This window comes from Panthera uncia, chromosome B1, assembly GCF_023721935.1.
Source record: "Panthera uncia isolate 11264 chromosome B1, Puncia_PCG_1.0, whole genome shotgun sequence".
NCBI lineage: Eukaryota > Metazoa > Chordata > Mammalia > Carnivora > Felidae > Panthera > Panthera uncia.
In genome coordinates this window covers 110,783,176-110,855,264 of record NC_064811.1, presented here as the reverse complement: position 1 = coordinate 110,855,264, position 72,089 = coordinate 110,783,176, and the positions used below count along the sequence as shown (strand labels likewise).

The following is a 72,089-nucleotide window of genomic DNA, read 5'->3' as shown; positions in this document are numbered from 1 at the left end:
TAGAATCACCTCTATGGTACTTTTTTTTTTTTTAATTTTATGTTTATTTTGAGAGAGACAGAGAGACAGAGCACAAGTGAGGGAAGGGCAGAGAGAGAGGGAGACATAGAATTTGAAGCAGGCTCCAGGCTCTGAGCTGTCAGCACAGAGCCTGATGCGGGGCTCAAACTCATGAACCGCGAGATCATGACCTGAGCACAAGTCAAATTCCTAACCTATTGAGCCACCCCAGTCCCCGTCTATGATACTTTTTAGTACTGTATATGGTATGACTGCTGGGCTTACTAGCTCGTAGTTTAAATTTTTTTTTTTTAACGTTTATTTATTTTTGAGACAGAGAGAGATAGAGCATGAACGGGGGAGGGTCAGAGAGAGAGGGAGACACAGAATCTGAAACAGGCTCCAGGCTCTGAGCTGTCAGCACAGAGCCCGACGCGGGGCTCGAACCCACGAACTGTGAGATCGTGACCTGAGCTGAAGTCGGATGCTTAGCCGACTGAGCCACCCAGGCGCCCCGCGCATAGTTTAATAAGCTCACATACTTAGGCTGCCAGCGCACAGGTATGTGAGTTTTATACTAGTGTTGGTTATCTCCTAGATGATGCCAGTCACCTAGAGAAGAGATTTACACTCACATTGGAAACTGGATCTAGGATACTATATCTATGGTTTCCAGAGAGGTTTTAGATTCTTGGGCCAGAATTTAGCAAAGATTATTGCTATGACAGTTATTTAATGAAGTAAAACAGTAAACAGCTTGTAGACCAGGAAATACATGTTACTTTTTTGTTTCTTTCCACTTTGGTACTCATTTTTTTTTAATGTTTATTTATTTTTGAGACAGAAAGAGACAGAGCATGAACGGGGCAGGGGCAGAGAGGGAGACACAGAATCGGAAGCAGGCTCCAGGCTCTGAGCCATCAGCCCAGAGCCCAACGCGGGGCTCGAACTCATGGACCATGAGATCGTGACCTGAGCTGAAGTCAGACGCTCAACTGACTGAGCCACCCAGGTGCCCCTGTACTCATTTTTTTTTATTCTGGTAGAGTTTCTTCAAGAACTCCCACCTTCCCCTCAGTTGTGCTGCAAAGCCAAAAGGAAAAGTCATCTAGGTTTGGGCCAATATATGGCAGAAAGGAGTGTACCTCAGACAAACAGGAGAGTGGCAGCAAAGATTTACTAAAAACATTTTATACTCCAAAAAGCAAGTTTAATTTCTGTGAGATACACTTAATCAAGGTGGGAATTCGATAGCCCTCCTGTTGGTGTCACCAAAGACTCCACATGACATTTTTATTATGAGTCTATTGTCAATGGATCTAGTGAGGCATATAACCAAAGATTTATGGCAGATTACTATACGCTTCACAGCTTAGACTTGTCCTAAAGACTTCCCCTGCTCTGCGTCCAGATGGAAACTTGCAGCTTCAAGAATGGGATGGAGCAGTTACCTAAAGCAACATGTGAACATTCCAAGTCAAATGGCTCAACAAGGACTTTGCCTCTTCCTCAGCTGTAGGGGTGAAGTTGCCACTACTTATTCTCTATCGTAGAGAGGGTGTTCCAACATATGCCAGATCATTAAATCTTTAAAAGCTTCAAAATTTTTAATATGGTAGATACCAGAATGTTCATATGGTTTCTGTCCTGCCCTCTTTCCAGCACGCATCTTCCAAAATATGTAGAGCAACTTTTAGATTCTTGACTACCAAGTCAATTAGTCTGGTATTGTCACTACAGTAAACCAGAATGATGTTCTGCAGAATATAAAAAATAAGTAAATAAAGTCCCTGTAGACTATAATGTAATAGAGAACAGAAGAGTTAACATAACATCAGGCAACAAAAGAAATATGTAGGTGCATTACAAGAATTCTTGTTTGTGTCTAAGCACACTTTACTACTGAATATCTTTAATTAATAAATATATTCAATATTTTAATATCATTATATTAGTCCTTTATTTTTTCATAATTTTTTCCTCTATATTTGTAATATTATTTACATTTTTAATTCTTCTATTGCCCATTATGTTTAAATGTATTCAATAATCAACATAATCTCCCATAATACACAGTCTGAAAATGAAAATGCCACAATTATTATAATTCTTACCTTCCCGGCCCTTCCAGCATTTAAATTGGTTATTTTTTACTGAGATTTGATGAATATTGTAGGCCTAAAAGACCTTTTCCATAATAGAAAGTCAAATAATATACACTTAAATTCTAAGTGACTAAAAAGTTACATTGGGAATACAAAGAAGAAATATTTACTCTAGTCCTCCAGACTAGAAATTACACAATATCTCCAGTGTAATATGATTTCAGAACTCAATCTGTATCAAAATATCATTTAAAGTTTATTTTCAATATTAAATGGTGGCTTTTAGCAAGGCAATAACATGAGTGATCCTACAAAGAAAACAGGCAAACTAATCAAGACACTGTATTAAATATTGAGTCATAGATTTAAACACATACTACCAGGTCATATTATTTTTTTTAAATTAGTGATCTTTGAACAAGATAAAATATAGAGGATATGGAAGCAAAGGAAGAAAAATTAACAGAACAGATGGAACCTCTGGAAGGAAAACTAGTTAAATTCTTAATGTAGCAAATATGAGAGGAAATTATCTAGGAAAATATGAAATTCCCACATACATAGGCTTATGAACATTGATGAATAAAGTGAATATAAGATTTTTTTAAATATGACTGTATTTAATATAAGATGTATAATGTAAAGATATATAAATAAGGCAAGATAACAAAAAACATTGATTTGGGAATTGATTCTAAAACAAAAATACTTAAAAATGCATCTTTAATATAGAAATTGTGAGGAATATCTTAAATTAAATTTTGGTATATGTTTTTCACATTTGAGTCATAAGTGATAATAATAATATAACCCTCAATTTGCTTTTGCTTAATTAAGCTTCTTGTATTACCTAAGAAAAAAATAAAATACACTTTTCAATTCCTCTAACTTTTGGTGCCAAAATCAGTCTTCAGGTTCCTTTAATTTTTTATTGATATAAGTTTGAAATGTAAAATTTTTGAAAAAATTTGTGTGCATACAGATTTCATGAATATCAAACTCACATTTAGTATAATGAATTCTTTTTTTTTTAATTTTTTTTTAACGTTTATTTATTTTTGAGACAGAGAGAGACAGAGCATGAACAGGGGAGGGGCAGAGAGAGAGGGGGACACAGAATCTGAAACAGGCTCCAGGCTCTGAGCTGTCAGCACAGAGCCCGACCCGGGGCTCAAACTCACGGACCGCGAGATCGTGACCTGAGCCCAAGTTGGCCGCTTAACCGACTGAGCCACCCAGGCACCCTGAATTCTTAATACAAGCAAAAACTTAAAACCACCTAAAATTAGTGGGAATTATTTTAAAATATTTGTTGAATCACATTTCTAAAATAACTACTCAATGCATGTACTCCTAATCAGTGAATTTGTAATAATAATATTTGAAAAGTTAATACTTCCTGATACTGTGTTTCTTGGCAAATGTAGACGAGGAAAATGCACTGTTGGGCTAATCCATTTTAGTTTCATCTTCCCAGTTAGTCAAAGTAAAGTTAAAAGTTAGACAGCAGGCTTAGGAATACTGAGAATTCAATGACTGGACAATTTATAAACAGAGCAGGTAGGAGGAAGCTGCAACCATATAATATGTCTTCATTACCAATTCTCATAAATCAGAATTTTACAGCAAGGAATCATAGATATCATTTAATTCAACCGTCTTACTATAAAGACCATACTGTGACATCCTAAAAGGTTAAATAACGTGCCCAAGGGCCCTCCATTATTAGGTGCAAAGCTGCAATCCATTACTGACTTCTTTTGCAGTCTTCTTTTCCATGATAGCATATTACCTCTATGTCCTGACAATTATTTTGAAACTACTTTTAATTAAATTATTGGGGACAGCAGTTATTTTGTCAGACTTAGGCTAAAAACAGTACGTACTCAAAAGGCAATTTAAGATTTTTTTTTCAATATTTCTTACCATCATACAATAAAGAGAAAAATATTTAAAATAAAAAAAAATAACCAGTAATAAGAAATGTCTGAAAATGTTTGAAAGAAATGAGTCTTGATGTTCACATTTAATAGCAAAGCCTAGGGCCAAGTTATTATGAAGAGCCTGTTTAGAAGATACATACTAATACATACATTTTAAAAACAGGAAAAAGCAAAGGTATATTTTTCCTCCCCAACACATGGTGGGTTGACAAATTCTTGCTCCTTTCATAGTTAAGTATGGTCATGTGACTTCTTTGGCCAAGGAAATATGAGTAACTATCAAGTGTGCTAGTTCTAGGAAGAAACCTTATAAGCTGGTGCATTATTCATCAGTGATACTCCAGATATTTGATTCTGTCACCCTGTTGAGGTCTCAGCAAAACCCAAATATATCAAAGCCTTCAGACAATCATCAATGAATGTAAACAAGAAATGAACTTAACTGGTTGAAGGTATTGAGGTTTAGGGATTTCTTGATTCTGTAATGTAAATTAACCTGTCTTGACTGAATAAGACCTATTTATAAAAAAGTATCAGATAAATTAACAAATATCTAAGCCTCAATTAAGCTTAATAACATATACAAATAATATTTTATTATAATTATCACTTATTTGTAATCCACTTCCAAAACCATTTAACACTCAACCATTGTTAATCTGTAGTGTTGGGAAGTTGAATAGCCATGTAATAGCCACTGTCAAAATACTTACATGCTATTCAGTAGGAAGAAAAGAACAATAAACACACAATTGTACTAAAAATTGATATAGACAATTTTAGAGTAACATACAGCTTTCTAAGGAACGTGATCACAGAAATGCATTTATTGAGATAGAACAGACACCGAAAAAACTGTCACTTTTAGTTTCTGGTCTAGAATGAAAGGAATTCTGAAATCATCACTCTGCCCGCCCCCCCCCCCCGACCCCCACCAAAATATAAACAACTGAGCGAATTGAAAATCAACAAGTCTTCTTAAGTCTTTCAGAGAATTGAGGTTACAGGACAAATTGCTGCCACCCAAATTGAAGACATAAGTAGATGCAGAGAATCACAACTTACCAGAGTAGAGACCCACAAGCAGAAAACCCCCATGGGAAACAGCATTGTGATACTTTTACCATGTTTATCACAACTGGCTTTCAACAAAAAATTCAAGGCATACTAAAAGATAAAACCATTTTAAAGAAAGAGAGCAAGTGTCAAAGCCAGAATTAGATACGGTATGAATATTGAAATTATCAGACTGGCAGTTTAAAATAATTATGATAAACATGCTAACTTTTCTAGTGGAAAAAATAGACAACATGAAATAACAGATGAGTGATGTAAACAGAAAGATGGACACTTTAAGAAAGAATAAGTGAGAAATGCTAGAGATTAAGAAACTTATAATAGAAATGAAGAATGCCTTTCATGAGCTCTTTAGCAGACTGACATAACAAAAAATCTCTGAGCTTTATATGTAACTTCTTTATGTTGTAACTTCTAAAACTGAAAAGCAACAAGAAAAAAAAAACACTTTAAAAAAAAAGTGGAACAGGATATCCAAAAACTGTGGGATTACTCCAAAAAGTGTGACATATAGGTAATGGGAATACCAGAAAAGAAGACAAAGAGAAAGGAACAGACTAAATTTTTACCAAGTCAATGTCAGGCAGCAGACCACAGATCCACAAAGCTCAGCAGCAGGTTAAATGCCAAAAAATTATATCTAGGCATACTATTTCCAAACTATAGAATATCAAAGATAGAAATAGATCTTGGAGCACCTGGGTGGATCAGTTGGTTAAGTGCCCGACTCTTGGTTTTGACTGGGGTCATGATATCATGATTTGTGACATGGAGCCCCATAATGGGCTCTGCACTGACAACACGGAGCCTGCTAGGGATTTTCTGTCTCCTTCTTTCTCTGACCATTCCCTGCTTGTTCACACACTCTCACTCCCCCAAAATAAAATAAAATAAAATAATAATAATAAACTTAAAAATAAATAAGTCTTGAAATAAAAGAGGCATTTAATCACATGTAGTATATCAAGCACAATATTCTGATACTGAGATGTCTATTTGAGCTTTAAAGAATAACAAATGATAGCATACTACAAAAGGTAATGTGGAAGATGAGCATTTGAGGCAGCGAGAACAGCGAAGGTAGAGCTTTATTGTGAAGAAAGCACAGTGAATGCGGTGAGCATGGGAACATCCCTGGCTGTGTTGACTGAGTGGTGAGGGCAATGACGGAAGGAAAAGGTTAGGGGGAAAGGGAAGAGAACTCAGATGTTTCCAACATTTTAATATTGTCACGTGAGAAAATACAAGTATGGGAAAATGAAAGGTAAGGACAGGATGAGGTGCCACTGAGAAGATGTAGTGTGGGGAGGAACATGGTTAGATTTGCATTTTAAAATGAATACTCTTAGTCTTAATTTTTTGAGGAGCCTCCACACTGTTTTCCAGAGCGGCTTCACCAGTTTGCATTCCCACCAACAGTGCAAGAGGGTTCCCGTTTCTCCACATCCTCGCCAGCATCTATGACCTCCTGATTTGTTCATTTTAGCCACTCTGTTACAGAGGGAAGGAGCCAACCATAAGAGACTCTTAAAAACTGAGAATAAACTGCGGGTTGATGGGGGTGGGGAGGGAGGGGAAAGTGGGTGATGGGCATTGAGAAGGGCACCTGTTGGGATGAGCACTGGGTGTTGTATGGAAACCAATTTGACAATAAATTTCATATTAAAAAATAATTTTTTTCAAAAAAATAAAAATAAAATAAAACGAATACTTTTGATGGCAGTCCAGAGGACGCTGTGAATGGAATTAACAAATACAAAAATAGTATTGTTGTATTCTTTGGGTAAATACTTAGTCATGTGATTGCAGGATCATAGGGTGGTTCTATTTTTAACATTTTGAGGAACCTCCACATTATTTTCCAGAGCGGCTGCAGCAGTCTGCATTCCTACCCACAGTGCAGAGGCTTCTTTTCCTTCCATGTCTTCACCCACACCTGTTGTTTATGTTGTTTCTATATTTTAGCCACTCTGACCAGTGTTTGGTGGTATCTCATTGTGGTTTTGATTTGACTTTTCCTGATGATGAGTGATATTGAGCATCTTTTGTTTTTGGGCCATCTGTATGTCTGTTTTGGAAAAATGCCTATTCATGACTTCTGCTTCTTTTTTTTAATTGTATTAAAATTAAAATTTAATTGGATTAACCCCTTTAGGGTTGAGCTTTAAAAGTACTTATTATATTTTAGACCCTAATCCTTTATTAGATATAGTACTTGCAAGTATCTTCTCCCATTCTGTAGGTTGCCTTTTAGTTTGGTTGATGTTTCCTTTGCTATACAGAAGTTTTTTATTTTGATATGGTCCCAATGGTTTACTTTTGTTTTTATTTTCCTTGCCTCACAAAACATATCTAGAAAAAAAGTTGCTATGGCTTATGTCAGAGAATTTACTCCCTCTGCGCTTTTCTAGAATTTTCATGGTTTCTGGCCTCAAATTTAGGTCTTTCATACATTTTAAATTTATTTTTGTGTTTGGTTCAGAGAGAGAGGTCTAGTTTATTCTTTTGCATGTTGCTGTCATGTATTCCCACACCATTTGTTGAAGAGACTGTCTTTCTTTTTTTTCCATTGGATATTTTTTTCCTGTTTGTCAATGATTAGTTGACTATAGAATTCTGGGTCCATTTCTGGGTTTTTTAGTCTGTTCCTTTGATCTATGTGTCTATTGTTAGGCCTGTACCATACTCACTTGATCACCACAGCTTTGTAATAGAGCTTGAAGTTCAGAATTGTGATGCCTCCAGCTTTGCTTTGCTTTTTGTTTTGTTTTGTTTTTCTATTTTTTTTAACATTTATTTATTTTTGAGAGACAGAGAGGGACAGAGCATGAGTTGGGGAGGGGCAGAGAGAGGGAGACACAGAATCCAAAGCAGGCTCCAGGCTCTGAGCTGTCAGCGCAAAGCCTGATGCGGGGCTCAAACTCATGGACTGTGAGATCATGACTTGAGTCGAATGTGGACGCTTAACTGACCGAGCCACCCAGGCGCCAACTCTTTCTTTTTTTTTTTAATGTTTATTTATTTTGAGAGGTAGGAGGGCAGACAGAGAGGGAGAGAGAGAATCCCAGGCAGGCTCCATGCTGTCAGCCCAGAGCTGGACACGGGGTTCGACCTAAGCCAAACCAACAGTCAGATGCTTACCCGACTGAGCCACTCAGGTGTCCCATTCTTTTATTCTTCAAGATTAATTTGGCTCTTCGGGGTCTTTTCTGGTTCCATACAAATTTTAGGATTGTTTGTTCTAGCTCTGTGAAAATTACTGGTGGTATTTTGATAGGAATTGCATTAAATATGTAGATTACTTTGGGTAGTCTAGATATTTTAACCATATTTGTTGTACCAACCCATGAGCATGGAATGTTTTTCCATTTCTTTGTGTCATTTTCAATTTCTTTAAAAAGTGTTCTATAATTTTGAAGTAGAGATCTTTTACCTCTGGCTAGGTTTATTTCTAGGTATCGTATCATTTTTGGTGCAATTGTAAATGGGATTGATTTCTTGATTTCTATTCCTGCTGCTTCATTATTGGTGCATAGAAATGCAACTTATTTCTGTACGTTTCATTTGTATCCTGTGACTTTACTGAATTCAGTTGTCAGGGCTAACATGTTTTTGGTGGAGTCTTTTGGGTTTTCTATATATAATATTATGTCATCTACAAATAGTGAGAGCCTTATTTCTTCCTTACCGATTTGGGAGGACTCGTATTTCTTTTAGTTGTCTGATTGATGGGGCTAGGCTTTCCAGTACTATGTTCAGTAAAAGTGGTGAGAGTTTACATCCCTGTATTATTCCTCACCATAGAGATAAAGCTCTGTTTTTCCCTATTGAGGATGACATTAACTGTCTGTTTGTCATATATGGCCTTTATTATGTTGAGATATGTTCCCTCTATCACTACTTTGTAGAGGGTTTTTATCATCAATGGATGTTGTAATTTGTCAAATGCTTTTTATGCATCTATTGAAATGATCATATGTCTCTTATCCTTTCTTTTATTAAAGTGATATATCATGTTGATTGATTTATGAATATTGAACCACCCCTGCAACCCAGGATAAATCCCGCTTGATTGTGATGAATGATTTTTTTAATGTATTGTTGGATTCAGTTTGTTACTATTTTGTTGAGAAACTTTGCATCTATATTCATCAGGGATATTAGCCTGCAGTTCTCTTTTTTAGTAATGTCTTTACCTGGTTTTGGCATCAGGCTAATGCTGGCCTTATTGAATGAATATGGAAGTTTTCCTTCCTTTGCTATTTTTTTGGATAGTTTGAGAAGAATCTGTATTAACTCTTCTATAAATGTTTTATATAAATCACCTGTGAAGCCATCTGGCCTTGGACTTGTGTTAGCTGGAATTTTTTTTGATTAGCGATTCAATTTCTTTGTTGGTAATCGGTCTGTACACATTCTCTTCAGTTTTTGGTAGGTTATGTTTCTTTCTGCTTCAGTTTCGGTAGTTTATGTTTCTAGGAATTTATCTATTTCTTTTGGGTTGTCCAAATTGTTGGCATACAGTTTTGCATAATATTCACTTACAATTGTTTGTATTATCTGTAGTGTCGATCGTTATTTCTCCTCTCTCATTTGAGATTTTAGTTGAGTCCTTGCTCTTTTCTTTTTGATAGGTCAGGCTACAGGTTTATCAATTTTATTTATTTTTTTTCAAAACAACAACTTCTGGTTTCATTGAGTTATTCTATTGTTTTTCAGTTTCTATATCACTTATTTCTGGTGTAATATTTATTATTTCCTTCCTGCTGCTGACTTTGGACTCCATTTATTGTTCTTTTACTAGCACCTTTAGATGTAAGGTTAGGTTGTTTATATGAGATATTTCTTGCTTCTTCTAGGCCTGTATTGCTATATATTTCCCTCTCATGACCAATTTTGCTTCATCCCAAAGTTTTTGGACTGTTGTGTTTTCATTTTCATTTGTTTCCATGTATTTTTTCTTCGTTGATTTCCTGGCTGACCCATTCATTTTTTAGCAGCATGTTAATTAGCCTCCATATATTTGTGGTCTTTCAGATTTTTTTCTTGTGATTGACTTCTACTTTCAAGTGTTGTGGTCAGAAAATGTGCATGGTATGACATCATTCTTTTTGTATTTGCTCATCCCTGTTTTGAGACGTATAGTGTTATTTATTCTGGAGAATGTTCCATATGCACTTGAAAAGAATGTATATTCTCCTATTTTAGGATGAAATGTTCTGAATATATATGTGAAGTCCATCTGGTTCAGGGTGTCATTCAAAACCATTGTTTTCTGGTTGATTTTCCATTTAGATGGTCTGTCCATTGATGTAAGTTGGATATTAACATTCTTTACTATTATTGTATTATTATCAATTAGTCTCTTTATGGTTTTTATTAATTGTTTTATATACCTGAGTGTTCTGATGTTGAGTGCACAAATATTTACAATGGTTATTTCCTCTTGTTGGATTGTCCCCCTTTTTCCTGTATAGTGCCCTTCTTTGTGCTTTATTACAATATTTATTTATTTATTTATTTATTTATTTATTTATTTATTTTTACAGTCTTTCTTGTAAAGTCTAGCTTTTCCAATTTAAGTATTGCTATTCTGGCTTTCTTTTGAAACCATTTGCATGATAAATGTTTCTGCATCCCCTCACTTCAAATCTGCAGTTATCTTTGTTACTAAAAGGAGTCTTTTGTAAGAAACAGAATGAGGGCTTCCTTTTATCTATTTTGACATCATATGTGATTTGATTGGAACATTGCATTTACATTCAAAATGAATAGTGATAGATACGTATTAATTGTCATTTTTTATTTGTTTTGTGGTTGTTTCTAGATATTTTCTTTGATCTTTTTCTGTCTTTCTCTCTTTAATGTTTCGCTGATTTTCTTTGGTAAAATATTTGGATTTCTTTCTTTTTTGATTTGCATGTTTGTTAGTGATTTTTGGTTTATAGTTATTATTGGTTTTTATATAAACTCTTCTGAAAATAACAGTCTATATTAAGTTGATGGTTGTTCAAGTTTGAATCCATTCTTCTGTCCTCTTCACATTTTAAGTATACGTTATTATATTTTATATCCTTTTTGTTTGTGTGACTACCTTGACTGGTTTTTACAGAAATACTCATTTTTATTGCTTTTGTGTTTGCTACCATTTTACTGCCACTTTTGGTCTCTTCTTTTCACTCAAAGATTCCCTTTTAATATTCCTTGCAGGGATGGTTTAGTGGTCATGAACCCCGTTAGTTTTTGTTTGTCTGGGAAACTGTTTCTCCCTCTATTCTGAATAATGGGTTCACTGGATACACTATTCTTGGTTGCTAATTTTTCTCATTCAGCACTGTGAATATATCATACCACTCCCTTCTGGACTGCCAACCTTCTGTTGAAAAATTGCCAGCATTATGGGTTTCCCTTGCAAGTTAATGACATCTTTTGCCTAGCTGCTTTTAAAATATTTTCCTTTATGACTACATTTTGCAAATTTAACTACAATATGCCTTGATGTTGGCCTGCTTTTGTTGATTTTGATGGGAGTTCTCTGTGCCTCCTGGATCTGGATTTCTCCTTCCTTCCCCAGATTAAGGAAGTTTGCAGTTGTTACTTCTCCAGTAAATTTTCTGTCCCCCTTTCTCTCTCTCCTCTTGGAACTCCTATAATATGAATGTTATAATGTTTGATGGAATCACTGACTTCACTGTCTGATGTCTTCTATTCTTTCCTCAAGCCCAGTGAGTATCCTTATGATTGTTGCTTTAAATTGTCCATCAAGCATGTTACTTACATCTGTTTTCACTTAGATCATAGCTATGGGCTCATCTACTTCTTTCATTTGGAATAAATTCCTCTGTCTTCACATTGCATTTTGTCTAAGTCTCTGCCTTCTTCTCTTTGTTCGAAAAGTCAGTTATGTCTCATACCTCTGAAAGTAATGGCCTTAGGAAGAAGAGGTCATATAGTGCCCAGGGACTGGCGCTTCAGTGAGTCCTCGCTCTGTTATGTGCTACGTGCATTCTGCTATTGTGTTCTGGCTGCTCTATCCATCAGGCCAGTAGTTTGCTGAGGTTCTACTTGCCTGCTGTAGCAGCGTTTGGTCCCTTGCCTGAATATGGCAAGTTTTGCTTGTTTGTTTGTTTGTTTTTTTAATGTTCATTTATTTTTCAGAGAGAGACAGAGTGCGAGCAGAGGAGGGACAGAGAGAGAGGGAGACACAGAATCCAAAGGAGGCTCCAGGCTCTGAGCTGTCAGCACAGAGCCTGGCACGGGGCTCGAACCCACAAACCACAAGATCTTGACCTGAGCTGAAGTCCGACACTTAACCAACTGAGCCACCCAGGCACCCCCTGGTGGCAAGTTTTAACTAGGTGTGCTCTGGTCTGCTTGTGAAATACACCTGTCACCACCTTTACTACAACTGAGGCCCTGCAAAACTCTCTTTTTGGGAAATGTGGTATGGGCAGGGTTTTGTGCTGGTTTTCCCATGCTTGGATTGAGGCAAATGTGATTGAGAAAGGCAGTTCCACTGGAATGCAGAGGGGTGGGGCTAGGTGAAAGCAAGTTAGGCAGCCAGTGTTGGTGGTGTCTTGCTTTCTGTAGGTAGCTCTTTGTTTATGCTGAAGGGTGGGGAAGAGAAATGGTGCCAGCCAGATCCTTTGTTGCTAGAGAGGTGTGTTGGTGAATGTTCCCTCTCAAGGATGCTCCCAGAGGAGCAAATAATCTTCCCACTGTGCGCCCCAGGTGCTCTTCAGATTGCTGTTTCCATGCTGTCTTCCCCTGGGGTGTTTACCTACCTTCTCCGTGGCTGCAGCACAGTGCCCTCTGGGCTGTATCCCAGCCAAGCCCACTGACGTTCAAACCTTGGGGCCTGAAGCCTGACTGCTTGCCAGAATTTATGAAATACACTTCCTCTTGTTTTCACAGCCAATAGCTTTGGAGAAACATTCCTTGTGTGTTCCCTGTGTGCGCCTTTCTCTCTCACAATGATTCCTTTCCATGTGATATAGACAGGATGAGTTTTCCCCTAAACCACATCTTATTATCTTCTCCTTTGATGTAGCCTCTTCTTTCTCTTTAGTTGTCAAGATTGTTCTGTCAGTCTTCAGGTCATTTTCTGGGGTGTTTAGGATGATTTGATAATTATCTAATTATGTTCATGGAACGAGGCAAGCCTAGGGTCCTCCTACTCTGCGGCCATCTTCCCTGCTCCTTCCCTAAAGTGTATCATTTTATAGACAAAATTTTATCACTTTAGATTATTTTTTCATAAATCTTTTATTATTTGTGAAAAGTCACAAACAAAAGCTGATTTTTGCTTCATAGTCTACATCTCTTTTATGTAGGTGTTTTCCCTTATTCCAGCAAATAAATACATTGCCAATTTAGAATTTACATTAGATAGCTCTATTTAATAATCATGAATAATTAACAAAGTAGTGTATGGTAAAGAATTAAAACATGAAATATTGTCTAATTTCATATTTAAACATTTAAACTAATTTTATTTGCTTTGATGTGATTTAAATATAAAATACATGTATATATATATATATATATTGTAATAGTTTTACGTTTGTATATTATTTTACTTTTGGCATAAGTAATTAGAATTTTAATTTAAAACTTCTAACTTGTATAAAATAAGTAATATTTTCATAATTTTAAGTTAATGAAGATCGGTTTTTTCATATATTCCTATTTTATGCCTTTAGCTGTTACTGAGATTTTGACATTTGATTAAAAATATAACACACGAAATATGACTTCAAGGAGAAAAAGAATTAATTTAGCATATTCTAAAGTGATTTTTCTCACATATTTAAAAGAGAGTATCCTTTTCTTTCAAAAAATATTCTCAAGTGCAATAGTGAAGGCAATAATTGTATACATAATATGTTTGATTAAAAATAGGAGAGTTATATCTTTAGATGTTAAGAGAGATTTGTAGAAGCACCACATAAAATGAATATTTCATTTTCTTCTCTATGTGTGTGGTTCTATTCCTCATTGTTATATATGATACATCAGAGTAAAATTTGAAGAAGGATTTATTATAATCTTTGTCAGAATGTTCTGTACAGTACATTTATAATGTAAAATTCTCATCTAAAATTCAGGACATTATTTTATAAAGAAAATATATTATATCCAGAAGTCAAACCTTATTTTTATGATGAGTTAGTACATTGGTACCGAGAATCTAAGCGAATGCTGCTGCACTTCAATATGTAAACCACTATTCGGTCTCACTGCAAACCCATATATTAATTACGAAATTGTTTTTCCTTCTTTTGCTTTTCACTAAGAAGTTCATTTAATTCTTCAAGATAGCTTTAATCTCCTCTTTAAAAATTAAGTCCTAAACCTATTTTCATATTTTGGAAATATTTCAACTACTTCTAGATATCACATAAAAAGTTTCAAAACTTTTTGTCTTCTGTTACTTATAGCCTTTGAGTACTTTCATTAAGCTTTTTGAAAATGGGATCATAAGCGCATGTGTTCTAATTTCAGCAGAAACACATTTACCCTTATAAATGCTTTTATACTGGTTAACAGCTTAAAACTTTCTCCAGTATTATTTTAAGGGCTTTTCTAAAGGAAAAAAGGGCGATCAAACAATATTCTAATATGATGACAAGTGGTAAGTGCTAGTAGGTTTTAGAAAAAAATAGAAAGTTATCCAAGAATGTGGTAGTAATTTGAAGGTGTACTAAACACAACTGTCTTATATATCAAAATTTTGAATTTTATCAGTAATGGAATTTAAACATAAAAAATCATATAAATATAGGTGATGCTGGAGTCAATTAGAAATTTAAATTAAAAAAAAAACTAAGTTCAGAGATGCTTTTGCTTCACATTGTAATATGTGTTTTACATATTTCAGAATATATAACTACAGAATTATAGAATATGAATGTACCATATTCTAATATAAGGAAGCTGCTTTAGTCCTTTCTATATTTAAATGATTTAAGCCAGAGAGAAATGGAAAGTCACTGTTCAATTTGGTTTTAATTTTTTATTTTAATTGCCTTATGTTCATCATGACTAGTACAATCTTCATTCCTTATCAGTTATTTCACCCATCCCACCATCCACCTCCTCTCTGATAACTTTTAGTTTGTTCTCTAAAGTCACAAGTCCGTTTCTTGGTTGCCCCTCTACCCCCACCTCTTTTTTTTTTTCACTTTGCTTTCCTTGTTTTTTTTTTTCTTAAATTCCACATACAAGTGAAATCATAAGGCATTTCTTTGACTGACTTATTTCACTTAAAATTATATTCTCTATCTCCATCCATATCATACAGCAATATTTCATTCTTTTTTATGGCTGAATAATATTCCATTGTGTATATGAATCACCTTTTTTTTTCTTTAATGCTTATTTATGTTTGAGAAAGAGAGAGAGAGAGAGAGGAAGAGTGCAAGTAAGGAAGGGCAGAGAGAGAGGGAGACACAGAATCTGTAGCAGGCTCCAGGCTTCGAGCTGGGAACACAGAGCCCGGGATGCAGGCTCAATCTCACAGGCTGTGAGATCATGACCTGAGTCGAAGTCAGATGCTTGACCGACTGAGCCACCCAAGTACTCCTATATATCATTTCTTTATCCATTAATCAGTCAATGGACACTTGGGTTGCTTCCATTATCTTGGTTATTGTAAATAATCCTACTGTAAACATAGGGGTGCATGTATCCCTGCAAATTACTGTTTTTGTATTCTTTGGGCAAATACCCAGTAGTGCTATTGCTGACTCATAAGATAGTTCTATTTTTCACTTTTTGAGGAAACTTCACAGTGTTTCCCAGAGTGGCTGTGCTAGTTTGAATCCCCACCAATAGTACAAGAGGATTCCCCTTTCTCCATATTCTTGCCATACCTGTTATTTCTTGTGTTGTTGATTTTAGTCATTCTAACAGGTATGAAGTGATATCACATTGTGGTTTTGATTTGCATTTCCCTGATGATAAGTGATGTTGAGCATCTTTTCATGTATCTGTTAGCCATCTGGATGTCTTCTCTGGAAAAATTTCTATTCATGTTTTCTGCCCATTTTAAATTGCATTATTTCATTTTGGAGGTTGAATTTGGGAAGTTCTTTATGTATTTTGGATACTAACCCTTTATCACATATGTCATTTGCAAATACCTTCTCCTATTCCATAGGTTGCCTTTTAGTTTTGTTAACTTTTTCCTTTGATATCCAGAAGTTTTTTACTTTGATGGAGTCCCAAAAGTTTATTTTTGCTTGTTTCCTTGCCCCAGGGGACCCATCTAGAAAAAAAGATAGATATGTGGTAAGCCAATAGATGTTGTGGCATTACAACTTAAAAGTAATATTTGATTTTGGGCTCCTGGGTGGCTCACTAGGTTAAGCTTCTGACTTCGGCTCAGGTTATGATCTCATGCTCTCATGGTTCATGAGTTTTAGCCCCACTCCAGGTTCTGTGCTGACAACTCAGAGCCTGGAGCCCGCTTAGGATTCTGTGTCTCCTGTTCTCCATGCCACTCCCCTGCTTGTGCTTTATCTCCCTCTCTCTCTCTCTCTCAAAAATAAGTAACATTAAAAAATTTTTAAGTAATATTTGATTCAAAAATAAACTTTATTTTACAATGTACATCTACATGGGATGAATGTTAGAGATTAAAATGAATGTTAAGGAAGTATACATATTCAAAATGATTCACCTAAACAGGAAATTAAAGCTTAGTAAAGTTTAAAAAAAATTAATGGTTATTTTTGAAGGAAAGAGAGATAGACAGAATATGTGCAGGCAGGAGCAAAGAGAAAGGGAGACACAGAATCTGAAGCAGGATCCAGGCTCTCAGGTGTCAGCAGAGATCCCCATGTAGGGCTCAAACTCGTAAGCTGTGAATCGTGACCTGAGCCGGAATTAGACACTTCACCAACTGAGCCACCCAAGTGGCCCAAGCATAGTAAGGTTTTTAATCAATTTAGTTAAAAAATTAAATTTTCAAAAATTAAATCCTGATAGACTATAATTCAAAACAAAGAAAATTGCTAGAGATAAAGAAGAATATTATATAATGATAGAGGTTTAATTTAGTAGAAAGAAAACAAATAAGAGCCCGAAAATATATGAAACAATAACTACTAGTATTGAAGGAGATATAGAAAAGTCCACAATTATAGTTTGAAACTTAAATACTTCCCTCTCAGTAACTGGTAGGAACTTCCAAATAAATTGTCTTTAGAAATTTAGCAAGGACATAAAAGATAATAAGGGAATCAACCGGTAAGGTCTAATTGACACATAACATTTCATCCAAGAAAGTGAATAGGTCTGTATTCACTTAAAAAACAGAATTTTTTTTCTAACTTTTTTAATGTTTATATTTTTGAGAGAGAGAGAGAGTGTGAATTGGGGAGAGGCAGAGAGAGGAGGACAGAGGATCCAAAGCCAGTTCTGTGCTGACAGCGGACAGCCCGATGAGGGGCTCAAACTCATAAACTGTGAGAACACAATCTGAGCTGAAGTTTGGATGCTTAACCAACTGAGCCACTCAGGTACCCTTCAGAATATATATTTTTTAAAGGCCAATAGAGCATTAGCTAAGAAAGCTCATAACCAGGGCCATAAAACAAATATCAACACATCTAAAATAATTGAAATCAACAGACCATGCTCACCAACCATAATAGAATAAAACTAGGAATCAATTACAGAAAACAACAATAGGAAAATCTCTGAACATATGGAAATAAAACAACTTATTTTGAAATAATCCATAAATAAAATAGGAAGTCTCAAAGGAAATAAAAAATCCATACAAGTGAATGAAAATGAAAGCACAACATATCAAAAGATTTGAGAAGCATCTAAACAATGCTGAGAAGGCCATTTATAGCATGAAATTGTTAGATTATAAATTTTTTTTTTAACGTTTATTTATTTTTGAGACAGAGAGAGACAGAGCATGAACGGGGGAGGGGCAGAGAGAGAGGGAGACACAGAATCAGAAGCAGGCTCCAGGCTCCAAGCCATCAGCCCAGAGCCCGACAAGGGGCTCGAACTCACGGACCGTGAGATCATGACCTGAGCCGAAGTCGGACGCGTAACCGACCGAGCCACCCAGGTGCCCCTAAATTGTTAGATTATAAAAATGGAAAGATCTAAAATCAATAATTTAAGTTTCTACCACAGAAACTAGAAAATAAATAAATTTTGCCAAAGACAAAAAAAATGTAATGCAAACAAACAAGTGAAAAGTATAAAGAGCAGGGATCAATAAAATTGAATATATTAAAATAAAATAAAACCAATGGAATAGAAAACTGGTTCATTGAAAAAAAATAATTAATACAATTTATAAATTTCTAGCCACAGTCATAAAAATAAAAAATGAAGACAGAAATCATCAATACCAGGAATGAAACAGATATATTCCTAAAAAAATTCTGGAGCCATTAAAAAGAAAATAAAAGAATTCTGCAATTCACTTTATACTTATAAATTTGGCAATTTAGATATAAGGTACTTTGCTCAAAAACCATAAACTTCCAGGGGCGCCTGCGTGGCTCAGTCGGTTAAGCATCCGACTTAAGCTCAGGTCACCATCTCGCGGTCTGTGAGTTCGAGCCCGCGTCGGGCTCTGGGCTGATGGCTCAGAGCCTGGAGCCTGCTTCCGATTCTGTGTCTCCCTCTCTCTCTGCCCCTCCCCTGTTCATGCTCTGTCTCTCTCTGTCTCAAAAATAAATAAAACGTTAAAAAAAAATTAAAAAAAACAAAAAAAAACATAAACTTCCAAAATTCAACCACGATGAAATAGATCATCTGAGTAAACTTATATCAATAATGTTATTGACTTCATAATTGAAAATCTTATCAAGAAGACATCTCCAGGCCCAGATAATTTCATACAATTTGTCAATACAATTTCATACAATTAACAACTTTTATGAAACAAATAACAAAACATTTACAAAATAATTAATATCAATTTTATTCAATCTTTTCTAGAAAACAGAATATGATGTGAGCACTCTCAACTTATTCTATAAGGCCAGGGTTATCTTAATACCAAAGGTAGACAAACACATTTAGAAAAAAGAAAGAACAAAAATTACCAATATTTCTCATGAGCTTAAAAGAATGTATTTTCTTCTTTTTAAAAAAAAATTTATAATGTTTATTTATGTTTGAGAATGAGAAAGACAGAGCACAAGCAGAGGAGGGGCAGAGAGAGAGGCGGACACAGAATCCAAAGCAGGCTCCCTGCTCTGAGTTGTTAGCACAGAGCCTGACAGGGGGCTCAAACGCATGGACCGAGGGATCATGACCTGAGCCTAAGTCAGAAGCTTAACCATCCGAGCCACCCAGGTGCCACAAAAGAAAGTATTTTCAAAAATAAATGTATTTCAAACAGAATCCAAAAACGTGTGAAAAGAATTATATATCAAGACCAAGTAGAATATGTTCCAAGTATACAAGTCTGGTTCAACATTAAACAGATCAATCAATTTAATCCACTGTATCAAAAAGCTAAAAATGAAAAAAATATATATTATACCCATTGATGTAGTAAAAGCACTTGACATTATAACACCCATTCATGGGAAAAACTCCGAGCAAGTTAACAATAAAGGAAACTTTTCTCAACATGGTAAACACAAAACCCACAGTTAACATGGCACTTAGTGGTGAAAAACAGAATAGTTTTTTCCAAAAGATTGGGAAAAAAGGCAAGGGCACCCGCTCTCACCACTCATTCAATATAATACTAAAGTCCCTGCCCTGAAATAAGATTTAAAAAAATGAAATAAAAGCCTTATACTGTGAGAAGAAAAAACTAAAATTGTCTTTACTTGCTGATGACAAAATTGTCTGCTTAGAAATCTTCAGTAAAACTCCTGGAACTAACAAATGAATTCAGTGCTGGAGACCAGCTCCAGCAACCAGGGGTTCCCGAAGGAAGAACGGCATAGGTGAAAATAAAAGAAAACTAAAATAAAAAACTAAAAAATAAAAAAAATAAAATAAAAAACTAAAACTAAAATAAAAATGGGCACAGACAATGGCAGTGTGTTGAACTGGCCGATTTATTGTAGTAAATGTGGCATTATATTTGCTAGTGATTTCCTTGTAGCATACGTCATCTATGTTTTTCTAATATTACTTAATTTTGAAAATGTTCCTATGTATAAACGACCTTTAAGAAATAACATGGTGATTTTCCCCTAACTTTCCTGCATACCCTTTGATTATAGATTAATTTCTTACATTATTCCGTTATGCATCTGCGTTTATCTATAATCTACAAAGCATTTGCTTTGCTGTTCTCGTGAAAGGCCCTCCATTTCTCAACACCTCAAGTGGAACAGTTACAGGGACATGACCTCCTAACTACATGAGGCCAGAAGCACAATGTGTTTGCCTCGGTCTGAGGTGCCAGAAAGGGGCCGAAAACGCCTTAGAAACCCATGCCTCACACATTCTCAGAGAGACAATGCACCTAGGGACCAATGAACCATTCTGTACCTTAACCGACTAGGTTCAGTCGTCATCTGGAATGCCTCTGGAAGGCCAGGTGGGCCTAGGGGTTGAAGTCACCTGTGCCCAGAGATACACTCCTTAGTTGCCAGAGTCAGGCTTTCAAATCCATGTCTCTCCTTTACGGGCCCTCTTTGCTGGCAAATGTATGAGGCTATCCTTCCTGTAAGTAGAGGAGTCTCCATGGGGAATGGCAAGGGCTAAACGTAAGGCCGCACAATTCCTTGCGGAACCTTATTTTCTTCCCTCGTGGTTCTTTTCCCAGGGGGCCTGCCGAGGGCAATTCCCCAACAGACAATACCCCGGGTACTTTTAAGGCCAAATTACCTAAAAGCGGGAGTACAAGAAGCTTCGCTGTCAGTGGTCTGCCTTGCAGTCACCAATCCGGCCACAGCCCGGGCCCTGCCACTCAGGCTGGGTAGCTCGGCTTCCAGCAATTCAGCAAGGTTACGTGATGCAAGAGCAACAGACACACACACACACACACACACACGGTTGTATTTCTATATGCTAACAATGAATATGAGGGCCCTGAAATAAAACATACAGTTCTATTTACAATAATCACCCCAAAACTCAATGACATATTTAAATATACAGTTAATAAAACATTACAGATGTTTTATAGCTAAAAACTGCAAATTCTTAATGAAAGAAATCAAAAGCTAAATAATGGAGAAACATATTATATTCGTAGATTAGAAAAAAAATATGGTAAAGATAACAATTCCCTCCAAATCTGATTTACATTTGTAATGGAATTCCTACCAAAATCTAAGCAAAGTGTTCTGTAGACATACGTATTCTAAAGTTTAAAATAAACAATTTTGCCAAAGATTAAAATGGGGTGAATTATTCTACAAAGTATCAAGGATTGGTATATAACCAGGGTAATGTGATATTCAAGAATTGATAAACACATAGATCAAGGGAGAATAGAGGACAAATTGTACTGGAGCAGTCATATATCCATAGCCAAAAATTAGATCTCAACCCGAACCTTCCACTTTATATAAAATTAACTTGAAATGGATTGTGGACTTAAAGATAAAATATAACTATCAAACTTCTAGGGAAAAAAATCCGAGAAAATCATGGGATGCTGGCCAGGTAAAATTGTAATACTTGACCAAAAAAAGCTTGGTCCACACAAGGAAAAACTATTCAATGAGATCTCATCAAGACTAAAACTCATGTGAAGAAAATGAAAAAAAATAAGTTATATTCTGGGTGAAAATATTTGCAAACTGCATATCCAACAATTGACTAGGGTCTAGAATATAAAATCCTCTCAAAACTCAACAGAAGAAAGAGCACTTTAATTAGGAGATAGGCAAAAAAGAAGTGGGTACTTCAAGTAGCAAATACATAAACACATAAAAACATAGCAAAACACATAAAATATGTTCAACATTATTAGCCATCAGAGAAATGAAAATCAAAACTTCAATATCACTAAAAATCCATAAGAATGGCTAAAAGTAAAAAGAGAGAAAATATCAATACCAAACACTAGTAGAAAAGTTGTAAGAAAACAAAATCACCCATGACTTGGGGTGGAAATATAAAATGGTACAGCAAGACTGGAAAACAGTTGGGCAATTTCTTGTAAAAACTAGATGTATTACTATCATATGACCCAGCAATTGTACTTCGGGGTATTGATCAACAGATAGATAAAAACTTATGTTCAAAACCATTCTGTACAGGAATGTTCATGCTAGCTTTTTTTCTAACAGACAAAACCTGGAATCAGCCCAGAAGTCCTTCAGTAGATGAAGAGTTACATACACAGTGTTCCATCCATTCGGTGGAATACAAATCCATAGTCAAAGGAACAAACCATTGATACATGCAAAAATTTAGATAAGTCTCCTAGAAATTATGTTGAATAACAACAGTAAAAAAAAAGCCAGCACCTAAAGCTTACACACTTATGATTCCATTTATATCGTATTTTTGGAATGAGAAAACTTGGAGGTGGAGGAAAGACAAATGACTATAGGTAAAATTAGGCAAAGCTGGATAAGATTCATGGATTACATCAATGCCAATATCCTGATTATGATATACTATAGTTTTGCAAAATGTTGGGGAAAACAGAGCAAAATGTACAAAGGAGCTCTTTCTGTGTTATTTCATACAGCTGCATATGAATCCAAAATTATCTTTAAAATAGTTAATTTGATGCACTGTTTTATCTGGAGATGCAGGAAAACAAAACAGCCCTTTTTTATTACATGGATTCTCATGTAAAATTGCTAAATAGGGAAACATCAGGGATATGTGCAAGTCGCATTGTTTTATTCTCAATCTTGCCTAAGCAAGGAAAGTTAAAATAATAGAGGTAGAGTTAAAATTTCCAACAGGAAAAGCAAAGTGTGGTTTACTGAAGCCAGACCTCTTTGGACTGGATTTCAACGAAATTCAAAATGAGTCACTGGCCCTGGGGTTTCTTCCACGCAGAGGCGTACTCTTGTTCTTGTGCAGCTCTGGGCTGCTGACAAGGTTACACAGCCCACTGTGCTGACTTGAATGGCGGCTGCCCCAATGGTGGGGGGGGGGGGCGCTCCACTTTAGTTTTGTGCTCATAGTAGCTGAGTAGCCTTCGCTCTAAGTCAACCACTGTCAGCATTTCTATATTGTTGCTATTATGTGTATTTAATATCTCAGGTGCATCCTCTAACCAGGCTGACCTGCCTAAGCGGTCTAAACTACCTCCCCCAAGAACAATTACTGCTTAACTTACAGCTTTGGTACAAGCTTGCATATTTTCTCAGTTGTCTTCCCTTTTGTTTTCCCATAAATAGGATGATCTTAATTCCTGGATGGGCCCTGACAATCCTGTTTTTTTTTGTTTGTTTGTTTGTTTCTGGAATCATTATGAGCAGTGTCTTCTTTCATTCTCAAAATTGTCCTGGTTTATTTGACAAATTATATGGCTACCATATTTATTGCCATGTATTTTTTTATGTTTGTTTATTTTTGAGAGGCAGAGAGAGACAGCATGAGCAGGGGCAGGGCAGAAAGAGAGGGAGACACAAAATCGAAGCAGGCTTCTGGCTCTGAGCTGTCAGCACAGAGCCCCCCGCGGGGCTCGAACTCAGGAACCCTGAGATCATGACCTGAGCTGAAGTCAGAGGCTACACAGACTGAGTCACCCAGGTGCACCTATTGCCATGTATTTTTAAAGTAATTTTATAGAATGTGAAATGTGGGCTAACACATGTATGGAATTATACAAGGAAAGCTCATCACTGTACTAAGGAAGTGTTCTCGACTTGTGTATGTGTATGGGATGGTAATTCTCCACCTGAAGAATGAATGTTTTATTACTTACCGTTAGATTGGTCAACTAGCAGTATTGTGTATTAAAAAATAAAATGGAATTCTTCTCACCCTAATACCAAGGGATATTAGATAATGATTCAAAAATAACCACGTTTATAATTAATTATTCAAATAGTGAGTTATATAGAAAGTACCTAATCTTTGATAATGCAAACTAAAAAAAACATAACAATTATTTCTATATCTTATAAATATTTAACATGAAACTTCTTATGTACAAGACATAATGTCAATCTTGTAATCTCATTTAGGAGTTAGCATGCTGTGGCCTATTAGCTGGCTGTCTGTTTTATAAATAAACTTTATTGGAACAGAGCCATATCCATTTGTTCAAGTTTTATCCATGGCTTTTTTTCTCACTATAATGGCAAATAGTTGCAATAGAGATCATATGTTGCCTCCAATGCCTAAAATACGCACGTGACCATCTACAGAGAAAGAGTTTCTAATTTATGCTAAAATTCTACATAAGTGTGAAATGCTCGTGATCTATCACTTTGTTTTCTCAAGGCTGCACAGAAGAGGTGTTTGACGCATGGGAGTCTTCAGGTGTCTCCCCCAGAAGCTGTAGGATGTGGTCTCCATACACTGCCCAGCCACTAGGCCAGAGGCAGGTCAGTGTTTTAAAAGAATGTCAAACCAGATTTAGGTTAGGATATTCATTAAAGAGCCTTCAAACCTTGTGATGCAAATGAAGTGGTGCTTCATTTTTTTTTTTTTTTTTTGGAAAAGAAAGTTGTGTGATACATTCACAGCTTTAGAAAAAAAAAATCAACTTGTCGGTATATCCATATCCACGATCTTATCAATGCGCTCTCTGCAAATTGGAACAGACTAAAAATCTGTTTGAGAAATGTATGTTTAAAAATTAAGAAAAATAATTCCAGCCGTACGGTTTAGTTTACTCTGTGTTCATATACAATCTGGATATTGCAAGGCAACGTTTTGAAAATATTTTTCTTTGATTAGCTTTAGCAATAGATACGATTAAAAACTAGGTAGAAGACGGGGTGCCTGGGTGGCTCAGTTGGTTGAGTGCCCAACTCTTGATTTCGGGCCAGGTCATGATTCCAGGGTCATGGAAAGAGCCCAGCATCTGGCTCTGCATTGAGAGTGGGGCTTGCTTGAGATTCTCTCTCTCCCTCTGCCCCTTCCTCCACACACCCCCTCACTCATGCTCCTGCACGTTCTCTCTTTCTTTAAAAAACAAACAAACAAACAAACAAACAAAAACTAGGTAGAAGCTACTCACTGTACTAATGTTAGGTAAAAGCTTATTTTATATTTTCTAATTATATGAGTAACATGTCAGTTTTATAAGTTTTAAAAATAAAAATAGAAGGAAAAATATAGTGCCTTTGGTTATATTTTCAATTGTTTATGCATTTTTAAAGGCTATGAGGTATTTGTTAATCTTTTGCATTCTGATTCTTTTGTACTTCACAAGATAACTGGCAGTTTTTAACTTAAGAATGTTTCTCATAAAAAAATCTTTAGTGACAATATAATTCAAAATTATGCATAGATAAAGAATACTTAATATGATTTCTATTATTAGATATGTGGTTATTAACAGCTTTTTATTATCCCTACTAATGCTATTCACTGCATTCTTGAGGAAGGCATTCAAAAGTTTAAGAACCAATAATTCTTAGATATAAGGGGAGAATATGGGCAAATTAGTTTCTCTCCACAAATAGTCATTAAAATAATAATGAAAGCAAACACTTTGCTCAAAATCACAATGTAATACATTAAAGATGGTTATTGTATAATGTGATAAGTTCTGGAGAATTTAAATAAACTCACAAGACATGGTATCATCACTAAAAACTATTGGAGGCTGTGTTTTGCTAACCTTTTTTGAACAACTTCAAACAAAAAGGAAGGAGATTTAGTCCATCTTAATGGCTGAAAATTTCCACCTTACATAAATTGTAGCAAACACCAATGATATTAGAACCACCCTCTCATACTTTTTATTCTCATTCTTGTATTGATTTAACTCAGGCCATTCCCTTTTGTCACTCCCTTACCACTATATAATATGGCCAGCTTTAAAAGGGAAAGGACAGTAAAGACATAAATTTTGACTTTTATAATAAGAAATAATACCAATTCTCCACAATAGCTTTCAGAAAATAGAAGCAGAGGGATTACTTTCTAACTCATTCTATGAGACCAACATTACCCTATCATCAAAACTAAAGACATTAAAAGAAGCACGATACAGACCAACATCCACTTATGAACATAAATGCAAAAATTTCCTTAAAAATATTAGCAAATTGGAAACAGCAATTTCTGAAAAGATTTGTACAACACGATCAAGTGGAATTTGTTTTAGGCATGCAATGCTGGTTCAACAACAAAATCTAATCCATAAACAACAACAACAACAACAACCAAAAAAAAAAAAGATTCTTAAGTAAAGAAGTCAGTCATGAAGATAAAACGTACAGCATGGGGAATATGATTAATAATATTGTTATAACGTTATATGATGACTACACTTATTGTGGTAAGCATTGAGTAATGTATAGAATTTTCATATAACTATGTTGTGCATCTGAAACTCATATTATATGTTGTGTCAACTGTACCTCAAAATAACCGAAAGTAATCAATGTAACCTACCACATTGACATGCAAAGTAACAAAAGTAATACAATCACATCAATTGATGCATGAAAAGCATTTGACAAAATCCAACACCACTTGTGATAAAATTTCTCAGCAAACTGGAAACTAACATGATGTTCAGAAAATAGACCTATGACAGTATAGACAGAATTAGACCGATGGCAAAATTGACAACTGGTCTTTGACAAAGTAGCAAAGCAACAATTGGAGGTACCTATGCAAAAAATAAATGTAAGTTCAAACTTTACCCATTCCACAAAAATTTCACCAAAATATATCATAAACTAAATGTAAAGTATAAAACTTTTTAACACAAAGGGAAAATCTAAGTTATTTTAAATCCAGAGTTACATTTTTAGGTATAATACAACAGTATCATTCATGAAAGAAAAAAATGGGTAAGTTGGGCTTTATTAAAATTAAAAACTCCTGCTCTGCAAAAGTCATAGTTAGGAGAACAAAAGAAAAAGCCACAGATTGGGAGAAAAAAATTTGTGAAACACATATCTGATGAAGAACTTGTTATGTATATATTCTTAGATCTCTGAAATAAAGAGGGGAAAATGGTTAAAAATTAGGCAAAGATCTAATCAGAAGACACTTCATCCAAGAAGACATATACATGGCAAACAGACACATGAAAACCCTTAAACAGAACTTATCATTAAGAATGTGCAAATTAAAACAAGGAGGCATCCCTACACACTTATTAAAATGACTAAAAGAAAGAAAAAAAAGAACCTAAAAAAACTGACATTCCCAATTACTTGTGAGGATGTGAATCAGTGGAAACTTCTATTCATCTCTTCATTGCTACTGGAAATACAAATGTCATAGCCACTTTGGATAACAGTTTTTGCAGTTTCTTAAAAGGCTAAACAATTTTGCTCCTAGATATTTACTCATCTAATTTGAAAACTATTATTCACACAAAAGCCTGCAGCATGAATGCCAAAATCTGGAAGGAATCCAGGTGTCCTTCCAAAAAGGTGAATGGGTAAACAAACTGTGGTACATGCAAACAATACAATATTATTCAATGATAAAAAGAAATGAGGTAACAGGTCTGAAAGTATGTTAATGAATTTTAAATTCATATTGCTAAGTGCGAGAAGCCAGCCTGAAAATTGTAAAAATTATATAATTACAATTATATGAAAATCTATAGACGGCAAAACTATAGGCACTGTAAGATATCAGTGGTTGTGGAGGGTTTGAGGCAGAATGGGAGTGTTGAATTCCTGAACACACAGGAATATCATAGGGCAATGAATCTAATTTATATGATACTGTATTTGTGGGTCCATGGCAATACGTTTGTCAAAACTCATTCAACTGTAGAGCACAAAGAGTGAAACTTGGTGCACCTTGACCTAATCAGTTAAATGTCTGACTCTTAACTCTTAATGTCATGATCACTTCGCACCCACCTCTCAAAATTACAAAAGAAAAGAGTTCTATGAAGACAAATATAATCTATATCTGTCTACACAAAAAATTTTGTGTGTGTGTGTAATTCAAAAACAGGCAAAATTAAAAGGCAAATAACAAATCAGAAGACTAACTTCTGTGGTAGGAAAAATTAGGATATGAACTCACACACACACACACACACACACACACACACACACTATTAATGAAAACAAGAAAAAATGTCTTCCATAGAAAAATGAGCAACTGAGATAAAGTTTCTCTTTCCCTTTCTTGCTTTCTCTTTCTCTCTCACTGTGTCTCTAATGCGTGTCTTCATCCCCCTCCGCTTTTTACGAATGCCTAGCACAGCAAACATTCAATAAGATTACAATGGTTAATTTTACATGAAGCCACGTGAAATGTGAAAGCGATGAGGCTGATAGTAGTGACAGGAAATACAGAGACAAAACTCATAACTTTTTGTGTGTATTACAAATTTATGTATTGTCAAGTGTGTCTTTCTAAACCATGAATCTGTTCATGGTACCATGTAATTACAGCATATCTTGACCACTGAAATGATAAACTCTACAGATCAAATGATACCTTCAAAAGGATTCTTTCAAACATGAATGACAGAGATTAATATTATTAATTCAGAAAATCTTAATGGATGTTAAATATGACATTCCATGTATTTAATGCAGAGTCTATCATGTATAATTGCTTACTTAATAAATACTGTCACAAGTCCCACTATTAAATAAGTCTATATATTTGGATTGTGTCAGAAAAGGCTTAAAACTTTTAAATCTAACATGAAAGTAATTTTTTTCTTAACATTAGCCAAATATGAGTGTTTCTCTACTTGAACACCATGTAATCTTTTTCCTGAAAAAAAAGCATTTAAATCCTTGAGCACCTAAGATATATCTGCCTACTAAATAGCATTTATTTCAGGATTTTTACATCATGATAATAAAGATATAATTTTACAGTATGCTGCGAAATACTTTTCCATTTAAGTGATTGTCATGTGAAATACCATTGCATGAAATGGAAGAATCAAATATAGATTTAAAATCCTGATGTAACTTCACCACTTGAAATGTAAGATAGTGAGGCAGCTTTGTATTTTTCCATTGCCAGACTTTGATATCTGCAGAACATATTGCCAGCATCCTGCTCTAAGAAGCAAAAAATCTTGGAATTATCATTTGATCTCTCACCCTACTTTCCTGTCTATTTAAACCACAAATACTGCTGCTTTTTCATTTAGATCACTTCAAAGATTCACTCTTCTCTCTCATTTCTTTCTGCAAAATATGATCTGGAATTTTCCATTACTATACATTTTCTGGATTAATATAGTTTTAATATCTATTCTTTAGACGTTAAGTTTAAGGTGAAGAATTTATATAAATCATTTCTTCATAAAACTTCAAAAGCAGCCACTATTGCTAGATTTTCATATTTCTCCATTAAATGACTTTAATTTACATGGTTTTATTCTTTTCTTTCTTATTAATTGTTCTCTTATTATATAAACTTATTATACATTTCATACATTCCTTCAAAATGCTCATGTTCCTGAAATAGACTCTCACCCTACCCCTGTCATATTTTCAAATCACACAGGATGACTGCATTTTAGGTAAACAGAATGATGTACACTGTTATGAAAATATGCTGTGTGCATATCTCCTGGCCTAGAATTAAATGTTGGCTGAATATAACAGACAACCCAAGTTGTAAAACAGAGGACAGAAATTGCACCGTGTTTATACATAACATTTCAGTGTTCAAACGTTTTGTGTTAAAGATGATTTGGGCACATGTGTCCCATTTTCTAATTGATAAAAGTATCTTTGAAGAAAATCTTTAAATAGTTGTGATATGTTATTGCAAGGTGAAGATTCATTAATAATCATATTTATAGGTGACACTTGCTATGTCACAATACTCCCTGAAAATTTATAATTTGAAGTATTTTTTAAATATTTATTTAGTTATTATGAAATAGAGGAGTACCTGTATGACTCAGTTGGTTAAGCTTCCAACTTTGGCTCAGGTAATGATCTCACGGTTTGTGGGTTCAAGCCCCGTGTCAGGCCCTGTGCTGACAGCTCAGAGCCTGGAGCCTGCTTGTGATTCTGTGTCTGCCTCTCTGTCTGCCCACTCCTCTCTCTCTCTCTCTCTCTCTCTCTCTCAAAATTAAATAAAAATTAAATATATATTATATTGTATTATATATATTATATATATTATGTATAATTTTATATTATATTATATTATATTATATTATATTATATTATATTATATATTATATTATATTATATTATATTATATATTATGAAAGAGACAGAGAAAGCACGAGCAGGCAGAGGGACTGAGAGAGAAGGTGAGAGAGAGAGAATCTCAAGCAGGCTACACATGGTCAGCACAGAGCCTGAGGTGAGACTCGAGCTTACGAAACTGTGAGACCACCACCTGAGCCAAGGTCAAGAGTAGGACGCTTAACCAACTGAGCCACTCAGCAGCCCTTTGACTTCTTTTTTATTTGAATTAAACCACAAAACACTTAACAAAGTCATAATCACATGATTCAACAGAGCGTGTCTCCAGAAAACATGAGAATATGTTACTATATCACAAGTTTCTCAATCATTTGAGTTTTTATCTCAAAAATCAGTGTGCAGTGGGTAATTCTCAACAAATGCATACCCTTGTGCAACTACTACCAAAATCAATATATAGAAAACTTCCACCTACCCAGAAAATTCCATTATATCCCTTTTTGTAACACAACATGTATAATAAAATTACCTAATGCCTAACCTAGCTAGCAAATAATCTGATGTGTATTAATATAGCTTAGTCTATTCTAAAATTTATCAAAAATAGACTCACAAAGTATGTTTACATGTGATTTTGTTCATTCAAAAATAATACTTAAGAGATTCATTTGTGTGGATGAATGTATCATTAATTTGATCAATTTTTCTTATTATATAAATATTCCCCAATTTATTTATCATTCACTTGTTAATAGGTTTTTGAGTTGTTTCCAGTTTAAAGGTATTATGAATAAAACTCATGAACATTTGTGTAAAAGTTTTTTTTTTTCTTGTTTTGTTTTTATTTCTCTTGGATAAATACCTAGGAGTAGAATTGGCCATTTATATAGTAAGTGTATGTTAACTTTATATATATATATAAAAAATCCACACTATTTCTCAAAGTGGCAAAACATTGTACACTCCCATTAGCAATAGGCAGGGTGTTAGTTGTTCCGTGCCTTCGTCAATAGTACTGTGAGACTGACATATTGTGATGATAGATAGATAAGAGATAGATACATAGATAGGTAGATGGATAGATGATACATAGATTAATAAAGAGAATGTTTTTAATATATGGAAGGCAAACATAAACATGTAAACATACTGATAAAAATGTGAAATTAATAAGTATAGAACATAGCTTATTTTCAGTTGATTAGTTATGACTATTGTTTGCAATCAATGATTAATATTTGTCTTTTGAATTGTCAAATCTAGGTTCTAGAAAGGAAGAGTTTATTTAATTCCATGTATAATGTTGTGAAGACTAATCATGGTCACTATTTAGTAGTAACTGAAGTCAAGTTTAAATGATCTCACTGGTAGTCCTTGACTTCTTTGTTGAGCTATAGTGATGTGCACAGATATCTGTAAAGGATAAGAAAAATAAGATAAAATTTGTATCTTCAAGTTGTTATTTTTTATTTTTTAATAATTAAAAATTGAATATTTGCAATTTGTTTTTAAGACTTTTTAAAAGTTTTTATTAAATTCCAATTAGTCAGCTACAGTGTCATATTAGTTTCAGGTGTGCAATTTAGAGATTCAACACTTACATACAGACTCCATTTTTATTATATTGTAATGCAGTCACATTTATTTAATTTTTTAAAAAAGTCAAAACAGAAACCACACTCATATTAATTTTATAAGAACAGTTTAACTTAAGCCATATTTACAATAAAGACCTCTTAATTTTAGGGCTAGAATCTTCCTTACTTTATTCTTTGTGTATTACTCTATGCTAAAAATATAAATAAATAAAAATCAAGCTTTACTTTTGAATCCGAAAAAAAGTTGGATTACTTTGTGTTTTCTTCAAAAGAGTATTGCCTTATTAATTTTGCTTTTTCTGTATTACTCCTTTCTGGTAAATCTCCCATCTTTTGTCTAAGATATTAGATTCTTCATAACCACATCCAAACTCCACTAAAGTGACTGCTATTGATTCAGTCATGCAGTCATTCAGCTATGTGTGTATGTGTGGAAAATCTCTATTTTCAATATTTTTCTGCTTTTCTTTCTATTAGGAAGCAGGCCTTTTCGTTTTATTATTTGAGAATACATAAATATTTATTTTTAAAAGTAATATTAAATTCAGTCTCTACATTAATTTAATTGATTCTGTGTAATAATCTAGGCTTCTATGTGACATATTTAATATGTACCTAGGGTGTGTTTAAATTGGTTATTATACCAAATGTTGGTACTTTTAAGAATTCCATTATTTTATTTTTGTTTGCTTTTTTGCTTGGTTCAAGTTTTTATTTAAATTCTAGTTAGTTAGCATATAGTGTAATATTTGTTGGTTTCACTATTAGTATTAGTAGTCTTAGTATTTAGTAATTCATCACTTACACTTAGTGCTCATCACAAGTGCCCTCCTTAATATCCATCACCCATTTAGCCCATCCCTCACCCACCTCCCTCATCAAGCTTCAATCTGTTCTTTTTGGTTGAAACACTTATGGTTTGCCTCTCTCCCTCTCTTTTTCTCCCTCCCTCCCCTATGTTCATCTGTTTTGTTTCTTAAATTCTAAATATGAGTGAAAGGATGCGCTATTTGTCTTTCTCTGACTTTTCTTGCCATAATATACTGTAGCTTAATCCATGTCATTGCAAATGGCAAGATTCTTAATTTCATTTTTTCTTATGGCTGAGTTATAGACATATATATGTATGTATACACGCACACACATTTGGGTTCTCTTTACATAATTTGTCTATTGTTAATAATGCTGTTATAAACATTGGGGTGCATGTGCCCCTTTGAATCAGTATTTTTGCACCCTTTGGGTAAATACCTAGTAATACAATTGCTGGGTTGTAGGGTAAGTCTGTTTTTAACTCTTTGAGGAACCTCCATACTATTTTCCAGAGCAGCTACACCAGTTTACTTTCCTACAACACTGTAAGTACATTTCTTTGCATCCTCATCAACACCTTTTTTTTTTTCCTGTGTTGTTAACCATTCTGATAGGTGTGAGGTGGTATCTCATTGTAGTTTTGATTTATTTCCTGATGATGAGTGATGTTGATCATCTTTTCATGTATCTGTTGGCCACCTGGATGTCTTCTTTGGAAAAATGTCTATTCATGTCTTCTGCCCATTTCTTAACTGGATAATTTGGTTTTTGGGTGTTGAGTTCTTTATAGTTTTGGATAATAACCTTTATCAGATATGTCATTTGCAAATATCTTCTCCCATTCCATAGGTTGTCTTTTAGTTTTGTTCATTGTTTCCTTTGCTGTGAAGAAGATTTTATCTTGATGAGGTCCCAATAGTTCATGCTTGTTTTGTTTTCCTTGCCTCCAATGACATGTCTAGTCAGAAGTTGCTATACTTTATGTTAAAAAGGTTGCTGCCTGTGTTCTCCTCTAAGATTTTGATGGTTTCCTGTCTCACATTTAGGTATTTCATCCGTTTTATCATGGTCATTTAAAATGTTCTCTTCAATAATGGATAGCCTTATGTCACCTGATACAAAGTATTAATACCAATATGCAAATGTTCCTTTGGTATACTTTGAAAGTGGAGCTTCCTTTGTTATACATTAGTCATTCGTACACCAAAACTTTGAGTTTGATACAGGTATTTTATCACTTAGAATGAGATAATTATATATGTGAATAAAGGTTAAATAAGCATGCTTGTTTTAACTTGAAACATATTTAAATATTAAGTTACATGACACTATTATATTTGTGATTAACTTGCAGCCATCTATTTCAATTAAACATAGGTCTACTGTAGCATATGTAGCATCCTAGGCTCAAAACAGTTTGAAACAAGAGTCCTTAAGAGTAGTAGGTTTTATTTTTTTTGCAGAAATAAAACTGAAACACTGATATTTTAATCGATTTATTCACAGTCATCCAGCAACCTTCTTGTAGGCGTGAGCCTGATTCCAATGACAGGCATTGGAAAATGCAAAGTCCGTAGCATTCAGTAACTGCATTTCTTCCCCCAAATAATCTCATTACAAAATATCTTATATTCTGCCTTTATCAATTTTTGTTGCAAAATAATTTCACATATACTATTTAAAATGATTTATACCAAACCAGCATTGTAGTCACTGTATAAACTAAGAAAATGTTAATATCACACAATTTTATAGGTGAACATTAGGCATTGTTTTTTTTTTTGTCTGATTTTTGTTTTGTAAGATTAATTCAGAAGAGAAGAAATGGGATTATATATATATATATATATATATATATATATATATATATTCCCATTGGGTAAGTATTCTCTTTCATTTTATATTAAAGCCTTCACTTTCAAAATATCCAAAATATATTTTATGCCATATCCATCTTATCAGTGACTATAACCAATGGGAATATCAAAGAATTGTTGAATGGAATTACATCTATAGTTTATAATCTTTAAAAAGTCAAAACATTTCTGTACAATTAGTCATAAGATATTTACATTTCATTTATTTGGTTTTAACATGATTGAATACGGCAGATGGATAGTTTGTTGAGCTGATATTTCTCATCATATAGACATGGCTTGTGAAGTTGAGAATGGATTTGATTTTCACCATCTGCACAAAGATTTTTTTCTTGCATATTTAGCACAGTGTGACATCTAATTTGGTTACTACAGTTGCTCTTCATTTTTCTGAATTCAAAAAATTATGATTTATTTGAAATATGTCATATTATATAGCATTATTGACCCTGTAAAGTGGTCTTGAGTGTGAAAGCTTAAAGTTGTTTTCCACTTTAAAAGGTAAGTATTTGTGTCTTATCTTTGCTCAAAAATATTAAGATAAGATAAAAGTGGGAAAATACCCTATTAAACCAAAAGTCAACACCAAAATTTTTGTCTGTATGTTGAAAAATAATAATATTGGACAAAAGGGGAATAATTTTTGTGATACTGTCTCAATGCTGTGTTCACAGAAAAACTAATTAGAAGACTAAATTTAATTTTGAAGTCTGGCTTTCTAATATCAATTAGGCCTTGAAAGAAAAACAATGATTTATAGTCAATAGAGTCAATATTGAAGTTTTTGTTGTCAGACTGACACTATTAGTATAAATCAATAATGTGGAAAAAAATGATAGATCTAGGATTCTAAATGATTTATACCAAAAAATTTCTATATGTTACTTTTATTTATAAGATCTACTGTAAAATCACCACTTGGAACTTTTTAGATTTGTATGTTGCCTATTTGATGTATTTCTTTTAATGTTAAAAAGGGTTTTCTATTCGCTGTTAATTTCAATTGGACAACATTTTGTCAAGAGTTTTTTTTTTCTGATTGTTATTTGATGTTAGTTGAAATTCAAGAAATGACATTGACCTTATTCAAATAAAGAAATATCTTAGTAAAAAAAAGTTCCAACTTCATAAATATTGATTGACTGAAAAGTGAAATAGAATTACATGAAATATATGTGAAGTTTTATTTTTACTTACGTTGTGTATTTGTGTCACCAAGCAGATTACATTAAATATTGCAGTGGTTTATCCAGAATATGGCCTTTTAAATTCATTATCATCATGCTCTACAAGTAATGATGGAAACAAATATTCACATGATGGAGCAAAATGAAATATTTCTTTTACTTGTGAGAATTCTCGAAAATATTTTCGTATACCAGAAGTATAGAATATGTTATATGTTATATTATGCTTTATTTCTTAACCAAGATATGGCATAGTGAGTTACAAAAAGTCCTTTTCTATAGGAAATAAATACTTGCTCGGATTTGTACTAAAACTGAATGGGCTATATAGCTGTGCTGAATTTCTTAGTATTTATATGACCCTGAAAAAGTTATAAAAAGTCTAGGCTTTGTTTCCCATATCAAAAAATTTTAAGTAATAACTGAACCAATCTCATAGAATTGTTTTGAGCAATGGAATCATTAACATGTGGAAAATAGCAAGATGCTCAAAACATAAAGCTGGAACATAAAGTTAGATATTGTCATTATGTAATGTCTTTTGTCATCATGGCTTATATGTACATGATGATTAAAATATATACACAACAATCTTTAGTTTTATTTAAACTTTATATACATGTTTTAATGTTTTATACATATTAAATTTATATTTTAATTACATTGAAAGGGACCATTTTTTAATTTAAAAGAGAGATAATTTATCTTTTGTTATGGGCTGATTTGTGTCTCTGCAAAATTTATATGTTGAAGTCCTAACCCCTAATACCTCAGGATGTGACTACATTTGAAGAAAGGACCTTTAAGGAGGGCACTAAAGTTAAATGAAATCTTCAAAGTGGGCCTAATCCCATATGACTGGTGTCCTTATAGGACACAGACACCTACATGAGAAGGACCTTGTGATGACAGAGAAATTAGCCATTTGCAAAGCAAGGAGAGAATTTCAGAAAAAACAAACCCTAATAATCACATGATCTCAGAAGTCTAGCCTCCAGTATTGTGAGAAAATAAATTTCTGTTGTTTAAGCCACCTAGTCTATAATATTTGTTATAACATTTCTAGCTGATTAACACGACTTCTTAAATTTTGGGTTTATGCCTTTATATTTTTCTTGTTTATTATGTCTTTTCTAATGACAATAGTATTTTGCTGCTTTTTTTTTTAGAGGGAAAGAAAGAAGGGGGGAGTAGGGGAGAGGGGCAGAGGGAGAGAGACAGCATCTTAAGCAAACTCCACACTCAGCACAGAGCCCAACACAGGGTTCAATCCCACCACCCTGAGATCATGACCTGAGCCAAAATCAAGAGTCAAATGCTCAACTGACTGAGTCACCCAGGTGCCCCAGTATTTTTCTACTTAATGTAAGTTTTATTTTTCTACATTCTATTTTTTTCTGATTTTATTTCCTATTACAGACAGTATGAAAGGGGTAAATACATAGGTGGGAAGGAGTTAGAATGTTGGGAGAAATGCAGTTTTTATAATTTAGTTACTGAAAATTATTAACTATGTAAATCTGGGAAAGTTTTTTAACATTCATAGTTTTCTCAGTAAACTCTGTCCATTTTTAGGGTAGAGATCATGTTTTCATAATAAATGGCAAATCTATCTATCTATCTATCTATCTACCTATCATCTATCTATATGATACATATGATATATATGATACATGTCTATGATACATATATATGTATATACACATGATACATGTATATATGTATATACATGATACATATACATATATGATATAACAATTCACCTGGAATATATTTTGATTTTAAGGATATTTTTTCATATACTCTGGTATTTTTTAATAAATATTTTTAATGTTTACTTATTTTTTGAGAGACAGAAAGAGACAAAGCATGAGCAGGGGAAGGGTAGAAAGAGAGGGAGTCACAGAATCTGAGGCAAGCTCCAGGCTCTGAGCTGTCGGCATAGAGACAGACATAGAGCTTGAATTCACAAACCGCGAAATCATGACCTGAGCCGAAGTCGGATGCTTAACAGACTGAGCCACCAGGTTACCCTACTCTGGTGTTTTTAATTTAAAATTGTTTACATTTATATTTAGAATTCTGAAGATGATATTTAAAATCTAAATCTCTTGTATTAAAATTCCCAATATTTATTAGGTAATATTGACTAGTTATGTCATGTAGAACCTCACTTTTTCTAATCCTTAACTGAACAATTTGGAGTAATTATTATTTGTGTCACCAAGCGTTGTGCTTTCTGCTTATTTATGATGATAAAAATGTGGAGCATTTTAGGAGTCCATGTGTACCCTCATCCAGGAGAGTAATAAAACATCATTTCTATCAAAATACCCCAAAATATTTGTTTAGAATTTATTTTAATTTTTTAAATATTTATTTTTGAGAGAGAGACAGTGTTAGCAGCGGAGGATCAGAGAGAGAGAAGAGAGACACAGAATCTGAAGCAGACTCTAGGCTCTGAGCTGTCAACGCAAAGCCCAACCTGGGGCTCAAACCCACGAACTGTGAGATCATGACTTGAACTGTGAGATAATGACCTGAACCGAGGTCAGACACTTAAGCAACTGAGCCACCCAGGCGCCCTTGTTTAGAATATTTTAAAATTCTCCTTATGTAATTCTCAAATTGGAGGAATTATGGTAGTGGGGAAAGACATGTATTAGGATTAAAGAAAACTATATTTTTGCTCATTTAGTGATTTGTTTACATGGGTTAAATTAACATCAGTCTCGGTCTATTTGATTAAATCTCTTTGAGAGCATGATCTTTATTTATTTATTTTATTTTTCTTTTTAGTGTTTAATACAACATCTAATACATGATGGGCATTATTTGTAGAAAGGAAAAATTACATAACTTGAGAAAAATGTACACATGTCAGTCAAATTTTCATTTCATATAGATAGGATTTTACATTTCCTTTGATTCTGCTTGGTACTAGGCACTTTTTATTTAGAATGGTTAACCATGTACATAAGGAAATAATATATATGTCTATGAAATTGAAAGGATTTCTGGATTTGAGTTCTGGTTAAGATTTCCTAACATGTCTATAAAAAAAGGGAAAAGAAAAAAAATACTATTGAGCAAATCCGCATAATTCACATCAGTAAGATTTTGATAAAATTCACTATTAAATTATAATATTAGTATAATAAGGATGAATTATTATTGGTTTCTTATGTTATATTTATATACATATTTAAGAAACCTTTTAATATTGAAGAGCACAATTCATAACCAGGCAGTACCACACGACTCAAGGAAAGCAAGCTTTGGTTTATTGTTTTCCAACATTTATATTTTTCAATTAAACCAGATGGTTGGAAGAAAGCCACGTTACCTCCAACTTCTAGTGATGCATTCATTGGCAGAAGTTCAAATAACCTGGTATGCATCTCCGAGTATCGTTCTCACTGGCAGCCAAGTGTTTTCCACTTGAGCCTTTCCTCCTTGGATCCTGGCCAGCGTGGCTCAAGACTTGATGAGGATGAGGGAGCGGTATTGATTTTCCTTTTAAGCTAATCTTGTATGAGTCGGTCACTCCTTCCCTTGCTATGAATGGAGGGACACTGGAGGAAACCAGCTGCAGCACTTGCGAGGTAGAATTGCTTCTTTGGTCTCGACCTGAGCTGAATCCCAAATACTGAAAATAAAAAGAGAAAATGGCAATGGAGATAGGCCATCCTTTCAAGGCAGATAGACATTCAAGAGTCTCTAAAAGAATGTTCCTGGGAAACAGGGAATTTGCTTGTTAGAGCAAGTGAAGGGGATTCTTATTATAATACATGCTACCATTGTCAGCCAAGAAAATGATTCCTTATACCAAAGCATTCTTGGATTAACCAAGCTGTAAAGCTACTTTTTGTGTTAAAATTATATAATGAGTAGTATTATATATGCATGATACATAATATATGATATATAATGTATATAATATATGCATAAACATGCATGCTCTATAATGTATACATGGAGATTTTTTCATCTCTCTGTTTCATATAAAATTTAAACCAACCCTGCTATGAAAATACTCTAGTTCTCTAATGTAAATATAACTGTTAATTAAATCTATTAATTTCTATGTTGATGCTATCATTTGATAGAGGCAGTGCCATCTGTTAGGTTAGTATAAAATATTATAAAACATATATATATACATGTACATAAGCATATATATGTACGTGTGTATATATATGTGTGTATACACACACATATATATGTATGTATTTATACATATATATGTATGTATATATGTTTATATACATGTATATATGTGTATATACATACATATACATATATTTATGTGTATATATATATGTTTATATACATGTATATATATACACACACATATATATACACATATATATGTGTGTGTGTGTGTATATATATATATATATATATATATATAAAACCTACCAACATAGCCAATTCTATAATAATGTTATCTTGTTAATTTTTACTATTAGTGTCTCTTGGTTTTAATCATTAAGAAAAAAGGCTGGGATATAAAGAAATAATTTCTGAAATCAGATTCAGTAGAGTTTAAATCCTGGTCCTATCTAGTCCACTTTGGGAACTTACTTGGTCTTTATTATTGCACCTGTGTTTTCGTCCCCCTCAAATAATTACCTCAATGACTACTTTTCTCTACATCTTCTGAGAGGTTCATAGTAAGTGATAGAAAGTATTTTTATCTTTAAAAAAAAATTAACATTTATTTTTGAGAGACAGAGAGAGACAGAGCATGAGAAGGGGAAAGGCAGAGAGAGAGGGAGACACAGAATCTGAAGCAGGCTCCAGGCTCGGTGCTGTCAGTGCAGGGCCTCGAGCCTGAGTCAGAAGCTTAACCGACTGAGCCACTCAGATGTCCCAAAAAGTATTTTTATCTGGAAGACATCTTTGACTACTCACAATTGTTATGTTGCAAAACAATACGAAGATTTATAAATTTCGTATTACAAAGATAAAAATAATTTACTTAGAATTATCTGATTTAAAAATCCCATATACTGGGGGTTCTGGGCGGCTCATTTGGTTAAGCATCCAACACTTGATATCGGGTCAGGTCATGATTTCACAGTTCATGGAGTCAAGCCCCATGTCCAGCTCTGCGCTGACAGTACAGAGTCTGCTTGGAATTCTCTCTCTCTACCCCCCCCCCTTTCTGCCTCTCTTTCTCTCTTTCTGAAAATAAATAAATAATTTTTAAAATACTCCCATATACTGAACAAACTGATGGTTACTAGCAGGGAGGTCGGTGCAGGCATGTGTTAAATAAGTGATGGGTATCAGGGCATCTGGGTGGCTCAGTCTGACCCTTGATTATTGCTCAGGTCATGATCCCAGGTCACGTGATTGAGCCCCATGTCAGACTCTGTGCTGAGGGTGGAGCCTGCTTAAGATTCCCTCTCTCCTCTCTCTCTCTCCCACTGTCCCTCTCCCCCACTGCTAATGCTTTCTTTCTATAAAATAAAAAAAAAATTAAAAAAATATTTAAAAAGGTGATGGGGACTAAGGAGGGCACTTGCTGTGATGAGCACTGGGTGATGTCTGAAAGTGCTGAATCACTATCGTACATTCAAAACTAATTTTTTGCTCTACATTAACTAAATTGAGTTTAAGTAAAAACGAAATAAAAAAACTAAATAAATAAATTAATTGGAAGAGAAAAAAATTCCCATATATTTATGCAAAAGGAATATGCAATCTTTGTAAATTAGTCAATTTTTATGTTTTCTAGTTACTGTGTATATGACATATAAAGGATTTTCAAAACTCTTTTAATGTTTATTTATTTTTGAGAGGGAGAGACAGACAGAGCATGAGCAGAGGAGGGGCAAAGAGAGAGGGAGACACAGAATCTGAAGTAGGATCCAGGCTCTGTGCTCACAGACCGTGAGATCATGACCTGAGCCAAAGTCGGTTGCTTAACCAACTGACCCACCTAGGCGTCCAGACATATAATGGATTTTAAAATCCCGTGTATATTATGGCACTCACAGCCATTTATTTTCCCTTTTGAATTTTTCATATGCTATGCAAGCAGTGACTAATTTGAAGTATTTTGAACAAGAGCATGGGGTTTCAATGTTTCCTGAAAATCTCTTCCTCTGTTATGGGAACAACACTGTCCCTGCCTCTGCTTTGTCTTAACCTCTGCCCTTGAGTAACTTCACCTCTTCCGAACTGAAAACATAGTGTGGGTGGAGGGGTCTATCTCAAGCGAGACCCCGGAAAAATGCTGGCATTACATTTGGATTCTGAATAAGTCCCAGTAATTTTCTTTTATTTGTATATAGCCTTGGATTAGTGTTATCACCCCCTTAGGTACTTTGCAGACATAACTGCACACCCAGGGACCTGAGATGTTTATTTATCCACTCAAAGGTCCAGGGTAACATTGGCAAGGAAGATATATCTCAAGGAACACAGAGCCTCTAGCTAGAAGTAGACAGAAGAGAACTTTGAGATAATGATAAGTTTTGGAGAAGACACACTTTTTTTTCACTAGTTTGCCTATGATTTTACCTGCATATATCAAACAGGTACATTTGCAGTGTTTAAAGCAAATACACCTTTTCAAAGTTTTCAAGTATGCTATACTTATTTAGATATATATTATAAGACATAATCCACTTTCAATCATTTCTGATGTGGAAGACAATAGGTTTGGGGATGTCATATGAAACTACACATAACAAATAAATTAAACTAAAAGATGAATATAAAGAGTAATAAATATATAAACTATTCAGTTGACTGTTCTGGCCATTGAAACGTGGCTGAACATAATGAAGGAGATGTGTTCATTACATAACAACTGAAACCTTTTACTAAAATATTTGACCCTACTCTAACTACTATTTTCCCATGTCTTCATCCTATGATCAGACATAAAATGTCTTAATTTATTTATAATTGACTTTGTTTTTTTAATGTTTTAAATTCCAGTTAGTTAACATACAGTGTAATATTAGTTTCGGATGTATAGTTTAGTGATTCAAGTCTTACATACAACACACGGTGCTCATCACAAGTGCCTTCCTTAATCCTCATTACCTGCTTAACCCACCCTCCCACACACAAAATTCAATATTTTTAAACACTTAGGACAGAGAAGAGAATTCGGAAAACAAACAGAAATAGAATAATTGGAAATTTTCATTTAATGGTCATTAGATGATTCGAAGGTCTGAGTAAACTAAAGAAAGGAATCCTTTTTGAGGGTATATTTCAAAGCCCAACTTAAATGATAGAAATAAAGTACACTTTAATGAAGAATAATAGTCTTTTGGGTTTAAAAAAAAAAGTTAATCTGTCCAACTTGTTTGAAAAAAAGAGTTCGTATTTACATTCCCATTATTTTCGAATGGTTAAAAAAAGTTATCTCTTCTCAAATCTACCATTGATGTTTTTTCTCCCAATCCTTTCCCACCCCCTCACTTATTTTTTTAAAACAGAAACTGCTTCAGAAAATAAATAATTAGCATAACATAAGGAAACCTAACATGTCATATTATTTAATGTTCATTTTGTTTATAATTAACTTTGACTAACTACTTTTTCATGTGCAGATTATGTGAAAAACCATAATCATTTAGAATTAGAGGTATGTTCAATGTGTTTGTGACTTACAATATATTTGAGATTTGAAATTTGTATGAATATTAGTACCATCTTAGAAGTTCATTTTCCTTTTAATTTTGTTTGGAAAGGGTCACTTACAAAGCTGTATTCTTCTGCCTAGTCTATACACACACGTCTCCCTAATTCAATCTTCACACAGAGGCTAAAAAAACCCTTTTAAAATAGATAAGTGTTTACGTTACTCCTATTTAAGCCATTTCAGTAGCTTCCATTGAAATTAGCGTAAGATCCAAAATCCTTACATGATATAATGGTGTCTAATGTGTATCTTCCAAGTACACTTTCCCTTGTTTGATTGAATCATCAAATCCATTTTGTTTTCTTTTGATTTATGGACATTTTCCAGGAAATCCCCAAACTCCCAACTCTCATTTTTTTGGGTTCTAATGGGACCTTTGTGGTCATAGCATGAACCTGTTGTCTTATTTAGGACAATCAGGATCTTTACAAGGATTTTTATTTTTCATATTGCACTGAAGATATAAAGTCCTTTTTGCTCCTACAATAGAAACGGTCACACTTGCTCCTGCCTCAGAAGGAAAGCTTATCTAATGGAATGCAGAGAGAAACAGAGGCGTCCTAATGGCTTTTCAGTGCTGGTCCCTCAGGGGCTCTGAACAGTCTTGGTTTCTACCATTTTACAGCTTTGTTTCTTTGGCTACTACTTTAGTTTCCTATTGTTTATTTTTAATGTGTTCCCATTTTTATATCCCTATATTCATTTATCACAGTTTTAGTATGCATCAGAAAGAAAAATGACATATCAACCTGAATTTTTGAAGTATGATGTAGTGCTAAAAGTAGAGGAACATTCTACTCCTGGCTTCATCGGTTTATACATAATTTGTTTGTGGGAATTTATTTGACCTCTCCTCCCTTCATTTCTTCATATGAAGAAAATATAAGGTTGCCTGGGTGGCTCAATTGGTTAAGCATCTGACTCTTGATTTTAGCTCAAGTCATGATCTCATGGTTTGTGGGATCGAGCCCCGTGTCAGGCTTTCAGGCTTTGCACTGACAGTGTGGAGCCTGCTTGAGATTCTCTCACTCTCTCTCTCTCTCTCTCTCGTTGCCTCTCCCTGACTTGCATGAGGTGTCTCTCTCTCTCACACACACACAATAAATAAATAAACATTATCAGGCAGCCTGGGTGGCTCAGTCGGTTAAACATCTGACTTTGGCTCAGGTCATAATTTCATGGTCTTGTGGTTCATGAATTTGAGCCCCACATCGGGTTGTATGCTGACAACTCAGACCTGGAGTCTACTTTGGATTCTGTGTGTGTCTCTCTCTCTCTGCCCCTTCCCCACTCATGCTCTGTCTCTCTCACTTTAAAAAAAATTTTTAAAAATATGACAATTAGACTTATATCTTTTTAATCTTTTGAATGGCTTCCTCTTGTGAGACTTGGGTTAAAGACCCCTGAGTAATTCAAAAGCTGTACGGCCCATCCTATAAACTTCCTGTTTATTTCTCTCTGTTATTCTCTCTGTTATTCTCTCTGTTATTCCATCTCTTTAACTCTTTCGTTCTCCTTAGAAAGGCCACTGGTACTTTCCCATTAAATGATCAATAAGTGTCAAAGATTGGATTTGAACACAAGTTTTATTCTGAATCTCATACATTTGTACATTACATTAAATCTATTCATGGATGGGTCTCAATGAATATGTTTAAATAATTTAATTCTGAACACAGCAAAATGCTAGAAAATGGTTGGACCTTAATTTTCCACACTTTTTAAACTAGGCATTAGTTTGATAATATTTGATGGGTCAAATATAGCTGCAACTACATGATTAGAATCCAGTGTGAGCAATCTAAGGTCATGACATTAGTCAAAATGCACAGCAGCAAGTCTAAGTCTAGTTTGAAGAACTTGGGTTTTGGGGAATGACTCGTTGGAAGAAAATGATAGATTGCAATGATTTAAATCTACTATCTAAAAAACTTCATTTGTTTTGGGGTACCTGGGTGGCTCAGTTGGTAAACCATCTGACTTCAGTTCAGGTCATGATCTTAAGGTTCATGAGTTCGAGCCCCACATCGGGTTCTGTGCTGATAGCTCAGAGCCTCAAGCCTGCTTTGAATTCTGTGTCTCCCTCTCTCTCTGCTCCACCCCTACTCATGCTCTGTCTCTCTCAAAAATAAACGTTAAAAAATGTTTAAAAAATAAAAAAATAAATTAAAAACTTACTTTGTTTTAATTTACCTAAAAGTACTAAATATTGAGTTATTCCCTGGGTCAGTAATTAAATCTGTTATCATATATTTGGTGGTAAGTAAATAAAACTTACCTACAGAGCATTTGCTACTTATATATCAAGAAACCCTTAAGGTTGATTCAGCAATTTGGTACCATAAAGATTCCATAAAGATGTTTATTTTTGAGAAAGAGAGCATGAGCAGAGTAGGGGCAGAGAGAGAAGGAGACACAGAATCCAAAGTAGGCTCCAGGCTCTAAGTTGTCAGCACAAAGCCTGACGTGGGGCTCGAACCCATAAACCTGGGCTGAAGAGATCATGACCTGGGCTGAAGTTGGACGCTCAACTGACTAAGCCACCCAGGTACCTCAACAGATGCCATATTTTCAAATATGAGATTTAGCATTTTCAGAATAAGGAAACAAAGAATGGATGGAGGGTTGGAAATGTGAGCTACAGAGACAAGACGTTATCCTGGTCTCAATTTTGCATTTCACCAAAGATGAAGAATCTTCCCTTCAAGTTTAGGTAATAGCTATGAAATCTTTAGCCTATTGGCTCAAGCTTTAAACCATTAACATATTTGGAGATCTTTAAAAATACTGATACTTTCATCCCTAACCAATTACTCCAATGTTCCAGGGCATCAGCATTTCACAAAAGTTCCTCAGTGAATATAATGTGCACCTGGCTATGAGATTCACCATTTAAAGCTAACTGTAATTTATCTCCTTCATCATGGCACTTTTTATCTGAATAAAATGAGAGTTTAAATAATGAATTTAAATATGAATGCCATACAGAACCTTATTATAAAATGGATCTATAACATCTCACCTGTTTCAATTGTCCCCGAAGGAAACTAAAACTCTAAGAGGACTTTACACCAAAGAAAACATCTCTGAAACCTTTGAAAAACAACTTAATAAATGAAGCCTAAGACAGGCTACACTTAACTTTATGAAGACCTAAGTTAGCACCCTAATTACCATGAATTATTATGTGTGTGTTTATAACTGTGGGTATGTGCTTCATGACCCTAAGGAGCAGAAAGTCATATTTAAATGGAAATTATATTTTTTTATAACTTTATCCTCAAGGTCTCACAACTTAAAGCAAAGCAAAATGCCATTAAATTTTTAACAGTGTTAACATTTTTCAAAATCCTAATCTCTGATTCAACATTTAGTTTGCTGTACAAGTCAGATTTACTTTATTCTTGTAAAGGAATGTTGAATTAACTGAAAACAAAAATATGACCACATAATTATAGTAATTCAATATCTATACAATATATGACATGATATATTTGAAATTTTCATATTCACTACTTTTTAAGGGTATTTGTACTTATACACACATTTTTATGTGATTTGGTGACATTAGCAGCAAATACTTGGTTTAATTTTTGAAGAAGATGTCATGTACTTGTTCACAAATTAGAAAATCAATACCAACTATCAAATGACATGTGGTGACCTGCATCTGGGGTAAAATATAGGTTAATTGAGAAATAGTAAGAATATAGTTTAACTGAGAAATACTAAACCAAGTAGAGGGCTCAGGAAAGGTGAAGTAAAACAAAACAAAACAAAACAAAACAAAACAAAACAAAACAAAACCTCTCAAATGTTGCCGGCCAAGGCAGCCCTTAAACAAATGAAGAAGCTAATAAAATCTATGGTGTGCAAATATATTCCAAGTAGATGATGATAATGCTTGGTGATAGGCAATGAAAGAATACTGGAATTAATAACAAATCAAAGAATGAAAACATCTTTCATTAACACTGCGTTAATCCTATAATATTATGTCAAAATAAAAAAAAAATCAGAAAGATTTAAATAAATTCCCACTGGAAAAAAAAGGAACCTCAGAACTATCACAGAGATAGTCTTAAGTTACAAAATATTCTTATTTTTAATAATGTACACATATATTTTACGTATGGGTCACAGGTGCAATGTTATTTTTAATGGAGTAAAAATGTTCTTATTAGAATTTATCAGGTGCCCCGTACTGACAAACATGTTCAAGGAACATGTCTTAGGTCAGCTGTTTTGTTAGGTATTTTAGGCACATTTTCATTTTAATCAGTTCTTCACTCAACCATCTCTGGGAAATATTCACCTCAAAAATTAATGAAATCTTATACAAAAGACAAGAGCTTTCAAATAATCCTTCACTTATTTTTTTTAAAAAAACAAGTGATGAGAAGCCATTACGATGTTATAAGCTCAGGGGCATCTGGTTGGCTCACTAGGTAGAGCATGTGACTCTTGATCTCAGGGCTGTGAGTTCTAGCCCCATGATGGGTATAGAGATTATGTAAAAATAAAATCTTTTAAAAAAAAAAAGATACTTAAAAAGTTTAATACACCGACATTTTTAATAAAGATTGTGGCTTCTATTGATATGCTTTCAAAATCTATACATTAAATCTATCTCTGCTTCAAAATCTATACATTAAATTATTTAGCAGATACTCATGAATAAATACTTACATGACATGAATAGTTTCTTGTAAGATTTTAATCCTGACATTTCAAACAAATACTAAGTATTAAGGTGAGACTATCTCTTCTAGTTTAAAAAATCTTCTATTATTTAAAATATAGAACATTAGGGGTGCTTGGGTAGCTTAGTTAGTAAAGTGTCCAACTCTTGATTTCAGCTTGGTTTATCTCCTGGTCATGAATTCCAGCCCCACGTTGGACTCTATGTTGGGCATGGAGCCTGTTTGAATTCCCTCTCTCCTTCTCCCTCTGTCCTTATGCCACTCGTACATACTCTCATAATAAATAAATAAATAAATAAATAAATAAATAAATAAATAAAATGTAGAACATTAAATAACGGACTATGAAACAACTTACAAATAGTCTCCTAAAAAGAGAAATTTTTAAATATTGAATTTAAATTAATCAAGTCCGTATAAGAAGTGAAAAATATTTTTAATAGCATGTTTGAAGTTGTATTTTAAGAGTTGAGAAACAAAAGTGATAGTACCGAAGATAAAAAGTTAGCTAATTCTTTATGAAGATATAGGCAAATTTCACTCAGAAATAGCAACTCGCTATATTTCCTGTGAGGGCAGCCATCTGATGGTAATCTTGCATTTACTGTTAGATGCAAATATATCCAAATTTGAAAGAAATGTTAATTAATAAATAATTAATAAAAAGAAGTTTAAACGTACCTCCAAAATCTTTCTACATAAAGGAAAAAAGATGCAATAATACTGTAGTTGGAATGGAAAATTCTATTTTTTTCAGTGCCTTGAGGAATTTGGTAAGAAATGACTTTGTCATTTTACGTTACTTCAGAGTTGTCAATTTTTTGCTGTTGGATTTGAATTCTGACAATAACTGATATCTCTTATTTAGTGATGTTTTTATACATTTTTGGTTCTTTCTGTGTTTTCTTATGTGATTAACTGAAAAGTTAGGAGAGACTATTATATGTGCTTAGGCTGGCACCATTTTAAACTAAAAGTCCTAGTAGAGGAACAGCTGGGGAGAAGAAAGTGAGAAGTAGTGTCTCAAAATGATCACTGTGCCATAAACAAAATACACAATAGAATTTTTATAGGGTCACCTGAGTGGTTCAGTTGGTTGAGTGTCTGACTCTTGATTTCAGCTCAGGTCATGATCGTAGGGTCATGGGATCTAGACCTGTGTCAGGCTCCATGCTAAGCATGAAGCCTACTTAAAATTCTCTCTCTCTCTCTCTCTCTCTCCCCCTCTTCCTGCCCCTCTCCCTCACTCATTCTCTCTCTCAAAATAATAATAATAATAGAAATAATATTTTTTACAGATTAAGTTAAAGAGGGTAAACTATTAGAAGGAAAAGACATATAACAATGAGGAGAGTCAAAACTAGTGAAAAAATATTGATGAAACATCTCATGGTGCATTTCATGATGTAAGATTCAAAACAACTTTGCATAATAAAATATCAGAAACAGGAAAATAATCAAAGACCCTTGATAAATATTTACTATAAACATGATTAAAATAGAGAATGCTCAAGAAATAAAAAAAAAACCTTTATAGGAGATATAGAAAATATTTATAACAAAATAAAATGACAAAGTATTTGAATGAATAGTTATTAAATATTTGGAAAGAGGTTTACCTACGAGAGTATTAAATGCAATTTAAAATAATATTCCTTCATTGTTGTTTGCTTATCAGTTCACTTTCTAGTTTATTCCATGTTCTATGGGTCTTCATTCACTTAAATGTCACACTGTCTTGATTAATGTAAATGTGCATGCATCTTGAAATCAGGTATAATTCTTCATTTTTTAGTAAGATTTGGTCATCTAGGCCCTTTGTATCCAATGTAAATTTTGGAAACTGTTGATTATTACAAACAAAGAGAAAGCTTACTGGAAATGTGACTAAGATTACATTACATGTATCATTCATTTGGGGGTAAATTGATTTCTTAAAAATATTGGATCTTTCAAACTGTGAATATAGAATAACTCATTTCTTTAGCAAATCTGTGGTTTTTGTTTTGTTTTGTTTTCATTATACAGTTCTCTCTTACCTCTTGTTAAATGTTTGGCTAACTTACATGAATTTTGACACTATTATATATAGAATGTTTTAAGATTCATTTTGTGTTTGTTGTTTGCTCTAAGTTCTTTGGAAAATAAAAATAACTTCTGTATATTAACTTGTATTATACAGTGTGCTAAATGCAGTTATTTGTAGTTGCCTTTCTGTGCACTCCTCAAAATATGAAATGGTAAGAGTGGATATCCTTAGGGGTGTGTGTTCAGTATTCTATCATCCATTATGACATTAGCTATAGATTTATCATTTTGTCTTTTATCAGATTGAGGAAGTTCCCGACTCTTCTTACCTAGAGTTTTTAACAGAAATTGGCTTTGAATTTTCTTATTCTTTTCTTGCAATCATCAAAAAGGTTTTTTAAAGCAAGTTTACATTACTGAGATAACATTTAATTGGTCATGATGTATTATTCCTTTGATATATTTTTGGATTTAATAGCCAATATTTTAAAGTATTTTTATACCTATATTCATGACCAATATCAGTCCATAAGTTTCTTTTGTTGTCTTTTGCTGTCTTTAGGAGATTGTGCTTTTTTATAGCCTCATAAAGCAAGTGGAAAGAGATACTTTTGTTTTCTGGATGAAGTTCTATAAAATTGGTATTATTTCTTCTTATATGTTTGATAAAATTCAACAGTAAAATCATCTGTGTCTAAAATTTCCTTTTTATCAAAGTTTTTTTTTAAGTCATTTTTTTAAATGTTTATTTATTTTTGACAGAGAGAGAGAGAGACAGACAGAGAGACAGAGAGATAGAGCACGACAGAGAGACAGAGAGACAGAGAGACAAAGCACAGACAGGGCAGGGGGAGGAGCAGAGGGAGACAGAGACACAGAATCCGAAGCAGGGTCCAGGCTCTGAGCTGTCAGCACAGAGCCCTACGTGGGGCGGAACTCACAAGACCAGGAGATCGTGACCTAAGCCGAAGTGAGACGTTTCACCAACTGAGCCACCCAGGCGACCTATCAAAGTTTTTTAATGACAAATTCTTTATCCTTTTGTAGACATAGGACTATTAAAATTTCCTTTTTTGTTGCATGTGAGTTTTATCGATTACATTTTCCAAGGAATAGATCCACGTCATCAAAGTTTTCCCATGTGTTGGTATTAAATTGATCCTTTGACTATCTGTAGGCTCTACAGCGATAATCTTTTTTTCATTCATGATATTATTATAATTTGTAAGATATTTGTCTTTTCACCAATCTGACTAAGAGCTTATAAAGGTTTGTATTTTGTTCTTGTCATGTTTTTTTTTTTTTTTTTTTTTTTTTTTTTTTGTAATTCAATCTGCTCAAATAGTCAATATGTGGCTTTATAATTTTTCCATTTTTCTATATTCTGTACCTCATTTCTGTTGTTTGGGGATAATTTACTTTTTTTTATGTATCTTAAGGTGAAAATTTGAGTGATTGATTTTAAATGTTTTGGACCTTTTTTACTTTTACAATGTTAATACTTAAAGCCATAAGATTCTCTCTAAGCAGCATTTTGGCTGTATATCATTAATTTTTATGCGATTTTTCCCATTATCATTAGGTTTGATTTTTTTCCTGAGTGATGCTAAATTTCTAAATACTTGATATTTCCTATGAAATCTTTTGTTACTGATTTCACTTGCTTTTAGTGTGTTTAGAAACATGCTCTGTGCATCTCTGAGTCTTTTAAATTCACTGAATACTATTTTTTAAGGATAAAGCAAGTGTATTTCCTTTATCACATAGTACAAATATAAATCTGAATCTTTATTACTGAATTATCACATAACTTTATATTTTCACTTTCTTGAGGAGATTCAAATTGATTCCAACAAAACACTAGAAAACTTGCAAAGTCACTACACAGTTAAATAGCTACTACTGAAAATATCTTGGTATTTTGGTACAATGGGATTAACAGATTTGTGGTGAATATTTGTTTTAAAATTATTAATATTAAATCTATTTATTTTTTCATCAGTATAATTTTGATATAAATGTGAAAATGTTTCTTTATATATTTCAGGTTTTAAACAGATAATCTAACAAAGTCACTTTACATTTATGTATCTTAAGTATATTTCCAAGCAGAAATAAAAGATGAAGAAAGAGGAAGGAAAAGATATGTTGAAAAGAAGGAACGTCCACACACAAGCCCTATTTTAAGTACCGTGTTTTAAAATAAGATAATTATCATCTTCATGAATCAACGGTTTATGTTTCTCTAAAGTCATAGAACACCCTTATTTTTTTCATAATACAAATCCCATGATTTGTTTCCTTGTAATATTTTCTTTGTCACTGAGAAAAAATGTCTACTTATATCCCACTCAGTTCATTTTGAAAAAGGATACTCTATCACCTTAATTCATAGAAAATAAAATCATACAGGCTTTCACCAGTGTTCAAAAAAAAGAAAAAAAGAAAAAAAACATAAGAAGAATACTTTGAATAGGGAGAATAATCTACTGAATAAGCAATGGGTAGGGAATTCCAGAAGAAAGCATAATGCTCATTCTAGCAACATAAATATATTTTGCCTCTGGCAAAGCTAAGGGCAGACATAGCCCATATAGACATAAGAGTCTTAAGTACTGTTCAGATGAAAATTTTATTAGATTAAATGTCAGCAAAATACACAAAAATTTCAATTACACATATTTTAGACGGTGTTCAATACTGGTATAGTATATCTATGAAGAACATGGACAGCTCTGAATTTAGTCACAAAAATGTGGAAGTCTTATTCTATTTAATGAGCAATATTTATGCTCTGAAATATTAACATTTTGAATAAATTTCTGAATAGTCTTATATAAAACATGACTTTAAATCACTTCTTTTTGCTAATATACATAGCAGATTGCTTATTTGGCCTATGGTTCACGCAAAATACTGAAACTCCTGGCTCACTGCTCATGTAGCATGCTGTCTTACCTCCTGCTTGGCCTCACTGGCTTTCACAGATGCCTTCCTCAAAAATTTACCACACTGAAATAAAAAAGATCTTTCAACATGCAAACATGATCACGTTTCTCTTCTCCCGTCATTACTTTCCAAGTTTTTTTACTTGCCGTTGGCCTTAGACTATTATGCATATACATATAGAGCATTATACATGAACTGCATGAACTCTATATGAACCAGCCTTTTATTGTCTATCGAACTTCAAATCTTATCACTCCACTCCCATCCACTTTCCCATTCTTCATGATTTTTACTCCAGGTAGATAAATTAATTTGGAGACTGTAATTTCACGAACTTTCTCCTTTGTCTTGAAGTACTTATATGTATAGCCTTCTCTTTTGGAATATTCTTCTTTATACCTCCTTTCATCTTAAAATCTTTCATTTGATTTTATGTCTTGTTTTATGTGCTTCTTCATCTAATGAGACTTTTCCTTTTAAAAATTTCTACCTTTGGGGGCGCATGGATGGCTCAGTCGGTTGAGCACCTGACTCTTGATTTCGACTCAGGTCGTAATCCCAGTTTTGTGAGTTGAAGTCCCGTGTGGAGCTCCGTGCTGCTGGTGCAGAGCCTGCTTGAGATTCTCCCTCTCTCTCTCCCCTTTCCCCCACCCTCTCTCGGTCTCTCTCAAAATAAATAAATGAACTTAAAAAAAAAATTATATCATTGGTCATCATAGCATGCAATACACCATATCTCTGTGTGTGTACTTGTTTGTTACTCTTCTGAATTTAGGTACTTTTTGAAGGAATATCTATCACATTTACAACTGTATCCCCAGGAACTAGCATGTAACTTGCACATAATAAAAGCTTTTAATATGTGCAAGCTACATTGATTAGAACTCATACAGCAAGGAAAGTGTCACACTGCATCCTAAATGTAATTTCTACCTAGTCTTAATGTATAGTATGCACACACTCATGCACACATAGTGCTTGCCATTAATTTATTAAAATTATCCTATTTTAACTAAGAGAATTATTCTATACCTTACATGTACCTGCCACTCATTCAGTCTCTTCTGATATCCTCTCTTGCTTCACCTATGTTCTCCTAAAGACATATTTATCTAGACATGAGAACATGCATAAACATATTTTATTTTATTTTATTTAAAAAATTTTATTTGAGTGTAGGTGACAACGTTACATTAGTTTCAGGTGTAGAATATAGTGATCCTGCAAGTTTATATATTAAGCTAATGCTCACCATATTGCAGCTACCATCTGTCACCATATAACACGATTATAGTACCATTGACTATATTCTCCATGCTGTGTCTTTTGTTCCTACGACTTATTCATTCCATAATACTGGAAGCCTGTATCTCTCACTCCCTTTCACCCATTTTGCCCATTCCCTTACTCTCGTTCTCTCTGGCGACCATCAGTCTGTTCTCTGTATTTATAGGTCTGATTCTGCTTTTTGTGTTTTATTTATCCATTCATTTGTGTTTCTTTAGTTCCATATACAAATGAAATCATATGGTATTTGTCTTTCTCAGTCTGACTTATTTTACTTATACACAAATTTTATTATTTATTTCTTCATTTTAATATATATATTTTTTTATTTTAGAGAGAGGGCATGAGCAGGGGAGAGGGGCAGAGGGAGAAAGAGAATCTCAAGCATGCCCCATGCTCAGCACAGAGCCTGACACAAGAGCTGGATCCCACGATCATGACCTGAGCCAAAATCAAGAGTCGGGCATTCAACCGACTGAGCCACCCAGGCACCCCTCACTTATAAACACATTTTAAATACATTTTGAACAAATATGATTTTTGCTCACATCATTAAGCAATGTATGTTGTATATAATTTTTACCTTTAAATTATATGCATATATAGCACTGGTCGTACGTGCTCTTGACAGATCCTTACCTCCTTTTCTGTTTGTATGGAGCACGATTTCTGTGGTAACCACACATCGCAGCATCAGTAGGGTAAAACTGCCATATCTCACCATGGCCTAATGCCAGCTCACATTCTTAGTAGTGGGTAAACAACCCAGCATTTGATGAAGTAGGCTTCACAACAAAGATCCAGTATCTTAGGACTAAAATGTGGAGTTGCTATAAACACTTGGCCACCACGTTCCAATCATCACTGTGGTAACCTTTGACACTTCCTGCCGAACACAACCAAGGTCAGAAGGATTGAGAGGCCCTGCTGTCACAGTCTATATGTGTATTGAAAATTAAGATCAACACTATTTTTGCTCTCCAACTCACAAATGTGTCTGTTCTCCCTGACTACCTGGAAAATCTGAATTACTGATTGACAGTGCACCGTCCCAGTCATTGGGCTGTAGATGACGAATCCAGGCATGCTGAGCTCAACAATAGTGTGGCCAGGACATTATGAGCATGGCAGAGACATGGACCCACTGGATTCGTTCCTTTGGGATTTTATCTAAAATATTCTAAATGACTTAGCCAATTTTTAGGATAGACCAACTGATAAATCTAAATGAATATCATATACCAAAAGTCAGAGAAGCCACAATAGCCAACCCTCTGTGGAAGGAAAATGATAGAGTTGGTTAAAGAGAGAGGAGGGAAGAAGGTGCACAGAGAGGTGCAGACATTGATTAAAAATAAAAATTGTTCATGTGTGTGAAAGATGGAAGATAGTTCTATGCCTATAGCATGTTAACAGTTAATTTCATTATTTGAGAGAAACAAACAAGAGCTAACACCATCAGTAGAGTAATTTATTGAGGTAGAACACAAACTTGATAAAAAAGCTAAAAATCCCAAAATACAGAAATGGCCATTTTATTTGATAGTCTATAATATCTAATTCATGGGAGAAAAAGAAATAAAATTGATCTGCAATGGATTTAATAGTTTAAAAAATCAGAATAAAACACTCCAAACAAAAATGAAGTGAGAGTGGGAATTATAAATTATTTATATTTTCACTTTTTTCCCCCATAATGATTCTTTGCCATAGATTGAAAAATGTGGTAGTGCAGGTTTAATTGGTTCTCAAGAAAAAGAAATGAACAGTTAATCTTTGGAGATGATGTGAAGAAATGTCAGGACCTAAGTCATCACATGGAATTAGCCACCCAACACAAGGGCTCCGACTTATTGGTGACTGAGAGCGTGGCTCCCTAGAAACCTAGAAAATGGCTTCCATGTTGTCCAGAACAATAATCCCATTGCCTGTTTTCATTTTTTTTTTTGACCCAAAATTTAGAGAGTCCTCAAAACTGATAGTTTTTTACAGAGTCCATTTGATTTCCTCTGGGTATGGAGTACCTGTACTGGCAGAATATATGCTTTATCTCCGTAAGCTCTTGATTACTAAGTAAAATCTATAAAAATAAATGTACAACTATATTCAATGAAGTGAAACTATAACTCAACAAACACATTTTTCAAGCCAGAGAAAAAAGGCAATTTACCCAGAGAAACATGATTTCAGGACATTATTTCTCGTTAGTAAATATAGATGCCAGAAAGCATGCAGTAGGAGTTTCAGATTGCTGGAAAAAACCCAAAACTCTCATTTTAGAATTTTACATCTGAATTAGCTATCATTTAAGAATGAAATAAAATATACCTAAATTATTCATATGAAAACATTAGAGTTTATCACTAGTAGAATGTCACTAAAATGACTATCAAATAACTATAAGGATTACTCTTTATAGAGGAGAAAAATAAACCCAGAGAAAAAACTCATGCTTCCAGTAAGGAAACTCAAATCCATCATCACATCTGCTACAAGTGAGGCACTGGAGGTATTTACTAAAAAAATAAAGCGCATTTGTTTTAAAAGATGGCAGGGATTTGCACTTGCCTAACAAGTACAACAGACGTGATTTTATGGTAAGCATACACAGCTTCTAAGAGCCTGAGGATCTTGAAAAAAATAAAAATTTATGTATTCAAAGGCAGAACAAGAACTGCTAATTACAGATCTGAAAACTTTTTCCCTGTACCGTGATACCACTTGCTAAGAAAAGATCGTATCTAATTACCCACTAAATAGAGGTTGTCCCATGATTAATATAATTACTTGAAAATATTTCAAATGAGTTAGATTTTGCTACATTTTTTCAAGTAGTTATGCGACAACTGACATAATTATGTTAACAACAGCTACAACAACAAAAATGGTTGCCAAAGTTTAGGCAAATAGGTTATTTCCTCTGGGCAGGTGAAATCATAGCTGCTTTCTTAATTTCAATCTGTTATTTTCAAATAGAATCAATTCAAAATTGTTTGCCTAAATGGGAACCGTCTGTGTGCAATGTAGGGCATAAGAATGTAGAACATGCAACATAACACAAGCAATGCAATGCATAGAAAAAATATTCCCTGCCAGGAAAAAAAAAAAAATTCTAGATCAAAATGGTGTCAGCAAGAAACAATGTTTGTTAACTATTCTTTCTGTAGAAATTGAAATATATTACAAAGTGTTTTTTCAATGAGTAGGCTCTATGATCTAACTTTTCTAAGCACTTAGCACTAGACTGGAGTAGAATACACTCCTGTGAAGGTCATACTGGGAAACCAAATGTGACAATCCAAAGCCATTCCCCTCACTGTGTTTTATTACTTGTAACAGAGTTTTGCAAAGGATATGTGGCTACTAGGGACATATGTGCACTGATGGTTATTCTCACAGGGACTGAAAAATTTCACTTACATAAAAATTGAATTTGTTTTAAAAGTCAATCTTCAATTTCATTTGTTGTCGTTAATTTGGAGTGGATCAATCACATCTTACAGAATAAATATCATGAATAAAATAAAAAGATATAAAATTACGTTTCACATGTGATAAAAGATTAGGGACTCCTGCAGATAGAAATAGGAAAACCTAAGAAATCTATAGTAATCATTGAAATACCTATTATTTTACGTGACAAATTAATATTGTTGAACTACTAGACATATCAGAATTAGTAAAATATAATAATTTCAAATCAATAATACAACTACCTTTCAAGTTTGTTGAAAATTGAAGTCAAAATGTTTGATTGGGTGGTATATTTTAAATGATTGTTTTACTTTTAAGACTTTTGAAAAAGAAGCACAAAGATGTAATTTCCTATAGAGGCTTCAAAAAATTCTCTCTCTCACACACAATAACAAATCACGGAGTTTGAGATTTGTCCATTTTCATCTTGGAGCGTTCATAAAGTTAATTCATTCTTATTTTCTGAAGATTGTTTGGACTTACAAAATCTCATTTGCTTGCTGTTTGAAATGCACTTTTAATGTTTGAATTAAATGCACTAGATTTTCCTCCCACACTCTTACTACCATATTTATTAAAAACAAAACAGATGAATAAGAAAACTATTAGATCATACTCCCACTATCATTTGATTTAAAAGGGAGCTGTCCGTATCAGACTTTTGAGCTGTTTGTCATCTGGGAATTCTTGAGACTGTTTTCTTTCCAGCATCGCCTACAGATGTTTCTTTATTCTTTTCATTAGGGTTCTCTCTCCCTCCCCTACCTCCTTTTTAGTTTTTACTCCATTTTCAGATATTTTTCTCTGAAACGATGCAGTTCCTTTGCCATCTATCTAGGGTAACCTCTACCGTGCAGTACCCTCAGCCAATTTCCTTTCTGAGTCCTTTGAAAAAGCAAAAGACATGGTAACAAGAACTTTACTGTTTACCCTTTCTTTTCTGCTCCTTAAGAAAACATCATGCATAAACATTTTGTGTGACCACCCTGACTATGCCCCTTAGTATATTCTAGGGACTTAAAAATTCTCAAAGTCACCATATGGCCTGAAGTTTTGCTAGCATGTCTAAATAAAGACTTGGAAGTTCTTTGCTGTGTGCCCCTGGTCTCCAAGACAGAATTTGTAGCTGCTTTTAAAAATCAATTTAAAAACTCTAGCCCTTGGTGAAGACAAAATTAAAAACAGCTTGAGAAGAGTTGAACATGACAAAATAATAGTTCAAGGAGATTTAGAGATACTGTCAGAAGTTATGCTGAAGTTAGAAGAAACAATTTAAAGGTTATTCCAAGGAACTTGCAGTTCTCATTTTAATGCTAATGAACCAAGAAATATTAGGCTAAGGGAGTTAATCTGTATTCAGAGCATTCTAATAAATTAAATGAAAAGGGTGCAGATCTAATGCAACTTGCAAATGCCGGTTTCAATAATTGTCACATCAGCTGAGTATTTATCTAATCAGCACTGCTAAATTTACCTTTCTCGCTAATATTGCTTTTCTTTTTTGTCACATCATTTTAGTGGCATTTTAGTTAAACTGAGGATTTCCTCCGGAATCACGAAAAAGAAGACTGTAAAGTGCTTTTTCATAGAACGATATATTAAATGGGAGAAGCTATCGTGGGGTCATACTAAAATAATGTTGCTTCTCAAAAAAAATTATTTTTGCTTCTCTTGTAAGAACCATCCCTTTGAAGTGCTTATGAATGTTAGTCTATTTCTTTTGCATTCTGTAATGTTGCTTACCATATACATTTGCGGAGTGTTGTGAAAGACTTCATTAGCCGAGAACACTACGTATGCTGTCGCTAATTACAATGATTTCAACAGTACCTTTTCTTGTGCATTTTGTTCTCATCACCCTACTACTTCTCCATGCCTTCTCTCTTCTTCCTTTTCAATGCCATCAATCTCGTTTTTCTCTAATTTACTTGATAATGAAGTGGTATATCTAAAAACTGAAATAGGGAGTAATGCCTGTTAACATTTTTCAGATGTTCCACTCAAACACCATGTGTCCAACACATGAATAAGAGTATGAGGTCTCTTGTGAGGTGAAGCAACCAACCCAGGTTGCAACCAGCAATATACTGGCACCAATGCAACTCACTTCCAGCAACATGAAAAATGGAATATAAACACTAGCATTCATGATCTTTTCGGATGTAGCTTAAATTTTTACTCCAACTTGAGATTTCTTAAGCCGTCTACGCATATCGCTTTGCTTTCTTTCCTAGGAGAGAAAACAAAGCATTCACTTTGTCCTTGGTTGATTCATTTATAGCATTCCCAATGTTTTTATAAAAGTCTTAACATTACCTTTGTAATTCCTTACATGGTATGTTGCAATGAAGCCTTTTGGAAAGGTTCTTGATGTAAAGGAAATTTCACAGAGAATATTAGAGATAAATGTGAAAAGGAGAGTCATTTTAGGATCAGGGATATGCATGAAAGAGGGACAGAACCTACTTATATTGCTAGAAAATAATTTTCAATTTAGAAGTTGTAATGAACTTTTTTTTTTATAAAAGTGACCTTTTTAAAAAATGAAGAGGCGTGCCTTCTCCTTTAGCAAGATTGCATTAATAATTGTCAACCCACAATTAGAAGAAGAGCAGGCTTTCAATTCTTATAACTTTTCTCTAAAACATTGGCACATGAAAAGAAGTGCCCTGGACAGATGGGAAATTAGCATGTCATAAAAATCTATAATAGATTGGCTGCTGCTGTCAATCTCATGAAAGTAATTACATCATGGTGACTTTTCCTGAAAATTAACACGAACTTACAAGAGAAACTATTGTGTATATGAGGCAAACAGAAATACAAATCAACATCATTTTCTTTCAATATGATATTCTAATATCTTTTGAATTTTTTGTTAGGATGGAAACATTATTTTTTTTATGATAGCATCAGGTAAAAACTTTTCTTTCTAAGAGGATGAGATGGACATGAGGAGTGAAGTGTACACAACCATCACACTGCTCGAGAGTCAATCTTGAGCCACTGCCGTGCGAGACCACTTGGGCCAGATGCAGAGACTTTTCCCAGCCACCCACCATTAACAGTGTCCAGTGTCCAGTGTCCTGGGCTGTTGAAATGAAGGTGGACTATGGAGAGTTCATCTGATCAAGTAACAAATTGTGAAGTCAAAAGTTGGCGTCAGAACTCCTTGGACGATTAGTGGTGACATGGTTGCTACTGTTAAGAAGGAAAATCCTTACTAGGTTGCCACGAGGAGGAACCTATAGTATCTTGTTGGCCCAGTGATGTTGAGTACTTACAGAAATGGAGACTCATGTTCTCTGCAGACAGACTCAATTTCCACAGGCCTCCCTAATCCCAGAGAAGGGTGCATTTGTAGGTAGCATCGGTGATCTCTTGCTTTTGCCTTTTTTCTCATATTAATGAGGTTCCCTTTTTTTTTTTTCCTACTTCTTCTGGCCAAGCGTTTGTCAGTATAGCACTATTGACACTTTAGGTTGGGTCATTTTATGTTGAAGAAGCTGTATTATGCATTGTAGGATACAGCAGATCTGACTTCTATCCAGTGAATGCCAATAGTACCCCTTGACCTCAGTTACAGCAACCAAAAAAGACTCCAGACATTGCCAATTGTCTCCTGAGAAGGGGATTTTTCCCAGTTTGATGCTCACTGTTTAGTTCATGAAAGTTTTTCTATCTGCGTGAAAAATAAAGAATTTCATCTTACATCTTTACTCTATTGATTCCACAGAGACAATAGTCTCCTTGAGGAAATGAGTGACTTAGGTCTTGAGTGAAGTTGGAGTCTTGGGAATTTAAGTGCAAAAGTGAAGCATAAAATAAAATAAGTTAATACTTGAGATTTCTTCCTCATCACCTATGCATGCTTGCACATGTGAAAAAATACATTGACTATAATTTTATATGAATGAGTCCATCAATTGAACCACAAAAATAGATTGGCTTTACAAAATTTGTTTTGCCATAATTTAGATATTGAGCACTGCTACATTTTTGGTAACTAAAACATTTTGTATAGTTCAAAAGTGAAATAATATAAAGAAGTACTGATGTGCTCAGTCTAGTTCAGACTAGTCAACGAATAATCTCTTGAAAACGTTTTTGGAATGACAAAAGAATATAAATGCAATTTTATATAAATGTATGTATATATGTAATGTATAGGCATGTATGTATAATTTTAAAAAGTGCCACTTTTTTTTTACGTTGATGGCACTAGTAAAATCACTAATATTGGCATATTCTGTTTTCTTCTAGGGAGAACCTCTTCAAATACTGCACCTAATCATATCCACGGGTCACTTAGAAAAGCGCTTGTGTCAGGACAATGTTATCTGTGCTTATGGATCACGTTCTTCTATAGCATTATTAACTTTTTTATACTATCTACCTATGCCAGGGACTATTACAACTCCCATGCCAGATGATAAGTCGATATCTGCGTCATCTATGGGCTTTCACGTTTAGTAGATGGAGCTAGAATGCTATTAACTTCACACTGAGAATTAAGAACGCAAGTGCCTTTTGTGTAAGGTAGCCCTAGATGCTGATAATATCTTCAAATTTCTTTTTAAATATAAAATAAATGAACCAACACAGCAGATTTTTGACAAAGAATTTGTGATTTATTATTGTAATACATTTTTGGCAACATCAAGATAGGTGGTATGTATTTATTCTGCAATAATTATGATTGAAAGTGTATATTCATATTCATGTATATATGCATGCGTAAAATGGTCTATTTAAAAGAAAACATTTTAAACAGATTATAATAAATATGACATTTTTTTGTTATCTTTAACACACGTTGTCTCCTCCGAAGTATAAGAAACGTTATAAAATCATTATGATCACTGCAAAGAAATTCCCACTTCTTAGTTAAGCTTGAGCTCCCATATGTCCCTTTTACAGCATCTCAGAGAGTGTTGATGGAGTGGAGGACTGTGTTCCTCACTCATTTTCACATTTCACATTTTCATATTATCCCCCTGCCATTTGAAACACTCTATCTTGGGCTCTCAGGACCTCCTCTGCTCTTCGTGTTTTCGAAGGCATATTTTAAGGTTTGTTGTTTCTTTTTTCTTTACTACTGAACATATGGGAAAGTTTTCGGTTTGATTTGTTCTATTCACTCAATATTAACTTTTGAAACTTGGGCTTTAATTTTTTTTTTCCATGAATAACATACTTTGTTTGGATTAATAATAAGTTAAAAAAGAAAATAAAGTTAGCCCATGACATGTAATAATAATTTTGCAAGAGGTATTTTCTATATAACTGTGTTAGAAAGTTGAAAAAATACAAGTCCTGATACTTCTATCCTTTATTGATCCATGCATTCATTTACTGTCAAAACTTTACTGAACCTCAACTATGATTAGTTAAGTCAGTAATTATGCTAGAAACTGTGGGCATAAAGTGTGTCTTCCTTAAAGAAGTGTGTGTGTGTGTGTGTGTGTGTGTGTGTGTATATAATTTATGAACAAAAACATTTTCTGAAATTATTTGAGAAACATTTTAAATGGTGCTAATGGGGGGTGGGGGGCGCCTGGGTTGCTTAGTCAGTTGAACATCCAACTTCTGCTTAGGTCATGATCTGACAGTTCCTGCGTTCAAGCTCCACATCAGGCCTTGTGCTGACAGCTCAGAGCCTGAAGCCTGCTTCAGATTCTGTGTCTCCCTCTCTCTCTGTTCCTCCCCCACTTGCTCTCTCTCTCTCTCTCTCTCTCTCAAAAATAAAGATTTAAAAAATGTTTTTAATTGTCTTAATGGCATAGAAACATTTTTAAATGACTTACAGCTGACTTTGGTACCTTTTCTTTAGGGTTCATAAACATAAGCTTATCAATGGCCAAGTGGTTGATTGTTCAAAATGTAATTTCTAACTTCTTTTTGGAGAAGACAGAGTAAACATTAGAAAAGCATTTTTCTAAAGAAATTAAAATAGTGGCAATTTATTACTCTCTGGAGAGAGAGGATTAGTAGACTATCAAAGACAAAATCCATAAATTATATAAGCTAAAGTTATTAATTATTTAATATTATATATGTGTGTAAATACTATGTATATTATATAGATATGCACGGACAGCAGATATGATCTCAGATTCATAAAAACAAACATAGGATCTTCTTACAGATGTACTGCTTCATTGTTTTACTACCTAAATGTGCTTTCTATTTAAACCCCAGTTTTATACAAAAGCCCCATTTCCATACTGTTTGATTTCCAGACACTTAAATTAATAAAATGGGTCAAGGTAAGGGCATATTTGCAGTTTTCCTTTGAAGAAAATGGTGTTAAACTATGAACGTATTTAAGTAATGTAGTAAACCAGTGTAACTGCCTTCACTTAGGAAGACTTGGCTAATTAAGGCAATTGTGAAGGTCACCAACACAGATTTCAAGTTCATGTGAAAATACAGATATGCAGTGCTAACAACGTTCACAGTTTCTTTGGAAACATGAAATGCAAACCTATAAAATCTCCACAGTCCATACTGGATAATAGGTACTTTTGAAAACCCAGCATTTTCCCAAACATTTTACATTGTTTCCTTGACTGTGTAAGTCTTTTGAGGTTAATTTTATGTGTCAACTTGACTGGGCCATGAGGTTGCCAGATATTTGGATAAACGTTATTTCTGAGTGTCTCTGTGAGTGTATTTCTAGACAAAATTGACATTAGAATCAGTAGACTGAATAAAGCAGATAGCCTTTCCCAATGTGGGTGGGCCTCATCTATTCCACTGAAAGCCTGAATAGAACAAAAACCTGAGTAATGTGAATAGATTAGGCCAGGCTGCTGACAGTCATACTTTGGACTTGGAAGCGTAAATAGTGACTCTCTGAGTAGTTAAAGACGGCTATTATCTTGATGGCCTTGATGTATACATAGAAATAACCCAAGAAACAATATTGATAGTGCAATAATAATTTGGTTAAAGAGAAAAATGGAGTTTCTTCTCAATTTAACTTTTTAAAAAACATTGTAAGAATGGATTAGATATAGCACCAGAAACGTGCTCATAGTCTAAACGATTCAAAACACATTCATGTCTCCCTAAATTGCACATAACTAGTATTTGTAGAAAGAGAGAAGAGGCAGAGGGAGCAGAGTTAGTTCACCATAATCCAAAGTGAAGTACATGAGCCCATGCTCATACTAACTGTAGGAATATGAAAAATTCATTATTACATAGGACAAAATTAATCAATTCAAAGCAATGAGTGGATAAAATCAGGTGACTTGGTGACATTTAGTATATATCTAATCAAAATATCTGATTTCTTAAGCTAGCAGTATAATTATTTAATTGCCACAATGTGAAGAAAGGAAATGGAAATTCTGTATTTGTTAATGAAGATTTGAGTGCTTGGTAAATAATGAGAGACTTTCTGTGAGTACAGACACGTGGCCACATTAAGTTATTGTCCAATCACATTCATATACCTCTAAAGCCATTAAAATGAGGACACATTTAAAAGATTATCAAAAACTGCACTTTTATATTTTTAAGCATAATTTGGGATGAAGTATTTTATAGGGAGAAAGAGTAGCCAAATTTGATAATCTACTTGGGTTTGCAGCACATATTTAATAAAAATACATGCTACAATTAGAAAAAGCAAATGAGTAAGGGAGAATTTTCTCTACATGATTTTGTTGAGGTGGAAAATTAATCACCTACCTTCAGACTCAGACTTGGAATGGAATTTGCATCAGCTTTTCTATTTCTTAGGTCTTCTGACTTGATTTTGGATTTCTCTCCCTCCATACTCACAAGAGCTAATTCTTTACAGTAAATCTCTCTCCCTTTTCCTTTCTGTCTCTCTCTCTCTGTGTCTCTCTCCTATTAAATGTGGGTGTGTGGGGCACCTGGGTGGCTTGGTCGGTTAAGCATCCGACATCGGCTCAGGTCATGATCTCATTGTCTGTGAGTTCGAGCCCCAAGTCGGGCCCCGTGCTGACAGCTCAGAGCCTGGAGCCTGTTTCAGATTCTGTGTCTCCCTCTCTCTCTGCCCCTCCCCTGTTCATGCTCTGTCTCAAAAATAAATAAACGTTAAAAAATAATTAAATGTGTGTGTGTGTGTGTATATATATATATGTATATGTATATATACATATACATGTATATGTATATGTATATGTATATGTATATGTATATGTATATGTATATATATAGCATCCTATGAGTTCTGTTTCTTTGGAGAACCCAGACTAGTGCAAGGCTAATCTTACAGACCTTCCAATGAATAGAACATAGTCACATTTCCTAAAGTCATGCTATGATCTAATCACATTTTAAAATATTCAAACCACTGAAGATAATTTTAGACTCTGATTTAATTGTTAAAGTGAATTATCTCTGCTTAATTGAAAATAAAACAATAATTTTTGTTTGAATTACATAAAAATATTAGTGTTTGTAAAATAGTATAGACAAATTAGGGGCGCCTGGGTAGCTCAGTCAGTTAAGCGTCCAACTTCAGCTCAGGTCACTATCTCGTGGTCCATGAGTTCCAGCCCCGCATCGGGCTCTGGGCTGACGGCTCAGAGCCTGGAGCCTGCTTCTGATTCTGTGTCTCCCTCTCTCTCTCTCTGCTCCTCCCTCATTCATGCTCTGTCTCTCTCTGTCTCAAAAATAAATAAACATTAAAAAATAATAATAAAATCAAATAGTATAGACAAATTAGATATATTTGTTTTGTAGAATTTTCTTTCTTAAGCAAAAATTGAATTTTAAGATTTTTAGTTACGTTCAAGAGAAAGGAAATGCTTTTCTTTAGCCTTTTGTTTTTTAAGTTCATTTATTTATCTTGAGAGAGACAGAGCGAGCACAATCAGGGAAGCGACAGAGAGAGAGGGAGACGGAGAATCTCAAGCACGCTACGCACTGGGGAGCTATTTCTCTTTACACTTTTTTTTTACAAGTTTATTTATTTATTTTTGAGAGAGACAGAGCTAGCGCAAGCAGGGGAGGGTCAGAGAGAAAAGGAGAGAGAGACTCCTAGGCAGGCTTGGCACTGCTAGCTCGGAGCTCCACCCGAGGCTCGAACTCAGGAAACCGTGAGATCATGACCTGAGCGGAAACCAAGAGTCTTATGCTTAACTAACTGAGCCACCCAGGCACCGCGAAAGGAACTGTTTTTCTAACCACACACTAACCCTTAAGTAATGCCCACACTGGGTTACCAATTCCGTCCTGTCAATGTTACTTAGAGAACTACGATTTTCATCCTGTATTTATCCAGCCCTACAAACTGCAGGTGACTCAGGGGAAGCTGAAGCCAATCCTCATTTTACAGCTGAGTTCTGATTAGTGTCAGTCATTCCTAGTGATGCCATTTCTTGCAGGAGTTTGTGTTTGGTTCAGGAACATGAGCATAATCCACATCAATCTAATGAGTCAATGGGCTAGGTGTATGTAGATAACCTAAAATAGTTTAATAAAGTTCAATAAAAAATGATTGTTAGGCAAAGGTTTTTCCCTTCTTCCATATGAATGTGAACTATCTTTTCTTAGTAGATTCCACTGCCTTCTTGAGAGGAGGGCAACCATCACAAGGCTGATGCTCATGTGGAAGGTGGCAGTCAAGAGAACCACGCAGAAATGGATTCATAGAGTGATCCATAGCCGGAAATCATAATACCTCTGTACTTTCTATTACGTGAAATGAGGTTTAGTCCTTAATTTTAGTTTACTTTTATTTCGAATTCAGTTTCCTGCAGGTGAAAAAAATGTTCTGACAATGATAAAGTTATCATGACCCCCAAAGGCAGGGATAGGGAGAATGCGGCTATCAAGATGATTCACTTCTTTTTTTTCTTTTTAAATTTTTTTTTAACGTTTATTTATTTTTGAGACAGAGAGAGAGCATGAACAGGGGAGGGTCAGAGAGAGGGAGACACAGAATCCGAAACAGGCTCCAGGCTCCGAGCTGTCAGCACAGAGCCCAACGCGGGGCTCGAACTCACAGACCGCGAGATCATGACCTGAGCCAAAGTCCGCCGCTTAACCGACTGAGCCACCCAGGCGCCCCAAGATGGTTCACTTCTTTATCAGAAGGGGTAAAAAAAGCAATAGGCACATACTGCAGCAGCCATTCACAGTATTGGAAACTCTCAATAAATTTGGACTGAATATGCATGTGTCTTTGTCATAAATGAATGATTTATATAAAAAATAGAGAATATATATTTTATTAGAACTTTGTAGATAAAGGGGAAATAGAGATAAAGTCCCCACTATCAAAGTGAGCATGTCTTCTTCTCATTAAAAATAGAAATGAAAGAAAAAAATAGAAGTGAGACAGCTTTTTAGGTGAATTTATTTATTTTTTATTGTTTGTTTTTTTTTTTTAATTTTTTATTGAGAGAGAGAGAGAGTGCAAGCAAGGGAGGGGCAGAGACAGAGGGGACAGAGGATGTGAAGTGGGTTCTGTGCTGACAGCAGAAAGCCTGATGCGGGGCTCAAACTCACAAACTACAAGATCATGACCTGAGCTAAAGTGGGGGAGTTAACCAACTGAGTCACCCAGGTGCTCCTTTCAGGTGAATTTAGAATGCTTATTTTCTCTGTTAATTGAAACCTTTGTAGTTATATAATGGACTCCTTTAAAGCTGCTAATGCTGTTTTTGCTTTAAAGTCTATTTAACAATATAATATAACCACAAAATGTTTCCTTTCAATTATCTGTAACCGATATAGTTTTTTTTGCCCAGGTTTTGTATTGAATAATATCCTATTTGAAAACATCAAAGTTTATTTCTGCTGTTAATAGTTCTTAATGTCTTTAATCATGTCTTGCTATAGGTTTTGTTTCCATATTTTTCTTGTATTTATGTTTGCAAGCTCTTATCTAACTGATCTAAATGTACAAAATTATGAGGGTTATATCTTGAGGATGACTTCCTCTAGAAAGAATTAGTATTTACATCTTTTAGGTGAACTGGGGTATAACAAAGTTGAGTCCACTTTACGTTCGTCTCCAATCTTTAGGTTTCCTGTATGTGTATACATTTGACCCTCAAATTTCTGTGCTGGCAAGATTATGGATCTGCATTTGGGTGGAAATTTATTTCCTTCTGTCCTTCCTTCCTTCCTTCCTTCCTTCCTCTCTTTCTTTTTTATTTATTTATTTTCTAATTGTATCCAGCTCCAATAGGGGTCAAGATAGTAAGTACAGTTCTCTTCTGGTCACGCTTTACTGCAATCTTATTTTATATTTCCTACCCTACCCTTACCACGAGAGAGCTGGGTTTGGGGGGATCCTGTCTTTATATAGTTATTTGGGTGGCAGCACTCTCATTTGAGTCGTTGCAAGTCTTCATATTTTTATCCCTACTAGGCTATTAAAACAGTGTCTTCAATGCAGCTGAAGGATCATTTCTTGTTTTCTCCTGTGGATACCTTCATTCTATAATACTCAGTTAAAAAAAAAAAAACAAAAAAACAAAAAAACAAAAAACAAAAAACGTTAATACCAAATTTAGTTAAAACACCATCCGTCTCCTTAGTTCACATTTGATCTCATAATTCAGGTAGACAGTGAAGAAATGGCATGGTGTGTTTAATTCTCTTTCTTTTTCTTTACCACTCATTCTGTGTTTTCTGCATCTATTTTCCTTCCCCAGTGTTGAAGCTTGCGTGGAGGGACTGGGGAAAGGGTAGAGATGTTTTGTGTACTCATTTTGTAAGTACTAAATCTTCAAAAGATTTCTTTGATTTCTGTGATCAAGTATAAGGTGAAGGACTGAGAAGATGCTTTAAGCCAGAATAAAATGCACACTTCACAGCTATCACATATATTATAGTACTCAAAGAAAAAACAAATCATGTGCAAAACATCCTTATAGTATTGTCTGTAAAAATCAATGTATTGACTGAAATAACCTGAAGGGGGGAAAAAAAAACAAAAAACCAAGCACTAAAGTGAAGACAACGTTTCATGTCTTTAAATGTCTCTAGGAAGTTAAAAACCCTGAGAAAGTCAATAAACTTTTTACTCTCAATTTCCTTTCCTATTAAAAAGAAAATTTAGATCGGATGATCACTAATACCCTATCAATATACAATTATATTTTTTGTTGCCATAAATTACCTTTATTCTTACAGTGAAAATATTTCCTTCATATTTTATAATAGTATGAAAAATGAGATCTGAACCTTTTTAATAACCAACTTAATTTGAATTGCTACCAGACATAACCATGTAATAAATATACACTAAATGATATTTTGAGTCTATTTTCCCTTCTTCTCCCTGGTGTAGGTAATTGAAAATACTATATGTCTAGCCAACACAAGAAAAATAAATGTTATCAATATGCTAAATTGTTTCCCTTGTCTGGATTCTAAAGTGCAATGATAATAAAACGAATATTTGGGGTCATCCAAATTGACTTGACAGGGCAAAGTGCTCCCCCAACTCTCACAAATAATCTTAAAGTCTTATTATTCTTTTGAAATTAGCAAGGTTGATTCTTCTTTTAATATCAAAATGCTCATTAAATGCTGCATCAATTTAAGTATTTATTAAAATTAGAAGAAAGAATACGGGTAAAGTTATGCGACTAAAAAATAATGTCCAATGTTTTAACTATCTGAAACCAGGTGATAACTCTTGTTAAGTTCATATGAAGCATTTTTAATGCTTCTAATATAAATGTCAGTTTTAAAGGTATAGCAAAGTGAATGCCAATGGCCTTGTTCTAGCTATCTTTTATTTGAAAAAAAAAATCTAGAACCTGAACTTGAAACTGATTAAGAGAAAAAAATGAGTCCAGTTGGGTTTATACATATATTTTGAATATTTCCTTATTTTCCATGTAGATATCTGTGTTATTTTAAATTCGTGATTAACTTAAGAATTATAAAAAAATATTGGTAAAATTCTCCCTCGGTAAGTACTGTCATGTATATAGTCTCAGATACTCTTTGTCTACTATATGTATTTTATTTTTCCTAAGAGTTTCAAAATATCTCAAACTCTATAATATTTTGAAATAAATGAAATACAGACACTTGCATTTGGTATTATTTATTATCAATAATATCAAATTAGTATTTTAAGATTTGCCAATAAATTAAAGAACTAGAAATATACACATAAATAATGTATCTAAATATTTGTGCACAAAACGTAAGTAAAATAAAGAATCTGATTGAGTCCCAGAATGAGGGATGGTATTAAATTTCGGCATAAGGTCATGAACTCTGCGTAAAAATTAATTTTTGAAAAAAAAAATTAATTTTGGTCCCCAAACTCATTTGGCCATAGCTTTACCTGTGTCCACATTGAGATATTCTAATAGCATACTCTTCAGGTCCATTGGCTTGCTTTTTCTGATTCTGGGCCATGCTTGGGGCAAGAAATCCTGTGAGTCTGTCACTCACACACTCTGCTAAACACATCAACCACAGAACCATTCCATCCGTTCTCTTGCCACCTTCCTGATATTTCCTTTGTATTTATTTCCTATGGTTGATGTAACGAATTACACAAACTTAGCAACTTAGGACAACAAAAATTTATCTTACAGTTCTGGATATCAGAAGTCCAAAATTGATCTCACTGAGCTTAAGTCACGGTATCAGCAAAGTGGTGTTCTTTCCTGGAGGATCTAAGGGAGAACCATTTTCTTATCTTTTCCAGCTTCTGTGAACTGCCAGAAAAGTCCCTGGACTTTTTCTATCTTTAAATCAGCAAAGGTTTGTTCAGCCTTTCTGACATTATATCACTCTTATTCTCTGCAACTCTTTCATTTATAAGAACACTTATGATTACCTGGACCCCACCCAGATAATCCAGGATAATCATCCCATCTCAAGATCTTTAACATAATTACATCTGTAAAGTGTGTTTTGATAAAGTAGACACGTTCACAGATCCCAGGGATTAGGAGAACGTTATTGGGGCAGCATTATTCTGCCTATCAGATCTCTGTAACCTGAGCCACTGTTTTATTTGCAACAACTCTCCAAGTTCATAAAGGAAAAATCATGCCAACCTTAGTAATTCTTCCTTATTGAGTCTGTGCATGATGTGGTATCAGAAATTCACCCTCACCTGCTTTCACTACTAAATACTCCAGTCTTATAAACATTTCTAGACAGGGTTTTGGAAACAAGCACCAAGACTTACAGACTAC

The 72,089-nt window shown here is 34.2% G+C and overlaps 1 long non-coding RNA gene across 1 annotated transcript; it reads right to left on the bottom strand.

Annotated features, from left to right (window-relative positions):
* Positions 1-39,093: 39,093 nt before the first annotated feature.
* Positions 39,094-55,265, bottom strand: LOC125923977 (uncharacterized). The gene is made up of 3 exons (XR_007458209.1): positions 55,090-55,265; positions 53,173-53,226; positions 39,094-39,460 (listed from the first exon to the last, which is right to left on the bottom strand). It is a non-coding gene; the product is annotated as an uncharacterized LOC125923977 (long non-coding RNA).
* Between the last annotated feature and the right edge of the window lie 16,824 nt (positions 55,266-72,089).